Source organism: Mytilus trossulus, chromosome 9 (genome assembly GCF_036588685.1).
Source record: "Mytilus trossulus isolate FHL-02 chromosome 9, PNRI_Mtr1.1.1.hap1, whole genome shotgun sequence".
NCBI lineage: Eukaryota > Metazoa > Mollusca > Bivalvia > Mytilida > Mytilidae > Mytilus > Mytilus trossulus.
The window spans coordinates 41879189-41951277 of NC_086381.1; the positions used below are offsets into that span (position 1 = coordinate 41879189).

General features: G+C 31.5%; 2 protein-coding genes across 2 annotated transcripts; both read right to left on the reverse strand.

Annotated features, from left to right (window-relative positions):
• Window positions 1–11084: 11084 nt before the first annotated feature.
• On the reverse strand, window positions 11085–23278 carry LOC134682944 (uncharacterized). The gene is made up of 13 exons (XM_063541886.1): window positions 23127–23278; window positions 22415–22559; window positions 21942–22063; window positions 19378–19520; window positions 18460–18607; window positions 18006–18209; window positions 17277–17483; window positions 15938–16708; window positions 15479–15691; window positions 14906–15001; window positions 14103–14434; window positions 13255–13462; window positions 11085–11373 (listed from the first exon to the last, which is right to left on the reverse strand). Exons 1-13 carry the CDS (start codon window positions 23269–23271, stop codon window positions 11096–11098), a joined length of 3012 nt encoding a protein of 1003 aa, XP_063397956.1. The 5' UTR covers window positions 23272–23278; the 3' UTR covers window positions 11085–11095.
• Window positions 23279–23519: 241 nt separating this feature from the next.
• On the reverse strand, window positions 23520–42465 carry LOC134684632 (uncharacterized). Its single transcript, XM_063543933.1, has 15 exons — window positions 42276–42465; window positions 39961–40215; window positions 39040–39260; window positions 34253–34358; window positions 32692–32844; window positions 32126–32261; window positions 31557–31737; window positions 30595–30871; window positions 28609–28795; window positions 28219–28430; window positions 26906–27138; window positions 25952–26105; window positions 25267–25445; window positions 23886–24029; window positions 23520–23525 (listed from the first exon to the last, which is right to left on the reverse strand). The coding sequence occupies exons 1-15, from the start codon at window positions 42376–42378 to the stop codon at window positions 23520–23522; spliced, it is 2547 nt and encodes an 848-aa protein (XP_063400003.1). The 5' UTR covers window positions 42379–42465.
• Window positions 42466–72089: the final 29624 nt, after the last annotated feature.

Below are 72089 nucleotides of genomic sequence, written 5' to 3' on the forward strand. Positions count from 1 at the left end.
ACTGCTAGAAAAGTTATTCAAAAATTTGAACTCGGTTCTACGAAATGAATATTTAAATGACATATAGTTTGCAAGTGTGAACAAATCTTATGTACAGGTAGCCAAAGAAGGTGTATATATGTGAACAAATTAAATGTGAAACCTAGTGTTCATTACATTAAACCAAAGATGGACGAAAGACCCAATGTAAACATGTTTTCTTTACATGGCGTTTGGTGTGAACACGGCCTTATACATGAACTATAATACATGACTTATTACGTTAGCAACCTGTCAAAGACCAAAACCAAAAAACAAAGACGATACAAATCCTTATTAAGACCACTATATGTCTTCAAGCAAATGCTTCAATTGCTTAAAACAGAGCAGTTGTTTTGCAATTTGTCTGCAACTTTTGAATTCGATCAGGTAAAACAAAACAGAAAGTAAGGCACAAGACATGACATAAATATCAAAACATAATACCCTCATACAAGGACAGAACAGCGTTAAATAAAGAACAGTAAACAAGATCATATAAAACAATGCTAGACATAATTTAAAAACCTATTCTTCGTCTTTAGTTCAGTCCATAATACTTTAAGTTTGGTGTTAATGAACGCTGCTTTTCGTAAAATTACACGAAAAAATGTATTTGACTTTCAAACAGTTAATCAAGTTTTAAGGCACGGATAAAATAATAACGTAGATCTCACTTAAAAAATAGTTCACCGTAAGTTAAACAAAAATACAACCTGAATATGGTAACAATTGAATTATTATCAATTAGCGAAACACTAAAACTATTTCCTACTTTTATGAGTGTGTTATGAACAACCTGATTTTGTCGCTATGTCATTTGATTAACATGCATACATTAAATTATGAGGCACATCAGATGTAAGATGATCAATTACCATACACACGTTTCATTCTTGTTATCATACATTTTGTATTTATATAATTATATATAATTATTAAGTTCCTCGAAAGAAAAGTGGTATTAAATATTATATTATCTTATAGCTTAAAATGCATACCTTCCTTCCTTAAGTTGCCATGGCCACCCACCACTTGTGAGTCTTAAAAACATGACAAAACACAAAAAATAACTGAAATGATAGCACTCCATAATGTCCTAAACGAACATGTTTCTATCCAGAATCTGCTGTTGAGGAATAACAATTGGTAGTTCGGTGTAAGTAAATCTAAATACCGATAATACTTCAATGTAATAAACTTATACTACAAACCAATCATTTCTACTGAAAGTGAGATTAAATATCTTTAATACTAGGTATTGTAAAACATTTTCCTTAGCGTGTGTATCATGCATTTAAAAAAAAAAGTTCATTAACTTGATGACCGATTAAGAAAAGTACTACAAAACAAAGCAAACAAACTTTAAAAGGTAAATTTCAGTATCGTGTTTGAAGAAGTTTTTCATTTTTAAATAATATATACTGAGAACGCAACACTTTTGTTTTTTAAAAAGATCTGATAATTTTTATTTTATTCATATTAGAACTTTGTGTAGTTGGTTTAAAATGACTTTTAAGACAATTGACGACAACTTTACGGTTGAGTGATTTTTGGAACAAATGCGAAGTAAGGGTTATTTTGAACGGACATACACCGAGTTCACCGCTTTTCCACATACGCACAATCTTCACGATTTTGTCATTTAAAGCTTGGCTTCTGTCATGATTTTTCCCGCTCTTCTTGTAAGGAAACTGAAATAAACATCTGAGTAAATGCCAGGACTGTTTGACAACCAGCGACATGCAGTTTTGGACATGATCCAATGAAGCCTTTCACTGCATACAATTACGAGAAGACTGAAGTTGTAGCCTCGACAATAACCGAAATCATCCACAAATTAAACCAAAATGGATCATTTAATGATAAACGACATCCCGGGGTACAAAAAGCAAGAAACGCTCAACCAGACCGATGCATTTGGTCTTAAACATATTCGATATTGACTCTGATGGGTGTACAAAGGTTACAAGAGTACAATGGTGGTCACGATAAATTCTTTCGAGCAATTTCAGTAAAGTACCATTTGCGCAGAAATTGTTAAAGAGCACCAAAGTCTTTCCTTATTGACATCTAAACGGCCGTAAGGCGTTAATATCGAATTATGTAGACCAAAAATCATTCATTGTGTACCAAAAATTGTCAGTGGTGGTTACATAGACATTTGGCACCCATTTGGCCATGTCTTTCGCCCGATTAAATCCGATCGTGCAAATTTTGCATCAGATTGGACATGGTTTAGACGATGAAAACCACCACCAATATCATAAAGTCAGCCTCAGTTTGATATGCGGGACAAGTGGAACAACTTTCCTCGAGATCACATTGAACGTCCGGGATGATTAGTTCCACGGCGCTGTCGAAATTGCGCTGCACAACGGGGTTGTGACATGTTTTGTTAGGACTGCGAGTTGATGATTTGGCATTAGATTTTTCGTTTACCTATAGCGTCTAAAAGATGACAATGACAGATTTTTGTTTGATATTGATCTATTGTTAGAATTGTTAATTTTCAAGAACAATTTATTTTAAAAGATTATCATTTCTAATAAAAAAAAATATTTTTGAAAAACCAAGTGTTGCGTTTTCATTGGCTCTCAGTATACATGTATCTTTAGTTCATTTCTATGTTAAAATACAAAAATGTTGATTTGAATTTATATATAATAAAAAAATGATTTTGTTTAATGTGGGTTGTATGAAATGATACAGAAAAAAAAAATTAATTTTAAAAACGGTCACACGTAAAGTAATAAGATAAATAAAAAAAACAGATTTACTCCGTCACAATGTTCATGTGCTTTCCTAGTATCATTAATCTTGGCAGTGGTCGTTATGCTATGTATGTGGCTTTGTTTTAATTAGCTTATTTGGTTTTGCTCACAAAAGTTTACTTCAAGGTATTCAATATCAAAAAACCAATCGATAAATATCGTACATTGAACTTGTTTTCATTGATTGCTATTAAATAAATACCACATAGATGAGAGGTTGATAGAAAGATGTAATCAAAGGTAATACTTTTTAAATCAAAGAATCATTTCCTGGTTTGGTTGATATTGAATATACGACTAAAGGCAGTGTTCACCTGATTAATTATGAACAAAGACAATTAGCTTAAGATCAGCCAGATGTCGACCACAAACGAAACATCGTTCTTTGTGGATTTTGAAATGCATCAACAAGTAGCAAGTACTGATTATAAAGCTGATAATCTTATATATTTTGATCTCTCTCAGTACAACAGAGCTCTCATTTAGTACTTTGTTTATTTGTTTTTCATAATAATTTTGCTTTGATTTGTGGAGAAACAACAGACATGATAAAAACAATTTGCTTTAATAAGATCTGCGCCCTGAATCATTATTTTGTGTTGATAAAATTATCTAATTACATAAATATCTTCTAAAGAGACTGTTAAAAATATTAATCAACTAGTAGTATAATGATACATACTACATACATTTCAAAATATTTTAATGTGAATGAGTTGAATTTGTTCCATTTCTTTAACTTACATGTATCCTAGTTGTGTTTCGATATTCATCTTTGAAATACAACCTCTCATTGTTATATTTTCGGCATGTTGTCTAGTTACAACTTACATAAGTATATATATGTGTTTTTTTACTTCCTAAATGGTTTCCCATAAATATTTATTCATCAAGATTATATTTATTATGACTTTAATTCATTATGTGTCGGATAAAAAAACACAATGCATCATTTAATTTAACAATACTCTTATGATTAGGTGAAACATAGATGGCTCTGCAAAAGTCAATTATCCAAAAAATTAAAGGAGAACAATACTTGTGCAACTGCCATGGCCAAAGTATTATTCATTCCGAATCTAATGCAAATTTTGGACGATTTACATCTGGGAACTGTCAATATAAAAAGAATACCGCTACCAATAGTTCATATGTCACCTATAAATACATATTACCTCGGACAGATGCATCATCACATAATGTATTTTGGATTACTATATACACGGGTTATAATAATAATATAAGAAAAGAAGATTTTGATAGCAGAGAAAAGTGTGACTTTATAATCAACATGACTATATGAGATGACAATGCGAATATTAAAATACAGGCTGAAAAAAAGGCATTTAGGTACTTTCAAATTTTGTTAGCGTGATGTAAAAAATAACGAATCAAATAATTCAACGTTTTCTTTTTCTTATATATGACAATCGTTTTGATTGCAAAATACAAAATCCACAAAACTAATATTATCAAATACTTGCAAATTCCGCGTACACTGGTTCAAACAGAAAGATTTTGAAAGGAGAAAAAATGTGCATCTTATACATTGTAACCAGCATGTCTTAATCATTATTATGAGAGTGACTTATTATCATGAGGCTGACTTCATATAGGAACTTTTTAGGAAGAAAGATAAGAAGTTAGCAATATCCTTTAACTCTACTTTCAGCTATATAGATGATGTTCTTTCACTAAATAGTTCAAAATTTGGTGACTATGTTGAACGCATCTATCCCATCGAACTAGAAATAAAGAATACAAAAGATATAGTTAAGTCGGCCTCTTGACTTACATCTAGCAATTGACAATGAGGGTCGGTCGAAGACAAAACTTAACGAAAAAAGAGAAGATTTCAGCTCTTGTGAACTTTCCATTTCTGAGTAGCAACATTCCAGCAGCACCAGCATATGGGGTATATATCTCCCAATTGATACATTGTTCCCGTGCTTGCATTTCCTATCATGATTTTCTTAATAGAGGGTTGCTGCTCACGAGGAAGCTATTAAACCAAGAGTTCCGAATGGTGAAGTTAAAATCATCCCTATGTTAATTTTCCGGACGCCATCACGAGTTAGTTGACCGTTATGGAATAACCGTTACACAAATGATATCGGATATGTTCCTGACGTCGTAACTATAATCCCCTTCCCTTGCATGCATGTGACCTACCGAATTAGACTATTTACCGTTATTGTTATAACACGAGCAACACGACGGGTGCCACATGTGGAGCAGGATCTGTTTACCCTTCCGGAGCATCTAAGATCACCCCTAGTTTTTGATGGAGTTCATGTTGATTATAATTTAGTTATCTATGTTGTGTCATGAGTACTATTGTTTGTCTGTTTGTCTTTTTCATTTTTAGCCATGGGGTTGTTTTACTGTCCCTCTTGTTTCTTTCGTCCCTCAATTTCAATGAGATGACAATACGAATAATAGAAAATCAGGGAAAAATAAGGTTGATGTCTGATAACTATTAAAAAATAACAAGTATTTTTAAAAAAAAATTGAAATGTATCATTTTGTTATAGGAGTAGCACTTAAAAACTCCAATTCAAACACTTTAGAATAATATCTATTTGATTTACATGTAGTTTGATTTGTAGATACCGCTTGAACTGTACACACATTTTGAATTTAAAACATCCAGTAATTTAACAAGTCTAACAATTGAACAGTCCTTTAACTTCTGTAATGTAACTGATAACAACTGCTATTAAAATATACTTAAGCTTGTTCAAGGGGCTATTTTCTAAAATAGTTATCATCTATAAAACATAATTTAGTGTCGACAAGACTATCAATAGGTTTAGACCTGCTGCATTTTTGTGTGCCTGTCCTTGATTTAGAGCCAGTTTTACATTGGTTGTCGTTTGTTGGTTTGTTTCAAAGGTGTTTTTGGTTACTAATTGTTTATAAAGATTAAACGGTAGGGTTTTCTGTTCGAATTGTTGTACACTTGTCATCTTTGGGACATTTTTAGCTTGCCATTCGGCCTGTGTTGATGTTCATACTTAAACAGACATACTATTTTAAATTGTTAATTTTTGTTTCGGGAAGAAATGTCCAACCTTCATTTTCATCGACAAAGATATCTGGCTTAAAAGTAAGCCGGACTAGCGTTTTTGTCTACATATATAAGACCTTTCAGCGCTGCGACATATGTTCTTTTTCATCCTTAATCCTAAAGTGTTGTATTTCTTATTTACTATGTGGTCTTTGTGACAAGCTGATGTATGATCGTAACTATGGCCTTAACTCATAACTTAAGTGTGTACGTTCTGTAAAAATACATTACAACTGTTCTTTAAACTAACTTTAAGAAATTATGTAAACCCCCTCCCCCTCGCCCTAATTTATGTTGTTTCACTGTAGGTCAGGAAAAAAATACAGTTAATTATTTTCCAAAAGATTTATTCAATAGTAAATATGACGTTGTATGCATCAGTGCTTTATTTTGTTGTTTGTAGCAAAACGAGATTCCATAGGCTTTGACACATTGTATTTGCAAACTGAAATCTGAATTTGTTGCATTTTATTTTCCGACATTGTCATGTTGCAAATAGATAATATAACAAATATTTTATTTGTCGGTTATTCCATATTTTAACTATGAGACGTATTAGACTCATTCGTTTATAAAATGAATTATTTTAAATATACATTAACGATAAATTAAAGGATTTGCTACTGGTTTGTATGCCCCACCTACGATAGAAAAAGGGCATTATGTTTTCTGGTCTGTGCGTCCGCCCGGCTGTCTGTTCGTCTGTCCATCCGTCCGTTCGGCTGTCCATCCGTTCGTCCCGCTTCAGGTTAAAGTTTTGGTCAATGTAGTTTTTGATGAAGCTGAAGTCCAATCAACTTGAAACTTAGTACACATGTTTCTTATGATAAGATCTTTATAATTTTAAAGCCAAATTAGACTTCTGACCCCGACTCTACGGTCAATTGAACACAGCAAATGTTTCAGTTTAAAGTTTTTGGTCAAGGTAGATTTTGATGACGTCCAATCAACTCAAAACTTAGTACACATGTTCCCTTTTGTATGATCTTTCTACTTTTAATGCCAAATTATATTTTTAACCCAATTTAACGGTCCATTGAGAATGGAAAATTATAATGCCAGTGGGGCATCCGTGTACTTTGGACACATTTTATTTAATTGTTTTTCAAAGAAAATGCAGAATTTCTTAAATGGCTTAATATCAAGGTGTTACAAATACTGAGAACGTCAACTCTTTAAAGTTAAAAATGAAGGAGACTTATTTCTGATTTTCTTAAAATTCCAATTTTATATTAGATGATAGAAATGTCTATAGGTCAGAGTCCTAGTATTCAAAACCAGTGACGATGCAAAATGGATAAATAATGTAATATATTACATTTGATATATAAACATGTTGATAAAGTGTAAATTACTTAAAAGAATAAGGAGATGTGGTATGACTGCCAATGAGACAACTATCCACCAAAGTTCAAATAAGCTCCAATAAATTTTGAAAGACATTATTTTTCTCTTTAAATTTATTCATAAGGAAGTACTTTAAAGAAATCATAAATCTTATTTAAAATACATAAATCGAACACCTGATCATGAACTCTCGAAGATTCAGATAAAGTGTACAATTTAAACACATAGTAAAATGTTATTGTGTAGCGATTTCAAAATCGTAAAGTAAAGAATTGTTGTCCATAGAGTGGACGTTAAGTTGTAAATCAATCATGTATTCCAGTACTATGAATTTGCACATCATCAGTTATAAAAACAAAAACAAAAATATTTGTAAAAGATAATATACAAATGGAAAAAAGTATTGCAACACCAAATTGAAATTGAAATTAAAAAAACACTCTTTACTTTTTTGTGATATAATTTGGTAAATTAGAAATAGTTAAAGATTATTTAAGTATCACCTGAGTTTAATCCAAAAATATCGACTCGATGAGTTTTTATCTGCACATGCAGCTACTGTACACGTAAACAGCAAAACATATGTTTCTGTCCTCATTGTTTCTACACTTTAAATAACCAAGTTTTTAAAATTATGTGATTGACACCTTGTAATGGGTCCTTGACAACTCTTAACTGCAGCAAGATTGCAGATTATTAGCATGAGCGAATCAGATGTGTCGCTGTAACAACTGCACGTATTGTTGGTCATACCCATTCCACTGTAAGTCGTTTTGAGAATAAAAATCAGGCCATGAACGATGTTAAAGACCTTCCGAGATAAAGGAGACCTCCTATACCATTTGCTTGCAAAAATCAAGCATAATTAAGGTTGGTCAGAAGAAAACCTAATGCATACAATACAATCATTAAAAGAAAGTGATAGGCATACATAAGCCTTTTAACACGATCTGTTCGAGATCGACTCATAGCTACTGGTTATTGTGTGATAAGACCATTGCGGAGACATTTGCTTACGAAGAGACACACAGTTTTCCGTATCCAATGTAGTGCAGAGTTCGACAAAGTTGGAAATTAGCATCGTGGAGGAAGATTCATTGTTCCAATGGAATTCGGTTCATCTTACTTGGCCCGGTCGTAGCCCGGATTTGAACAATATCGAGCATTTATGGGACACGTTTGGGCGGAAAGTGCGCGAAAGGACACCCCAGTTCAAACAAATCATAAAATAAACAATGACCTTCATCAGAAATTGTTGCTGCTGCCTTAGCAACAAATAAGTCGATTTATGGCAGAAATCAGAAGACGTTTAGATGCGGATATCCATCTGAATGGAGGCTGCGCACAAAGTACTAATTCTGTGGCGTATAACGATCAACCATGACGTGAACAGTCATCTGAAGAATAATTTTGAAATGTCTGACATTGTAAAGTTCGACTACAGTAAAAGTTGTAAATGCATTTTTTTGGTACAAAAACCACTTCATTTTGTTATTAAAATTATGGTTATATAAATCATATTTTTTCAAACCATTTTTTTTTTGTTTAAATGCCAATGTTATCATAAACTATTTTTCTATAATATTATACAAATATTTAATTATATTTCATTCAAAAAAAGAGGCTGATTTTTCGAGTTTATAAAAATCAAGGTGTTGCAATACTTTTTTCCATGTGTATATATTGGTAGAATTTGATGCGTTCAATATTTACCGTAGACAAATAGTCGATTGATGATTGATTTTGCACGGTTGCTCATATACCCAGTGGTAGATGGTCCGTGCATGTTAAACCAAACAGAAAGGTTTTATAAAATAAACCTACAAGAATGCATGGTGGGAATTTCGATTGCTGCTGCAAAAGGAAAGTATAATCGAATATCCATGTTGGATAGGAACACCAATCACGCCTTGCAACAACCAGCCGAGTAACCTTTGAATAATTGCAAAGTTTCAAGGTTCATTATAATGAACATGCAGCTAGCGTGCACTCAAAGTTCTCATCAAAGTTGATTGTAAACAATTTTATGTAAGATAATTTTGGTCATGTATAAAGCTACATGCGTTTCTATTTATACTTAAGTCCCAGTCTTTCAGATTTTTAGATTGGAGCGTTTTTTTACTTCGAATATATAGGTGACAGTTAGCTTGATAAAAGAAGATGGAAGAAACATGACTCTTTTAAAAGTAGGGAGTAAAGACTATAACGCAGTAGAGCACCAAAAAGAGAACATATGCAAAATAACAAAATAACAAATGAAATGACAAAGAACACTTCAAACAAGAATGTGTTCATAGTACACGGATGTCCCACTTGTACTATCATTTTCCACGTTCAGTGGACCGTAAAGGTGAAGTAAAAACTTTAATTTGGCATTTAAACTGAAAAGATCATATCATAGGAAACATGTGAACTAAGATTCCAGTTGATTGGACTTCAACTTCATCAAAAACTACCTTGACCAAAAACTTTAACCTGAACTTCGCACTATAATTTTCTATGTTCAGTGGACCGAGAAATTAGTGTCAAAACTTTAATTTGGCATTAAAATTAACAAGATCATATCATGGGGAACATGTGCACCAAGTTTGAAGTTGATTGGACTTCAACTTCATCAAAAACTATCTTGACCAAAAACTGTAACCTGAAGTGGGACGAACGGACGAACGAACAGACTGACGAATGAACAGACAGACGAACGGACGTACAGACCAGAAAACATAATGCCCCTCTACTATCGTAGGTGGGGCATAAAAATACTTCACTCTTAAATTGAGCAATATGCAACCCTTCTTAAAAACAAGAGTATAATTGAGTTCTCCCTAAGGATCAGAATAATCCTGTAAATTTGTGTAATGTCATACTGGCGTAGTTAATGTTGTATTAAGCATTTGTGGATTCTGAATTTCTGAATAATTTTAAATCTCGATCTTTCTATGAAATTAGTTCTATTTAACTTTTAATTTTCAACCCTGTAAACTACCATTTGCAATGGGAAATTGAAAAATAGTCTATTATGCATTTTTATCCATCTGATCATTTAACCCTTTTAAACTGATTCTTATAGTTTGTTCTTATATTGTACTGTTATACCACTGTCCCAGGTTAGGGGGATCCTGCTAACATGTTTAGCCCCACCATATTCTGTATGTGTGTGCCTGTCTCAAGTCAGAAGTCTGTAATGCAGTGGAAGTCGTTTGCTTAAGTGTTACATATTTATTTTTCGTTTATTTTTGATACATATAGGCCGTTAGTTTTCTCGTTTGACGTGTTTTTCACTGTCATTTCGAGGCCTTTTAAAATTTAGTATGCGGTATGGGCTTTGCTCATTGGTGAAGGCCGTACGGTGGCCTATAGTTCTTATTTTCCGTGTCATTTTGGTATCTTGTGGAGAGTTGTCTCATTGGAAATCATACCACATCTTTTTTTTTTATAAGATAAATAATAATCCGCTAACAACAGAAAATCGTAGGGTAAGCTTTAAATTTGTTTCTTTGGGATATTATACGTCATATTTTAATTACGGTGAACATAAAAGTTTACCATGCTAAAAAGATGATCAAGTGATCAGTATGCCGTAAGTTTCTCATTGACAAAATATTTGTTAAATTTGGAAGTAGACCTTTTCAACAAATTGTCTACATGGACTGTACGTCCTTTTAAAGATTGACTTATTGTTCTTAGAAAAAAGTAGCATTGACATTCTCAATATTATTGAGATCATCAGAAGGTAAAAAAGTATAACTGATCTAATTTTAAAAATAATTTTTACTCATTACATAATCAAACAAAAAAACTCGTACAACTAGCTTAATACAGCACAAATTTATCACAGAATTAATGAAAGGACGGTAACAGCATACAACATGGTTTGTTATTCATGCTATTATAATTTGACAGCAGCATTTAACACTGATGTCATTCCATTTGCTGAAACACATCGGACAGATATATATCCAGTCAAATCTCTCAGTGATTTGATCTTTTGAGGAAGTTGGAATTCTAGGAATGTGTTCTTTGTTTCTTGCCACTGTATAATATCAGCGCCACCTAGCGTTGTTCCTGCTGACACCTCATAATACAAAGGTTGATGAACTTTAAAGTGATCTTGCCAAGAGGACGTTATCGTACGGTTATCTAAAACCAGTTGTAAGTGCGGGTTCTCTGCAATTGTCATAAAGTAAATAAGTAAACAAAAAATATTGTAGATGAAAATCAAAAGAACCGATACAAAACACATACTGTGAACAAGACACAAAGTAATTGTTCCATACTCTGTAGATGAAGTTGGATCATTTGTGTCGTTGAAAAAAAAATTATGACTGCCTATTTTGTTTTTATTATTTTACATTTTTGTTGGTACATACGTAGGTCTACTAATTGACACATTTGTTCAAATCTATATAGAGAAAAATATAACTATTTTATTTGACCAAAACACATGGTTTTCACTTGATGATGTTGATCATATTTTGTACAATCGAATGAGATATACAGAACTTCGAAGTGAACAGAATGAACAAGTGAAACTGCGAGCTACTGCTCACTGATGATACCCCCGCCGCAAGTGGATAATATTAATAGACTAAGTGTAAAAATATGTCAGTGTTCGGTAAACAGGAAGTTGTCGAGTGATGAATCTGAAAACGCATCACACGGTATAGCTGACTTATATAAATCCTGAAACCAAATTTCAGAAATCTTTGTATTGTAGTTCCTGAGAAAAATGTGACGAAAATTTTCAACTTGGCTAGCATGTGTAAAATCATACAAGTGTTCGGTAAACAGGAAGTTGTCAAGTGATCAATCTGAAAACGCATCACACGGTAAAGCTGACTTAGATAAACCCTGAAACCAAATTTCATAAATCCTTGTATTGTAATCTGAAAACGCATCACACGGTATAGCTGACTTATATAAATCCTGAAACCAAATTTCAGAATCCTTATATTGTAGTTCCTGAGAAAAATGTGACGAAAATTTTCAACTTGGCTATCATGTGTAAAATCATACAAGTGTTCGGTAAACAGGAAGTTGTCAAGTGATCAATCTGAAAACGCATCACACGGTATAGCTGACTTAGATAAACCCTGAAACAAAATTTCAGAAATCCTTGTATTGTAGTTCCAGAGAAAAATGTGACGAAAGTTTCATGGGACGGACTGACTGACGGACGGACGGACGGACGGACTGACGGACTGACTGACAGACAGAGGTAAAACAGTATACCCCCCCTTTTTTTTAAAGCGGGGGTATAAAAATGATATACATACATTAATTGAAACATATTTAAGAAAATTAAGAAAGTGTTTCCGCGAAATGTATCAAAAGAATATAGTTAAAATAAAGTTAGCAATACTGTATTGCTAGTCTTTAATACACAAACAACGTCATGCTGGAATGTGTTGCTGTTTACAGTTTATCTCTATCTATAATAATATTCAAGACAATAACCAAAAACAGCAAAATTTCCTTAAAATGACCAATTCAGGGGCAGCAACCCAACAACGGATTGTTCAATTTATCGGAATATTTCAGGGCAGATAGATCTTGACCTGATAAATAATTTTACAACGTGTCAGATTTGCTCTAAATGCTTTGGGTTTTTGAGTTATAGGCCAAAATCTGTATTTTATCCCTATATTCTATTTGTAGACGCTGCAGCCATCTTAGTTAAATGGCTTGGTCACCGGTCACATTTTTAAAATAAAATACCCCAAAGATGATTGTGGCCAAGTTTGAATTATTTTGGCCCAGTAGTTTCAGAGGAGAATACGTTTGTAAAATTAACAGACGACGCCGGACGACGGACGCAAATTCATAAGAAAAGCTCACTTGGCCCTTCGGTCCAGGTGAGCTAAAAAATTAATACTTTGAACAAGACGCAATGTAATTGTTTTTTTTTTACTCTGAAGATGAAGTTGTGTCGTTGAGACAAAATTTATGACTGCCTCTATTTTTATTATTTTACATTTTTGTTTGTACATACGTAGGTCTACTAATTGACACATTTGTTTCAATTATATAGATTTTAAGTGTACACACCTATCAATGCAGGGACATTTGATGAAACAACAATATTTGAAGACACAGATTCGCTCCTAAGATACATTTTGTTTACAGCTTTAATACTAGTGGTAAAGTTTCCAGTCCTAAGATCTAGTCCTTTTAACACACAAAAGGAGGTATCTTGGTCCTCAGCGATTATTGATTTAGAAATCACAATTGTCTTATCTTGGCTATGAAAAGTAAGCTGAAAAATAAAAAAAAGATAATGCATTGTTTTTAAGCAATATTGTTATGTTTGTTTACATTTAAATATAATCAAATCAATAAAAATGACATATTAGTCAAACTGATGAATGTCATTACTTTTTCAAATAAATTTTGTTTGTTGTTTAAAATTGAAAAATTGAAAATAAATGCAATTTTTCCATGAATAATGTCATTGTTTGGTATCAAGAAACATCATTTTATATACACATAGCAAACAATACGATCATCTATGGTCACCTGGAAGATTTTTACTTAACAATGTTGAAACAATACGATCATCTATGGTCACCTGGAAGATTTCTACCTTAACAATGTTGAAGAGAATAAAAATCTGAAAATATGCACCCTGGCTTATTATAAACATTTAAAATTTTGAACTACATGTATATGGGTTGCCGATTGACGGAGTTAATACAGGAAAAGGAACTCCCCAACGAAAACACTGGTTTTGTTTGACTAAATTTCAACTTAAAAAAACGTAAATTCTGACACCCTAATCCACACATAAATAATCCTGACATTTATCATGCTTTCAGTTAGGTTGGTTATCTTTGTGAAACGACCAAAGCTTAATTCCATCCAATCAAGATTAGTAAATGTTTTTAACAACGACTTACAAGGTAGGAATCGACACCTGTCATATCCTCAAATCCTGTCCATTTTACTCTTACATATGATGTATCACCCTGATAATGATGTCTAGGGTTATACTCTGTTAATGTATGTGGTAGAATTTCTACTTCAGCAGTCGTTGTATTTGGTGGAAGATTTGATATTTTAACACCATTTGAAGACTTGGAAGACATTAAGCCGGCTTTACTTCTACATCGTAAGGTCACGTGGACCATTTGCATTGATATTTGGCTGCTGGGAAACACTTTTGATACCCTATTTACTCCTATAACTAATTTTTGGAATGTTTGAATTTCATTGCCAAACGGTTGGTAACCTACAATAAAGCAATGTTTCATTGATATATTGGTGGTTGACTCGCGTTGCCTCAACACACAAAAAAGCTATATTATTTGAATTAAATGGAGAAGTAAAGTAAAAAATCCTGAAGTAATACAGTATCGTTTTGTTTTAAGTAAAAATGGACGCAAATGACACAAGGTTTTCAGAAATATCATAAGTTTTTGTTTGTACAAACAAATTGACAACACAAATTAATAATAAGGACGAAAAGACAAACAACATGTTACAAAAACAACAACATAAACAACACCAAAAAAGAAAAACCATCCCGAACTCAGATGTTCTGAAAAGACAAGATTTTTCTGGTTCATTCTATAAATTAAGTCGTTATGTCGACATCTATATGTCTTCAATAATAAAATATTCAACAGCGCATGTCATATTGTATACATACACTATCTTTTATATATGTGTAAGTCTTTGTACCATTCGTACAAATACTTACCGACTGCCCATTCGCAGACATCAATCCCAGATTCAGAGTCATGTACCTCCCAATTAGCAGATACTTCATCGGTAGTTTGTGCGTCAATGTCAGATCCTAAAACATATAGAAAAATATGAGTTCTGTATATATTTCAGTTGATAAATCAATGCATGATTTGGTATCATGACTGTTCGTTTTGAGGCTCTCGCATGCTTATCTTCAGTTATGACATATTGAGATTACATCATCTATATTTTATTATTATTTTTACTTTTTTTATATATGTCCTTCTACTCGGGATGGGAAACACATGACTTTAATGGTGAAATGATGTTGATTCGCATTGCAAGTAAAAATCAATTTTAAGGAGACGCAAACCCACCTTTTCTCTTCTTTACTCAAAATGACTGAATGGAATTATCCAATCAAATTTGATCAAAATCTTGTTTGTGCATACTTTTATATTAAAATGTCTTGCGTTATTCTTTTTATTTTATTTTTAAGTCGACGTATTTTGATATAAACACAAATCAAATACATAAAATATTTTACAAAGATCAAGATCTGAATCTATTTTGTTCATTTACAAACCTATTCCATCATTTATAAAATCTATATACGGTGGCGTTAGGTCAACAAGCAAGTCTTCGGCATGCACCTCGTGTCTCAATCCTGCAGCATTTGTAGCGATGACAGTGATATGAATAACTGACGTATGGGCTAAGCTGACGTTGTAGTTGTAAGCAAAATTATTCAGACCGACACTTGTGAATCCTTGGACTTCTGTGCTTCCCTCTGTATAGCCTACAAATACATATAATTTCTTAAATGTGTAAGTGCATTGTATAATGAATAAAATCATTCCTGATTTAGCATTTGTTTTCGGAAATATATTTTACGTAGCTACAATGCCACCTTGGACAGTTGGTGTCAACATTTTCAGGTTTTATTTTTATCTCTATAAATTTTAAAAAAACCAAATGATTTCAATGAAATTACACATGATATTTTTCAGTTTGTGAAATTTTAAATTCTATGATTTCTATTTACCAATAGCCCACATGTAATCTATGATCGGACTCTCTGGATCAACAAAATTCCAAGATGCATGAATCGACGACCATTGATGCAAGGCAACCACATGTGCGTGAATATGTTTGCCATTTTCATTTTTATCACTGTGATGATGAAAGATGGTCCTCTGAACTTTCAAATCATCGAACAAAATGCCGGTATGACCAGTCATACTTCCAATACTAATTGTTTCTCCGAAAGTAGAGGCACGGAAATAGAATGTGTGGTGATGCCAGTTTAATTCTTTAGAGGAACTACCGTGTTTGTCATGCTTTGTGTAGACCATGAAGACGTGTCTTTTATCTCCAATTTCTACATATCCTTCTTTATTAGCTAAAACAGCCCCAAGTATGGGTGGATGAGCGGTTACAAAAGTAACACGGAATAAATGTCCAGCTTTTAGATTACTTAATGTTTGTGATATTTGGCCTTCAACAAATACGAAGGACCTTCCGTCTATTGCTAGATTTTTATCGGACTTTAAGACACCCACGCAGCTCCCTATTGATGTATTCCATTCGGAGGCACGTACAATAGAATTGCATAAATTGATATTGGCTATATTATCCCAGTCAATAGGTACACCACCGTCTGTATCCTCAAATGAAGGATTTACAGCTTCATTATGATCTAAATGTTCCATTAATGTAGGTTCTGGATGAGTAGAGTCAATCACGATGCCATTTGATTTTACAGTTTTAGATTTATGTCCTATAACATCCATTGCATAAACAAGACTCTCGATTTCTGCATTAGAAAATAAATTGTTTATCATATATACATGTATATTGATCATGTTGAAATTTCTTTATAATTTCTTTATAATTTTTTTGAATCCCAATATAAAAATATACTTGAAATATTGTGAAATAGAACATTTTGTAATTAAATTTTTGTCAACTCAACATCGAATGCCTATTAATTTGCATGGTATTATACACATGGTTTCATTGTACTAGACTAACTTATAGAAACAAAACGTTGTTAATTCTTTATATTTAATCCGTGATTTTACATTAACATAATAAGAAATACGAATATGTGGTACGAGTGCCAACGAGACAACTCTCCATCCAAGTCACAAGTAAAACAAAATAATAGGTCAAAATACGGACTCCTGGCTCACGCTGAACAGCTAGCTATAAAGTGCCCAAAAATGACAAGGGTAAAAACAATTAAAAAACATAGTTAAATGGAGAACGGAAATAATTTGTTTACTGTATAGATGTGTGAACTGTTATAAAAAAACCTACAAAACGCCGCCAAGTAGAGAAAAAAAACACAGGTAAATGGAGAACGGGAATAATTATTTTACCTGTATCAATGCGTGAGCTGTTAATAATTCTGGACACAGAATGATGAATGCCAACGTTTTCCCAGTCTCTAACATCACATGTTGTAGTTTTAGATCTAGTTTGTACACACCACATATAATGTGTTATTCCAGAATCTCGGTCAGAAAAGCCGTGCCATGAAGCCACGGTAACATCTGAATTGTTCTGGTAATCAATGTCGTGTATACCTATTGGTGAAAGATAAAGCATAAATAGATATTTGTCCACAGCACACATATTGTCTACGAGATCAATATAATTTATGAATAATTCAAGAGTTAAGTACGTTTTATGGACTGTTTTTTTTGTGTATTCCTTAATTCTCTATGAAAGTCCCTTGATTTAGTTCGAAAGCTGATGCTGAGATCTTCCAGACCAGCTTAGCCCAACAAGATAATGTACCCGTCGGAGACGTATAATAGATGTGGATGATGAATAATTCCAACAATTAATTTAACCACCAAATTCTTTCAATATCACGTGGAACATGTGGTTAATAAAAACAAAAAATATACACTAAACCAACCTAAACACTGTGACAGATTGTCAACCATGATACAGTCTGATGGTGGTTTTGTTTATGAGTTTTAATAATTGGATATAAGTATAAATATATCTATTGATATACATACCAACGTATATTTTCAAATATTTATTGCGTCTTATTGCCTTCCTTCATGTCTAATTGAATGTATGTACATTATACTCACCTATACCATCGTAGACTGTACCAGTAACTGGTGGAAGTGAGTCTACCATGATACCGTCTGATGATTCAGTAGCATGGATACCAGAGTAACTGTATCCTACAACATTACTGTAAAAAACTTTCCCTGGAGATAATGGCACTCGGCTGATGTTATGAGACGTAATTGATCCTGGAAGATCCAATTCCACTTCATGGATATCATGACCTTCAAAGATATTTTTGAATTAAATTTAATTAATTAACATTTATTCATACTGGTTTTTTTAACTGATAACAATGTTTGAAGGAAAGTAAAATTAAAAGTCATAAGAAAAATAAAACGCCAGCATAAACAAAGGATGAACATTGATAACTTTAACTATTGTCATTGTTTTTGAAAACTTTGGTTAACTTTTCTGACAATACTGATGAAATTTGTTTGGGTCATAATAGTGCCAATAATAACAAAGATATACCTCCTGGATATGTACTAAGATACACTTTAAACTTGTCAATAATCTTAGCATCATCCTTAAACACGTTTGTCCATCTGATTGTGAAAGGAGCTCCAGGTTTAATATAATCAATATCCTTCTTCCAATGACCGGGTATTTGCTCTACAATCTAAAATCATTAATATGAAAATAAAGTATTATCTCTGTGGTATCTTGTACTTGTCTTATAAATAAAAAAACTAATATTAAATACCAATAGCTAATATCATTAACCACCATTTACAAAATTTAGTTGTTTTAAGATAAATGAAATGTGAACATTGGTTAAACTATAGTAAGTTATTAGAAATAAACACATTTTTGTCATTTTGGTCTTTTGTGGATAGTTGTCTTATTGACAATCATACCACATCTTCTTTTTTGTATAACAACAATACAATAATTGAACTAAATATAAGTAAAAAAGCCAGTTATATAAAACATTTGCTGTTTATTTCTTTATGAAAACAAAATAGCTATATGTACTCTCCCTAGAAAGCTTTTTTTTAATAATTAATATTAATAAAAGTATATGCTATATTTGTGACTACATATTAATAATAAATATGCTATGTAATTTTATTCAAAAGTAATATACATAATTTCAAATGGCAGATACATTTCTGAACCGAAAATTTCGATCCAGGAATGTGAAATGAATCTCAGGCAAAGACATTTTCACATTTTATGTTTTTTCATGATCACTTAATGCAACTCAAGATACATCTTTAAATGAGAAAATCACAATTGTCTCTTCTTGAGTTTTGTAACCATAGCATTACATTTTCATCACTGAAGTTTGCTTTTAAAATATCAAGATTTTAGTAATGTTGTTGAGAGGGCAAAATGAACAGTGTAAAACGAAACCTAAAACAAGAAATGAAGTAAAAAAGTACAAACCGCCGATCCTTTAATTTTTCGTTTTGGTAGAGGAGTGGACATAGCTAATATTCCATCTGTTTTAAAATCAGCAAATGTGTCGTCATCATACCATACTCTCACAAACATAGAATACGATACTGGTGATTCCTTTAACCGCTGACCTGTATTCCAATACATATGGCAAATTTAATAAAATGTAAACATAAATTGAAAATGATCACATAGTTGAACAAAGAATGAATTTTTACTATGCAGATTGATATGAGATCTTGGTTATAATATTGACGAGACACCAGTTCAAGATCTCGAGAAAAAAAACTAGTGAAAATAAATAATGGCATTCTTTTCGTTAGGTTTCGAAAAAATCGATTTAAGAAAGTATATTTTCTTTCCGCAGAATTTCATTCAAAGAGGAAAATTTACGAAGGGGGATGATTTCAACTTCACAGTTAAGAACTCTTGGTTTACTTACTTCCTTGTGAGCAGCAATATACTGTTGTTTTTAAGGACACTTATTAATATCCAGGATTTCCTCTTTGGTAAGTGTCGTGAGGGTATATGTTGAGTTTCCAAGTGAGTTGTCAATACCTAATTGGTTTATCAAGCAGTTAATGTAATGAGTTTTACACACAAAAACGATGTTATTTGGGGCTTTATCTGCGGGGACAAAAACGTATTTGTCATGGAGGTAGGATAAGTGTTTTGCAACATTTGGGTTTTCAAAGATTGACGTAGCATGCAGATGGGCATTATAGACCTGTTCCGAACCATATGAGTATTTGGACCATACGCATATGGTCACGACCGGATTGGTATATACTGATATGGTCCGAACGTACGTGTATAATTGGGGTAATTTACACTCAGTTACAGTTTACTCTTAAAATTAATTCTTTTATTTGTCTTTTTTAATATTACTTTGAATGTTGAGGATGTTTTTTTAGATGTCCATTTGACGTAACTCTGTGATTATGTACCCCATCATACTATGAACGACAAAATTATTTTATGATGTGACTCTGCACATATATATCTTGTCATACTTTGAATGACAAAATTATTTTATTTATTAATATTAACTTTAATGTAAAGTCTGGTTTTTAGATGTCCATTTGACGTAACTATGTGCTTATGTATCCCATCATACTTTGAACGACAAAATTATGTTATGATGTGACTCTGTACCTATGGATCTTGTCATACTTTGAATGACAAAATTATTTATTAATATTCCTTTAAGTGTTAAGTCTGTTTCTTGTGATATACATTTGACGTGACTATGTACTTATGTATCCCATCATACTTTGAACCACACATTATTATTACTTTTACTGTTAAGTCTGTTTTTACTATATCTTTTTTACGTGACTTTATTTATGTATCCCATCATACTTTGAACGACAAAATTATTTTATGGCTACTTGTGCGAATTTCAAACGCGCAATTTTACATTAGTACTTAAAACCCTCCATCCTTTATGAGTGCATTGTACATAGATACAAAAAATCGTGTAATATAAGCAAAATGAGGATGTTAAATTTGATGTATGTCTTTTTGTGCCTCTTCTTTACATTTGTTGTTTCTATAGTGATTAAGATGATTACACAATGTTGACTGCTGTGCACCTATTTTTGACATTTTTACCTATTGCGTTTTGTTTTGTTCAGACATCGGTGCAATATAATTGAATTTGATGCGACTGTCATACAAGTGAGAGGTTTAGCAAGCTATAACACCAGGTTCAATCCACCATGTTTTTCATATGAAAATGCCTGTACCAAGTCAGGAATAGGACAGTTGTTATCCATTCGTTTGATGTGTTTTCACTTTTGATTTTGCCATTTGATTTGGGACTATCCTTTTTGAACTTTCTTTGGAGCTCAGTATTTTTGTGACTTTACTTCTGACGGACTATCATCGTTACCGAAAGATCATATTCGCAAATGGTGTCAAGGGAAAACCGAAAATTCAGTCTCTGAAATTTTCTCTCCGGAGTCATAAATCATAAAATTTGGTGGTCAAATATCTAATTTTCTATAAAATTAGGCAAATCATATCATAGGAAACATGTGTACTAAGTTTAAAGTAGCTTGAACTTTCACTTATCAATAACTACCTTGACCAAAATCTTTAAAATGAAACGAGACAGACGGACGAACGGACACACAGACCGTAATGTGGGATGCCCCTATGTGGGAATTAAAAATGTGTTTTTCTTTTACTGAAATTCTAGAACATAAGTTCACCGATATAACTGCTGTCACAATGGGGGTACACAATGTTGCAGTCACTGCTTCCCTGTTAACCGGTCAATCCGTTTTTAATCACGTTTTGTGTGAGTTTAGTGCCTGAAACTTTCGTATTCTATATATTCTATGTGTACCATTGTGAATCTGTTTTCCTTTGGAAGTTACTATTTTGAGCCCCTAGTCGATAACATGCATTTTTAATGTTTGAAAGCCCACTCGATTTCTCGTCTCTGTCGGTTCGTCTTTCATATAGTCATTAACATTGTGATATTAATTAATGGTGATAATTATGGCATTGCATACTTTGTATCTAGATGAATTTTATACCATTACCTCTTTTAATGTTCAATATTGCCTGATTTGTTTGTCCTGCATGATGCCAGACATCGTCATTTAAATTGTCAAAGACTCCTTCCGGTTCACCCTTATCTGAATATCCTGCTGTCCATTCATACCTTGAACAATTTGAATATTTTAAATACATGTTTTCCTGAGTTGCTTCATCTCCTTTTTGTGAGCAGCTGGTATATTCGAAGATGAATTATTAAGATTTATCGAATTAGATTGCTTGTACTTTTAGAAAGCGAGAAAAGCTATATTCAGAAAACAATGTAATATAGCAAATCACTGAACAAATTATCAAAGGAATTTCAAAATAAACACTATGTATCCCTTTTTGCATATGTAAGTTTTTTTAGACCAATAAATTGCATTCGTGTACACTAAATTATACGTTTTTCTATTATAATTTATGATTTATTCGGTTCTGTTATTTTAAATTCGAAAATGATTTATGTTATATTTACCATAACGGTCTCAAGCCTTGAGCTTGTACTACATGCCATTTGGCAGCCAGGGCGACATTTGATGGTGTATACTTCACATCACTAAAGGGAGAGGATTCCTGAATATTTGTTGTATCATATATGCCTAACAAGTTGTTATTATTTGCTGAAATACAAATATACTAAGTGCAAACATATATATCAATATAGATTATATATTTTGAGGACTAGTTGTTGCGTTTAAAAATATTTGGTCAATTTTCAATATAGTGTATGGAACATAGATATGTATAACTAGCATCTACTTTAAAAAAAATGTTTTATATTAAAGTATTATAGAGTGTTAAACTATAAGAACTTTGCGATATAACTTGAAAATGCAATCATATCTTTTAAGTTTGAAATTTTGTCAGTCCGAATCACTAGTTACAATGTTATAATGTCTATCCATTACGGTATTTGACGTCGAAGCCAAATTTACGATGTATGTAGTTTTTGAAAATGTGTTCACAACAACTAGTAGAAAAAAATATCAAAATACATCAGGCTTAAAAATGTTTTAGACAGACGCGAGTTTATTCTAAAACTAAAGAAGCAAAGAAGCTGGAACTGAAATAAGTGCCCTGAGTAAAAATCTACAGCATCTCCCATTTAAAGAAACTAATCATTTGGATGCATATTGCGCATTCTTTGGTATAAAAAAAAAGATATATTTGTTATGAAATTGTAATACCTTTGGTCACATCATTACATGCTCGTTTTGAACAGCGTTGTCCTTGAGCAGCACAAACACAATGTCCTTGACACGTGACCGCTGAACATCTCCTTATCAATTCTAATGAACCTCCGGGTACAAGTTTAAATTGGGAATGTATCATTCTGCTTGGTAACCCTATCTGTAATAGCAAAATTCTTTAATGCAGAATAACCTAAGTTGCAATCATAAATTTAGAAATTCATTTATACTGCTCAAAGTTCATATCCATTTGAAATATAATACATAACATTCGAGATAAAAACAAATTGGATAAAGAGTGTTGGGTAAATAAATGGATGAACCCATGGATAACAAAAGAAATATTAAATGCGTGTTTTGTTATACAGTCATGTATAACTTACTTTAAATTTAATCCTAAAAATAAGAAAAGTATAGATATTTTTAAATTTCCAATTAAAACTTTATACTTTAAATGTCCGGCATCACAACATAACAACCACATATGAAGTGTCGTGTTCTATTTGAGATGTAGAGTTCTGTCTTATATGTTTTGTTTACCGTTAAATGTCTTGCTTTGTGCGGTATGGTGTTTTGGGTCGATTATAGCGAAAGCGCAAACGCATAAGCTTGTCACCAAAAATAGAAAAACAATTGTTTACGATATTGTAAGGGAAGCGTGTTTATCAACATTTTATTTTAGGTCCTCGACTTGATGTTATTGTAAACGTAGTAGAACGCTATGTAACATGTATAACGGAGGAAAACACATATTACCTGGTTAACCGCCCAAACGCTTACAAACACATGCTCAAACTTTGCCAAGTTTTTAGTATCTACTTCAAATGTCTGAACATATCCCTCATCATACTTGTCGACTCCCGATTGGTTATGTAAAAATTCCTGTGCTGAACCAGATATCTAAAAAAGTGTTGATTTTCTTTATGTCATACCAAATAGACATAACAAGATGAACAATAAGCAAATTTCAACTTCAAAGTAGTATTGTCATTGTTGTTTACTTCTGCACTGATAAAATTATGCATTATTCTTTTATATATCAGTGAAATGTGGTAAAGGAGAAGGTAAGGACCGATTTTGGCCTCAAATATCAGTTTCATCTGACGAAAGATTATGGACACTTTTTAAACACTTTATTTCGTTTGATTCAATTAGTTTCTGTAAAAGATTTTTACTGATTTAGTCAAAAACGCTCCGATTTAAGCTTAAATATGAAAAATCTATCAAAAATGCCAAAAATGTCACTTTTCAGATAGTTTTGTCAAAAATGAAAGTGGCCGCATCCGTGTTCATCCTTAACCTTTATATATGTTATTTATTGTCATTAAATACAACTTACATTTCAATATTAAGAATGGACACAAATGCGGCCACTTTCATTTAAGACGAAAACCGTCTGAAATTTAACTAAAATGATAAAATTGTGACGATTTCAGTCAAAATTAGCAAGACTTAATAATGCTAGTACCCGATATAGGTGCTTTGTATTGTCAAAAACAGACCATTTTTATGCAGCATTATACTTTCCAATAAATGAATAAATAACTAAAAATAAACATTTCAACAATTTAATAAACTGCTATATTTTTGGGCCAAAAGGGGCCTTACTGGACCTTTTCCTTTAACCTCAGAATATCTAAGTAGTATTGATGAACAATAAACGCTTTATTCTATCAATAGAAAAGAATATTATAAAAACATATGGTTTTTCAAATTTGTTGATGTTGATGATCCCTGAAGAACAAACAGAGGGTACGGGGGAATGGCAATGTTTTGGAATAAAGTTATGGAGAAACCAACAAATATAATACCATGATGATAATAATAGAATCATAGTGATTATAACCAATATTTGTCCAATGAAATCATGCATAGTCAATATCCATATGACATCCGCACAAGTAGCTGAAGATCTTGACTGTAAAGGAAAAAGGATCTGATCTCAGAACCAACCGAAAAGTACAAAGATGTTAAGAAGACAAGTATTTGTGAGGACAAGAATGCTTTACGATTGAGAGGTAACAGCGTTGAACCTATATCAACATTTGGAGTGCTCCGATATATAACGAAGGAACATACATGTACAGAACAGAACAGTACAATACAATTTACCAAAATATTAGAATTTCACATTTACCTTATTGAAATCATCTGTCATATACTTGCTGCCAATGGATACAAAGTACTTGTCTATTCCAGTATGAAGATCTGTGAATCCTAACCATGACAACCAAAGCTTATACCTTGACCAATTCATCCAGTCATCAACATGTCGATGAAGATTTGCTGCGTGATCAGTTTTAATTGCAAACATGCCTAGGAAACAAACAGTATATATGCCATTTACTTCACATTTCATCTAGCTGATAATTGGAAAGAAATGAAAGTTGTGTTTATAATCTCTCACTATATATAGTATTGGCAAAATAAAAAATATAGTAATCAATGAAGCTAAACAAAATCAAGTTGTTAGAGATTGAAATATTTTTCACATTTGTAGTAACATATCATCTTTGTACAATGTGAATTCGATAGCACAACTATGGCTTCAAATGTTGCAATCCTTCTGAGCTATAATTGCAATAGGGGAAACTCCATAGTCTTCAGTGCTTTACAGGAAAAAGAGTCACGCATGTTTTACATATGTTTCACGCAATTTTTGCTGTGCACATGAAGTATCTCTATTATTAAATCTTTCGTCTTAAATGTATCCAAAACGAGACTTTAAGTTTACAATGAGGCAAAAAAACTCAAATTCAGAAAAATAGTGAACCTTATGACAATTAGTTAAATACAGACATGTGTTTAACATGTGTTAATACCTGAAGTTGGTGGAGAGCTGTCTATTACAATCCCTTTAGATTCGTCTTCAACGCATATTTTAGCGCCATTACAAACAATGAGTTTTACTGTATAATTACCGCCATCATGCAAATCAATTTGAGAAAATGTGTACTCTCTTACAATGCCATTTAACTACAAAATACAAGTGCAAGTTTAAAAAAAAATATATTTACTTTTGATAAAATAGATGATTTGTGTAGTAAGTGGCAATGGAACAACTATTCTTCCATGTCACAGTTTGATAAAGTAAAACAACAACAGTCCGGTTTTGACTGCCAAAAAAAATTAAATCGTGTCAATATTTAGAAAGTGGTTTTATGGAACACTTGGTGGAGCCAGCAACATTAAGGATAATTAGATAACTTAGGTATGAAACACAGTGAAGGACGCTACATGTTCTTCTTCTTCGAATTAAAGTTCAAAAGAACATAGAAAAGACCGTAAATGTCGTTAGAGTACATGTTGATCAGACATTTAATGTCATGTAGCAAAGGTGAAAACAATTCATTTGTCATGAAGGGAGTGTTTGAGAATGATTGGGGTGTTTAAAGATGGATGTATCATGTTTATTCATACATTCACAAACCCTTCATTTTTCAAATTCTGACTTGAATAATCGACCTCACAGCTTTAAACTATTCGGTACTGATCTTTGCAATAGGAAGGTGTTTTAAGTGCACTGTTTAATGGAAAAAAAAAACATATTGCACATGCTGATGTCACCGATACATTTGATGACAATGGAAATTAAGTTTATTAAACGATTTTTCCACTCTTATTTGACATGAAAGATAATTCATTTTTTAATTTTAACGGTGGTGTGTTACAGTGATTACCAGTGAATTACAAAATTGAGTATCAAATGAGGTTTCGGAAAATCAAAGTTTAAGATGACTGTACACTTAAAATACGCTCTCAATTCTACTCATTACTTCTGTGGAAGATGTATTGAATTCGCCTCCTCTGTGCGATGCAATTGATAGATACTGGCGCTGTATAAAAGATTCTTTGTCTTCTACCTCCCAATGTATTCTAATTGTACTTCTGAATACTATAGAATTGTCTTTGATAGAACCTAATTCTGTAGACAAGTAGGGTTTAACCTTCATCAATGGTGGTGTGTCGTCTATGAAGAAACCGTTTGAATGAGCTTCTGTACCAAGTCCTATAAATCAATGAATTATCGTCATATGAATAAGCCTTAATAGAAATAACAAATTGTATATATAAACAAATTTGACAAACATTTAAAAAGAGTGGAAACTCATTAAAATATATTGGATGTGTAAGTGAGTTCTTAGAGATATTTTCACACCAGCACTCTCTATAAAGGTGATGCCCCTTTACACAGTATTATCTATCTTGAATGTATTATAGTATTTCTAGCTGGTGATAATCTATGACAAATGATAAAAACAAGGTGCAAACAATTACAGTTCTTATTTTCATTGCACGAACAATGTATGTATAAATACTTCCAAGGCAAGGTAGTATTTCCGGGAAATAGCTCAGCACATTTTAAAGAATCATGGCCTGAAATTTTTTGTAATGCGGCGTTTATAAAGTGATGATTATGGTTACAAATCGGATAACTACTTATGATAATATGTTATATCATATTATCGTCTGAATTCAGTCGTAAACATTGATAACCATGTCCTACGTATCGGGAATGGACCATTGATGTATTATGCGATTCTACTGCAACATAATGAAGTCCTGCCTTGCTTTCATGGTTATTTTTTTTTAAATTTCCAACAACAAATCACAGGATCTTGATAAGACTTTTGACAAATTGTCTATCAAGGACAGAATATAACGCTCATATATTTAAAACTTCTTGTAATTAAACGAACAATAAAATGTAAAAATACATAATCAATTTTAAAAAGAGAAAAGCGAAAATGTCAAAAATACAAACAGATTTCAATTTATATTATATATTATTAGCATAAAATTAAGATAGAAAACCTAAGTCAGTCTTTGAAGCACTATCACTTAAACTTTTGTGTAGTATAACAAAGCAGAAAGGTAGTATTAATCATGATTTAATAAATATGATATACATTAACAAAAGAAGATGTGGTATGATTGCCAATAAAACAACTCTCCACAAGAGACCAACATGACTAAGAAATTAACAACTATAGGTACTGTAAGGCCTTCAACAATGAGCAAAGTCAATACCACATAGTCAGCTATAAAAGGTCCCGAAATATCAATGTAAAACAATTCAATTCATTACCTGCTTTATTATATGCTTTTATTGTTACATAAATACGCTGTCCTCGTGGTAGGTTATGTAGTAAATCTGGTTCCACCAATATATCTGAGCGAGGTAAATGTGTAGATTTAACAATATCATCTGATCCCGGTTGTGTTCCGACTCGCCATGTAAATCTGTCTATGCCGGACTGAGGATCTGTAAATCCATACCATTTTGCAGATATGTAATTTCTGTGCGAAATAAAAAAATAAATACAAGACAATCGTTGTAAAACTGATGCATACAACTTTATATATTGATGCATTGTCTAAACATTTATCTGATGGGTATTAGTCTAGATGCCACATGTTAGGCTAATCGGAAACACATATCCACTAAAAATTGAATTTATTTTTAATTCACACTAACCTTAAGGACTGATATTCTATGTCATATACATCTACGCCATCTAACACTATTCCTTGTGTTGGCGGACTGTTGTCAATAATAACCCCATCTGACGTCACTGGTGTGCACATGTCAGCAGTATTACATGCTGTGATAGTAGTGAAGTATCGTATACCAGATCCCAAATGCATATGACAGAGGGTAAAATCTGCCGAAAATAAAACATTGTTAAAAGAACATCTGTACAATTCATCCTTAAGATATAGTGGTATGATTGCCAAATACATCAACTCTCTCTTCAAGTCACAATTTATAAAAGAAACCATTATAGGTCTTCAAAACGGTCTTTAAAACGAAGCCTTGGCTCACACCGAATAGAAAGAACACTTTCTATCTGGTTATGAGTATAAGACGATGAAAGTTTATCGACAATCTAAATTTAGATTCGTCAAATTCAGACACCTACTGACTTTTTTCTTAAAACATTGTCAAATCATATCCTATTTTTTAGATTATCATTTTAAATTAAGTTTTCGACATCGTGATTCAATGGATTAATAGCTGGTTGTGGATCGTATGCAAAATTAGAATTAAACTGTGAAATTCATTTTCAACGTTCCTCCCTCCATTCGCCAGTTTAATGTATATATTAAAAGTTGAAAAAGTAAAATCATTAAAATTCCGAAAGCCGAGCCAAATTCAAAACAGAAAGTTTTTATTCAAAAGGTAAAATCGAAAGCTAAAACACATCAAAGAATGGATAACAACTATCATATTCCTGACTTGGTACGGCATTTTCTAATGTTGAAAATAGTGGATTACACATATTTTAATAGCTAGCTAAACTTCTAACTTGTATGACAGTCATAAAATAACGAGGTGTGAACAGACAGACATAAAAGATAAAATGTCAAAAATTGGGATTCAGCAGTCAACATAGTTATAATCTTAATCACTATAAAAAAAAAGAAGTAACAGAGAAACACAAAAAATTACAACTTGCAGACAATGCACATTAGTAAAGATGAAAGACAAGAAAACAAGAATTTACCATAACACATTAAAACAATGACGGGTTTTATCAGTTCAGAGCCTCGTCATATGCAACAAAGAAACTCAATGTAGGATTAAACGCCTTTTTGAAGGAACTCATTGGTGTATAAACTCCACTTATTCACTCACAAATGAAAAAAAGTCCTAGGGACTTTTATTATATGTTTGTGAGAGACTTTGTCCAGTTCATACAACAATAAATTCCTTTAAAAAAGGAATATTTTTTTCTTTGAAATTGGAGATAGAGGATATATTTTCCCCCACTTGTTACCTCTATCACACATAAATGATATATTTATATCATTGAATAGGCCTGGCGCATGAATATATTTGTTGGGTAACGCAAAATATGTACTGAATGAAATTTGCCATATGACAAAAAGTAAACGGCAAAAACCCTTGTTATCATTCAAACGAATATTTTTGTGAACATGGATTATTTTATTTAACGATTAACGTGCAGTGAAACTAAATTTGTAACGTCAAAATCATATAAGAATCATAAGGACATATTTAAGAAGAACATAAGCAAAAAAGAAAAACAAGAATACAAAAAATTCCCTAATCACAATAACACAAATATCGCATGCATCAGCACAAAGCTACGTCAAAATAGTTACAACCAAAACAGAATACAAACTAAATGTAATATTTATAAAGACTATTATTCAAACAAATAAAAAAATATTATAACACGTTATTAAGATGATTAACAACGTCAGTAGCCAGAATCTATACTTCAATATCATCGTGTTTTATTTGTAAAATTGATACGAAATATTTATCAGCAATGTCTTGATACCTCTTGATGAACTGTTTTATATAAAGGCCCACACGTTCCTTAAACACCCAATATTCCGGGATCATGATCTATCTACTCGGATACTATAAAAGCAAAAGAAACTCCAAAGAAACAATAAATACATTGTTTAAACCATACCAAACAATACTTACTATTAGATATTCCTATATCCTGATTGATTAATATATCTTCACATTCTGGACAGGTCCCAATGCTGACATAATATGCCTTTATGGTAGAATGTGGATCGTGAAATCCTTCCCAGTAGGCTGACAGAGTCTTCACATCTGTTTGGTAATCTATATCTTTCATATATGAAGTAGCTGTTTCTTGACTACCATCATACACATGTCCAGCAACTGGGGGTGACATGTCATATACGTAAGCCCAAGAGGAAGCAGTGCTTATTAAATTGGCTCTATTTATAGCCTACAAATATCAAAGGTTGTCTTTAACCATCAAACTCTATTTCTTGTCGCTCTAAAAAATGTGGAAACATTTCATAGACATTGGAACAAGAGTAGACAAAATAATTTTGGTACGATCAATCATAAATCAGGCATAATCCTAAAAAAATGATACTCTAACTGTAATAAAAGATTAGGAATAGTTATGAGGTACTACAAATAATACAAACAATACATACAATGAAAGCCTTGAGATGTTTGTTACACAACTTCTAAGCATTGGAAATTTACGAGTTTCAGTTCGCGCAAAAGTTTGTTTTCTTATACACATTTATTATATACTACTTTTTGTTTTATTTATAAAAATATAGGGTGATAATTCAAAATTGTAATGACAGGAAAATGACCGTCAATAATATTCACGGAAATTTTGGATATAACAGTTGTTATGGTATCAAAGGGATTTGCAAATTTTAATCGACTTGAAAATATCATCATACAACATGAAGATACATGAAAGTGATTGAGTAAAACAATTAATGTTAAGTCACATTTACAATGTAACGTATCACTAATAGCAATATCATGGTAATATTTATTCAATTTCGCTTTAATAATTACAAAAAAAATAAGGTACAAGGGCAATAAGTGAGTAAGTAAGTAAGTAATGTAAAGGTTATTTTTATTCCTTTTGATATTTTGTTTACCTTAACTGTGATGAAATAAGCATGGCCTTCGTCAATATTGATTGTTTTATCTTCAGCTGATACTTCACAATCTAGTGTGGTCTTTGTAAATGGGATTATATCGTCATGTCCAGGATGAGAACCAACAGACCACAGATAATGATCTATTCCACTCTCTTTGTCAATGAATACATCTCTCCAGCTATGAAAGACAAACCACTGCATTTAAACAGTGTCATAAAACAGTGTGTATGGCCCAACATTTTAACAATTTAAATCAAAATTACCATGATAGCACTTTTGAAAAAGAAAAGAATAATTGGCAGTCGAAAAAAAAAGGTAAAAAATCGGAAACTTTCATCAAAACGTTACCAATAAGTTGGCTTTATTATTTAAACTCTTTCGAATTTTTCATTGCAGAAAAGATGCATAAAATGTATAAAATACAAATGTTTCAGTTAATATCTGTTGAAACGATCGTAAAATGCTGTTTTGTATTCCCTACATTCAATGATAATTTACAAAAAAAACCTCCAAAATTAGAGGTTATAACTATGAGATGTTCTTAATCGCATGAAAGGTCAATATACCAAGCATTTATTTCACTCAGATCCGACAAGTGTCGCCCCTTTATAGTTATTGGTTGGACAGTCTTCTCTGGTGGAGTGTTGTCAATTTTTATAGGGTGTGAATCGGCTGTCGAACTTCTTGTTGCAAAGTCCAGCCCTGTAAACAAGAAATTGATTTATCAAGCATGACTGTTAACGTAAAAATGAAGTAAAACACGTGTCATTCGTTTGGATATATTCAGCGTGCATTGGTAGGGAAAAGCTTTGACTGAAGCACATTAATAATATTGAACATTATACACCTAACCGCACTATAAATGTGTATTTTGCATAATAAAAAAGAAACTTAATGCAAGTCAAAACAAATACATTTTTATTGATGATACACTAGTTTTTTTCACTTTATTTAATAGAAGTGTCATTATCAAATATGGAAATATGTAAACTTCATTCGCAGAATTTAACATGTACCATCAAGAAGAGAAATAATGAAAAAAAATTGAAAGAACAAGACACTATCAATATGAAGTTATTGAGATTTCTAGAAACAGAATAATCAGAAGCTTTAAAATGCATTGTCATAATACCTTTAACTGTAGCGTAATACTCGTGACCATTCTGAAGCCGTAGTGTTCTTTGTGAATGTAGCCCATCTTGAAATGGTAGCTCGTGTATCGTGTAATGGTTGACAAGTCCGACTGATGTGAACGGAAATATATCTGTTCCGCCTTTTGTTGATCCTAAATAGTAACAACAGATAGTTATGTTTACAAATCAAATGTGTGTTGTATACATCTCTTATTTAGGGCTGTGTATCAAGTAAAAATTAAAGGTAGTTTCCAAACTTCTACAGTAACTTGTAGTCAATAATGATGAAAAATAGAAAATCTGCTTTGAATATATATTAAATGGCGTAAGACTTTGTATGAGCAGTTTGTTTATATTATATTAAAATTTTCACTCCATTATTCCGTTTATACGGTACTTTGCCAAAAATGGATATGTTTTAAAATAAAATTCTACTTTGCTTATAGACAAATCTAGGTATCTTGAAAATTATCAAATAAACACAGTTCAAATGCATTTTGTTTTATGTATAAGAAAATTTAAAACTTAACTAAGTGTTCTATCAAAAGTTTTCAAAATAAAGAAATTTCACAAAGAGGATTGAGAACTTTCCGACAGGAATAGTTTGAAGTAAGCTGTACTGATTGATATCGACAAAAAGAGGTACATTGATACCTGTTAATTATTGGAAATTTAAACTGTTACACTGAATGAACCATCTAATGAAACTCAACTACGTGTAAGTTTTAAGTGACGTTTTCTAAAGCAAAAAAAAAAAATATTCCTAATTCTATTGACCTAGTGCATGCCATGCCTTAACAAAAATTCCAGCTGCACAGGTTTGTCTGTAGTCCGCATTAATTTTGAGTAAAAAACGCATTCATTTAAGCTATAGGGTCCACGTGAATAATATTGAGAAGGGAAATGGGGAATGTGTCAAAGCGACAACCCGACCATATAGCAGACAACAACTGAAGGCCACTAATAGGTCTGCAATGTAGCGAGAAACTCCTGCACCCGGAGGCGTCCTTCAACTGGTCCCTTTAAAATAAGTATACTAGTTCAGTGATAATGGACGTCATACTAAACTCCGAATTATACACAAAAAACTAAAATTAAAAATAATACAAGACTAACAAAGGCCAGAGGCGCAACATTGCGGCGAAGTTAAACATGTGAACCTTGCATCAAACGCATTATTTCAATAATAAGTGGCTTTTTAAAGTCCGATATCAATTTGACTTAACCACGTCATTATTAACATAGACAAATGTAATAAAATGAACCCTATAGTTGTCTGGAAACATAATAACAAAAACATTTTGTTATTTTTTTTATTTTAGATCAAGGTTCACTCGACTCCAATCTTAATTCACTGGGATTGTCAGTTTTCCTACGAAGGTAGATGGTTCTCTCCGTGCCACACGCTGCTTCCATCAATAATAGCGTTCACTAGAAGTGTCGTAAAACACTAATTAAGTAATCTTTCAGATTGCTCGAGGGTCAATGATATATTTATAGCGAAATAATTTAAATTAAATTCATTAAATAAATATTGTAAGTCATTTACATGATACTTACCAATTCCAACTTGGTACTCTTTGATTCCCGAATTATGGACAGTCTTTTTATATTCTTCTACATCAGTAAATGAATCCCAACTTATGAAAATGTCTGACGATGTAGACTAAAATGTTATCAAAGGTACCAGGATTATTTACATTAGTTAAACAGCTGATCAAATTTATAGATATTAGGGTTTGACCAACAGTATGTAGGTAAAATTTCTTTCTTTTAAGCTTGAAAGATCCACAAATATGAATATTATCCGCTTTGGCGAAGTTGTTGAACTTTATATAGCATATTTACCTGACGATATCAGGAAATAGGTATTTAGTCGGATCTAAACATGTACTTGTAATTTGTTTACAAACCGGCATTGATAAAAATAAACAAACAAATGTCGAAATGTTCAAGACTTATCTAAATCTGTATTTGGGTAAGATAATGCAAGCATATAATTTTTATTGCACTTTGTCTTACACTTTGAGAAGCAAATAATCCTTAACTACTTTATCAAAGCATTGTGTATTAACGTTAATCATGAGCTGTGAAAGTCAAGTGACTCGAGCATTTTTTTTAGGAAGTTTTCAAAAATAATGAACGAAATATGTTTTACAGTGGGTTAGCTTTCATTATTTTTTACTTTTGGTTATATTTATAATTCAGAATCTTCATTGAAGGTGGATCACGAATGCACAGTCAATCAGTTACATTGATGTGCCATTTGTATGCAAGAGTGACTTTCCTTTGTATTATATGCCGATTCGAAAAAAGTTATGCGAGTATTGTCTCCCTTTAACAGGTTCATTTTTTTATAATTAAGTATAGGTTTCTGATATAATTTTGAATAATTACAAAATGTATCAATTCAATATATATCAGTTTGTGTTATTGGTGAATAAAAAAAAAATTAATGTACGAATATAATTTCATAAATTTTAAACGTTTAAAATGATTACATACCAATATGAAGAACCATTTATTATTTTTTAAAATGACTATTAATCAAGATACAATTATTTATCTCCCCTTCATGATAAATCAATTGGGGGAATAAAGATAAAAAAAAGATTGGGAAATTAATAACAGAAAGGGACTAGCAAGCAATTTTAAATTGTAGTTTATTTAACTTTAAAACAAATTTGCAGTTTAAACGAATGTTACTTTATAAAAATATAAGGACTTTGTTAGCTAAATCTACAAATTTCATTAGATATTATGAATTTTTATTACAATCGATCAATATGCTACATTATAAACTACAAAAGGCTAATAATGCAGTAATAACATTTCTGTTTTTGAAGAATTACAAGCGCCAAATCAGCAAAGACGGTGAAAAACCATCGACACAGTACTGTAATACCTTTTCTAAACAACTACTAGATAAATGTGTAAAATAAACATTAAAATATCCAGAAGAACGTCGACTACGATGACAAAACCTTTATGGAAAAGTTCACCGCCCGTCAACCACGGTACTGACGACAGCGTCATCAAATTAAAATAGCACTTCATATTACATTGCACTTAAAATAAGAAAATTTCTCCGTTTTTCCACAAACCTATTATTTTAATTCAAATTAACTATCTGAAATCAAATTTTTAAATGCATGACTATGCTTAATTCCAAATCAATAAATGCTGGATTTTTGAAACATACCTATATTGAATGTAAATGTTCTGTTACACGTTTTAAGTGGGCCATTTTTGCCATTTTTATTATTTTTTGTCTTGTTTTTATTTTATCACATATATCACTATGACACACACTCGATGAGTCATGTATGATTCGTGTAAAATTCGATACTTAACGCCTTTTTTTGTTTTATAATATTGATATATCTTTTTATCATATATTTAGTACAAAATACAGCTATTTTGTATACCTAATAAAGGTTCTTTTTTCCAGTCTGTATCACCTACCCTGTATCGCATACCCCGTATCGCATGGCTAAACCCGTATCGCATACCCCGTATCGCATGGTAAAACCCGTATCGCATACCTTTTTTTTTTTTTTTTTTTTTTTAAACTTTAGTCAGTTTTTTGGGGGGGGGGGGGGGGGGGGGGGGTTTGCTGAAGAATTTTTTTTCTATTAAAAAAATTTTTTTTTTTAAAATTTAAAAAAAAAAAAAAAAAAAAAAAATATATTAAAAAAAAATAGGTCAATTTTTTCATGACGTCATTATTTGGTATGTAACGTCACGAACATCAAGTTTTTACAACAATTTTTTGGCACACTAAATGCAACTATAAAAAATACAAAACACTCAATAATACAATAATAAACAAAATATTTTCAAAACAACAGATTGTAAGGTAACCTAGGTGCTTCGTATAAATAATTGAGCAGTTATGTTAAAGCTTTGAAACAAGACAAAAGCAGAACTGAAGGTAACCCAGTGCTATGGATCAGAAAACAGTTCATATAATATAAAACTCTTCTGTTGAAATATATGATAAAGCGTATAATACATGGCAAAATCCGTATCACATGCCGTATCACCTTCGACCAATATCATCCCTCGGGCCTAAGGGCCCTCGGGCTGATATTGATGTCTTGGGATGATACGACATATGATACGGATTTTGCCATGTATTATTCTCTATATATTCAAGCTAGCAAAACAACGTTTGTTAATTATCAAATAAGCACAACGTTAGTGATTATGATAACTTTGTGTGCATTGTTGTGAAAAGACAGTTTACCCTTTTGTTATTGTAAGAACTTATGTCTATGTAATAAAAAAGAGTATTATTGATATTTATAACGTATTGTCAGAGTAGGCACCTTTTAGGGATTTCAGCAAAGACCGAGTCGGCTTGGAGTCGGAATATTGTGCTAGAGTTAAATGATATGTTGTTCTGCGAAATGTTCCCTTGTGAACTTACATTTTATACACTCAACGTGTCGGTCAATACAAAGCACTGTTGATGTGCATATAACATTACTATTCTTGTCATGAATATGCATAATAATTCCCGTACGAAATAAGTAGTAGGATTCCACCCAGACACTAGTAGGAATGAAGTAGGAATCCAACTAGATTCAAAGATTCTATATAGAAAGTAGACGGACATGGAAAATGAACAAAAGTATGACTGGATTTTTTAATATTCCTACTTCAAAAATCCTACTACCTAGGTGGAATTGTTAAAGTCTGTATAGATTTTTTTCTGATTTGAAAATCTGAGTTGATTATTTATTTTCCTACTACATGTTTAGGATTCCTACCAGAATTTATTTATAAATTCCTACCAGAAAATCTTTCTACCTGGAAAGTTATCTTGAACTGGATTCCTGTTTGCAAATGACACACATTTTGCAATGTTAAATGCAAGCAAGTTCCAGTTCACAAATTCAAAAGTTGGAGGGGAAAGATTGAAAAGTTGTGTTGGAATACAATAATGCAAGCTATAGGGTCACACAACGTAACAATGTAGAAATGTAAGAAAATATGGATAATCAAGACTAAAGGTAATTCTTAAACATTCAAGATGATTTTTTTTTATCTGCCTGCCAAAAGTATTTAGTAATCAATTAATAATTCATTAATAGTGCATAATCTTACTCATTATTTGTTCTTTAAACTAATTTAGATTTACATGTACTTTATGTATAACACTTTCTATAGCTTGCATATATTGCATGCAGTTTCCTTAAACATTTCAAAAGTCTATTTTTTTTAAAAAGGAATTGATTCCATGAATTTCCTTTGTTCTTTGTTGTTGAGATTCAAACTTATCTTTGACCCAGTTGTGTATTTTTGAATATACACTTACATTTTGTATATTTTTAGATTCCTACCAGAAATTTTTTTTTTCTGGGTGGAATTTTGAAAAATTCCTACCAGGTTTTCTAGTAGGAATTTTATTTTCCTACCAAATTATTCCTGCTAATTTGCATATTCCTGGTAGGAATATACAATATTCCTACTAAGAAATTCCTGTTAATTTAAATTTTTTGCCTATTTTCCGTGTGGATTCCTACTACTGTCTGACTGGAATATCACTCTTTTCTGGTAGGAATTCAAAGCAATTTTCCTACTATATTTCGTGTACATTCCATACAGATTGTTTCATACAGGTTTGACTCTAGAAGTGAAGCTGTCATCCATAACAAATCAGGAGGGCACATTATTTCCCCTCCTTTAGTTATTTTCGTATTTCTTTTTGTTCACAACATATTATTCTATATGCTATGAGTTGATCAGTCATAGTGATCTTTTCATATATCATTCAAATATATTGAATCCAAATTGACAAAAAAAAACAACAGTTATATAGATTCTCTCAAGGTTTAGTTTGTATTCCTATTTTCAAAATGAGCGAACTTTTAATTCAAATTTAGGTATTTGAAGTGGCACTTAATATTACATTATATATAATTTATATAAAGAAAAAAGAGTAAAAATTAAAAAAAATGTTTTGTTATGCCGTATTGTTTGTCGTGTGATCTGTTTTTTTGTTCGGTTTAGATGTGTTCAAGTAATGATTGCATCTCTTTATTTATATATTTACCTAAAGAAAATGTATAACTTGTCCGTTAAAATTGCTACAGAAAGTTACAATAATACAGCAAAACGCCTGAATTAGTTTATAAAAAAGGAACAATAATATTATTATACAATATTTCTCCCAAACAAAGGAAAAGTAAAACGTCGGCATTACACAACTGAAAATAGAGATTATGGGTCTTCAATGCAGCAGGAAACTCCCGCAGCCGGTCAATAAACAAAAATGTATACGGCATACTAATGTAGACATGTATTTATGAATAATGTATAATACAACACATGTGTCTTACTTGGTATTGCCTTTTATGATCAATGCCAATCCAGACATGACCAGGTGTAGGTGGTGTTAGATCAACCGTTACTCCATCACTACAGATATTTGTTTCATATAAAACCTCTGTCCATTTCTCATATTCTACCTCTTTCCTTGGTGCATGAATACACACTATGTATCGCTTACCATGTTCTAGTTCGTCTTTAGTACTGAATATAGCGTTAATGTATTCTTTTTCTATAAAATGTTGGAATGCATAAGTTAACGGTGAGCTGTATAATAATGTCCATAACGTTGCACGAATTGCTATTTAAGTCTTCTGATATTTGTCTTCAAACAAGCCTTTTGTAACTAATTATACTGCTATATCTGTACATTGTAAATTTATGTCATTTTGTTCGTTTGTGGTTGAGTGTCGTCCGTATTTGATCACATACATTTTCTGTAACTGAATATTACAGTTTTTGTTCTGTGATAGGCACCAATGAGACACACCTGCTCTATGTTTGCTGAAGCGCTGATATTACTTTAATGTTATTAACTTTAATTTGAGTCGTTAGTTGTTTCTTTTTGAAGTGTTGCTCTACAATGTTTCTAACTTACGGGTGATGTTAGCTTATTATACCGTATTGAGTTTTCGTAATGTTCAAGTCAGTACATATACAATGTAATAACCTGTAGCTGTTTACGTCAATGTACGTTGGTCTTGTTTGATTATTGCCTTCTTGTATCACTTTTCGTTTTATTCGTATACTGTTTTTTAAATTAATTGATTTACAATATGGGTTCCTTTCCTCACATGAACACAGAAAATGTTACTACATGACTTGATTAACTCTTTGACATCTTTGATATACACAAAAGGTCATAAATTATATTTGGTAAACTAAATAGAATACAGAATAGTTATTCGGAAATTAGTTGAATTAGTTTGTACCTGTAAATCCACATTTAACAGAATCAGGGTGCGAACATGGATCCCTCAATTGAAGCTTTGCATCATCCTGGTAATAACTTGTGACATCTAAATTTTCTGAGTCGATCACAGCCCAAGTATAATTTTTGTGACGTAATAATGGCCATGTTGCAGAGATTATGTTCTTATAAGGTGAATAGTCAACGTCAGGTACCTCCCATCTACCGTTTTCCTCTAAGAAGATGTCATGTCCATATCCATCAAGTATTTCACCGTCTAAAACATTCGACAGTTTTCACTTTAAATTTAAACATCACTTTACATAAGATACAACGTCATTGCGATGTTTAATGGTTGAAACTATTGATAAATTAATTAGAAATATTATTCCACTTGCATCGATCTATCTATACATCTGAGGACACATTTGTCGATCTCTTAATTCAAACAAACTTCGCAAATATTTGTTATTTCATATTTGACCTCAAATTAAACTAAAGAATACAACATATACAGTTAAGTGAGCTTCATATCTGATCTTACATTACAAATTGACAATGGGATAGGTGCAGAATACACATTAGTAACATTTAATAAGCTTGCATTTGGTGTCCTGTCATAATTTACTATATGGTTGGTGAACAAATGATATTTGACTCGTATTTCGAAGTAATGATGACGCACGATGTATGTCAAATAACTTGTTATACAGCAAAAAGTGCAATAAATAATGTAAGAGTGTAACACAGAATTTTATCAACCATGAAATTGGAATTTTGTCTTCGACTTCTGAGCACGTATGCATAAAACCACTGAAGTTAAGAAATCAAATCGTAGTACTAATTTATCGTTTGACATTTACAAAAATCTCTCCATTCGGAAAAAATCTGCACTTAAATAGCTTTATGCATACGGGCCAAGAGTTTGAACCGCCATGCACAAGATTTGTGAATAAATCTACATAGAGTGGACATTTTTTATACGGATTGTAAAACAAAAAAGAAATAATAAGAAGAAAGGCTGCCGTTATTTAAGATGTATTAGGTTTTTTCTTATACTTGTTTCAGACCGATTGTATCCTGTTCCCGATTGTCATATCTTAAAATGTAGATTTGCATGGCGATGGAAACAGTGAAAACATAAGACGCCTACTCTGACGACAGCATTTTCAATCTTCCCAATTAGTTTTGTGATCATGATTTGTATTTTTTGAATCAATTTATGAGATTAAAACGTAGATAACATAGACAAATGATAGCTTGCTGTATAATCATTAAACAAGAAGAAAAAGTAAAAAGTACAAAACAACACTGTATTTATTAATGGAAATTTTCACTACATGCCAATATATATTAAAAGAAGATTGGATATGGTTGCTAGTGAGACAACTCTCCGCAACAAACCAAACTGACACAGAAATTAAAAACTATAGGTCACCGTACGGCCTTTAACAATGGGTAAAGTCCATACCGCATAGTCAGCTTTCAAAGGCCTCGAAATGATAATGTAAAACGATTCAAACGAGAAAACTAACGGCCTATAATCTATATACAAAAAAAAAATATTATAAAAACAACAATTTTTCTCGCTGAACAATTTTAAATATGCTTTGATTAACATATAACTTTAAAACTAGCTGTTTCTGCCGATATAATTTGACCAAACATAGTGTGATGAAAACACATGTACAATTAATGCTGAATCTATATACGTATTGGCCAATTTCTTTTGTTGATGAATTCTCTTGTAGTTATTTTCCGGTATGTAATATATTATAATGCTAATTTATATGTATACTTCGGTTTTTTTACCCCAAATAAAGTTGTAAGTCAGAAAATAAATCTAGCATATTGCAATTCAATGATTGATTGGTTTGTGTTTACTATCATTTCAGCACTATTTAGTGGCACTTATATTTTATTGGTTTATTAAAGTGGAGTGTTCGAAAAAAACACTGATTTTCGACTGGCTTGATGCATTATTTATCACATTTTGTAATTCAGTAATTAGTTTTCTGTATACATCTCGGGTATTAGTTAAACACTCTTACAATTCAACTGAGGTTTTGTCTGGTACGAAATGTAAACATGCTTTTATAGTTATACATTCCGATGATATTGAAGATATGCTTTTTAAAGACACCTTATTTTTTTACTCAAATTATTCTACATTTCCCTCCCAAAAACTCAGATTATCACGTAACAATCATTTTTACTATTTTTTTCAAATTAGTATCAATGGTGGCCAAAAACCTATATATTATACATCCTTTTAATGCGCACAATGCAAGTAAATCACAACATGACTGCAACTTCTATTCAATGATATGAACGTACCCAGTGTTTTCTCTTGAATTCCGACAGCATCTATTACAATATTCGGTACAATCAGAGAATCGCCATCCTGGATTGTACACTTCTTAATCTCTTTTGAAATCATAGACCATACTCCAGCTTTATTGTAGCCTCTTATGAAAACCTTGCGGCATTTTGAGAAATCCAAACTGTTGTTTAAAGATATCACAAAACGTGCCTACAAAATAACCCAATATATATGTATAAAATGGTAAACTAAAATTGATGCAAGTCTAGGAGTGAAGTGATAGCAATTTGTATATTATATAAATTCGCATAATCTTGAGATCATATACAAATAGTTTATATATGATTGGTGCAGCTAGCTTTAAAACCAAGTTAGATCCACCATTTTCATGTCAGGAATATGACAGCTGTCATCAATTCGTTTGATGTTTTAAGCTTTTGATATTGCCATTGTAAAAGGGACTTTTCTTTTTGAACTTCCTCGGAGTTCAGTATTTTTTGTGGTTTTACTTTTTACTGATATAATAATAATCTAGTTTGAACTAGAAAAAACATTATGATTAAGTTAAACGCTTTTGTAACATTGTTCATCTATTTATCCTCTAATTCTAAACGAAGTATAGATAGACTTTGACACACTTTCTTGTAATTTGTTTTGGTTTTCAATATTATTCGACTTCGATTTAGCTTGCTGACTATTTTTTGTGCGTTTAGTATCGTTGTTGACTTTTGTCAACATTAAATGATTTAAATATATAAATCGAAAGTTGAATACACAATAATTACATGCTCCAAGTCTACTGTAGTTAAGTTGTCAATTTCATACCAAACTGTATGCAATCCAACATTATCTCCTAATGCCCATTCATAAAATGTGACAACACCCTGCGCTTCTTTGTGGTCTTTGATATCAGGATCATACATCTTCTCAAATGTAACATAAAGCTGAAACAGTAAAGAAATACATAAATGTTTTTGTATATTCTTTGCTCCACAACAAAAATACGAAAACAAGATCAGTGTAACGACAATTTTGCCAATAAGGATCAGCACCACATGTGAACACTTCGTACACAAATAAGGCAATTTGTTTTCTCGTATGCATTTTTAGACTATTACATGTCGTAAGTTAATCAAACTTGTTTAACGTACCTGATTCATATTTGTCATATTCACAAGTTGAAGGCTTATGTTACCGGTGGATGGAGGAGATATTAAAACTGTTACACCATTACCGTTCACAGGAGGAAAACATAAATTCTCAGCACATAATTTCAAAACAGCTCTGTATGAATTTCCTGGTTTTAAGTCTAAATCACTCATCGTAGCATACTTGTGTCGACCAATATACGCGTAGTCTTTGAATACTTTCCAAATATCTGAAGGGAAAATAGGAATATCATAGCAGTACAAAACTGATGATTGTAGTTTTTTTTAAATTCTAACCGAAACTTTTCCGCCATACACAGCTACTAATTAATTGACGATAATTTCTAGCACAAATCATTCATGTTAAGACGTGTCATGTTCAATTATTGTGTTGGTTTTGATATCTCTTGATAGTTGCGCTATTTTGGGGATGGAAATATGTATTCATATCAACGTCAATTATTTTATTTAATAAAGTTTTAAGGTAGGGTAAAGATATCAAATTCATATTTAAACACTAAAGTTACATGTGTATAAACAAAACAAAGAAAAACCAAAGACTGAGCATCATGAGTTCAACCAACAAACCGGGTTTTTATGAATGTGCCCAATACAAATTATTTTCATCACGGTAAAACATTATATAATATTCAGATAACAAAAAAAGTCGAGTCTGCTATTTATTCGATGTGTCCTAAAAATAAAAATAAAGGACAGCATACGATCTAAAATGTTCATGAAAAGTTGGTACTAGATAATAAAGATGAAGTCAATCAGACAAATAATACATTTTACTTGTCCACCATTGCTTCTCACAGTCTTTAACTGTATTTCATGTAGGGGAAAATAACTATGCAATGAAATGAAATATTTTAAACAAAATTAGAGCAGTATACCTCTGCCCATTAAACTATAATTCCGTCAACAAACTAAACCAAATAGTTGTTTAAAATATTTGTTAAGATTCAATTAACAACACGTCCATCTCTAAAATTAGTTTTATTGATTTTGACAGTGAATTATGAGCAACATCATTTTCTTTTTCGAACGTTTGAAATATCAAGAGCTATTTTGATATTTAATTTAAAATTGTGCCAAATCACATGACATACTTTCCCTTATAAGATCATATCTTCGTTGTTTGGTTATTGCTTTTTTCGTATTGTATTCGTTTGTGAAATAATTACCACATATTTTGTAATAGAAGGTAGTAACTTACTTCCAACAAGTCTTTCTTCTACCTTGACAAAGGCATCTCTTATGTATGGATTGTAAACAGACAATACGTTCCAATACACACTTAAAGTTGTCGTTGAAGTTTGAAATTCGATGTTCTTATGACAAGATGGACGGGTGTCCTTCAAAAATAAAGACAAACAAAAATAAATCAAAGCTAGCTACATATTTAGAATATATTTTCAAATTCATAATTATTTGCGCACTAAATATGAGGCATCCGTAGTTCAAATAAAATGTGTACATACCAGAGCGTGTCCCTTTGTCTGAAAGCAATTCATACAGGAGAAGCAGAAATAACTGTTTAGAAACTTGTATGCCTTATTACGCCTTAAAATACATTTTTTGTTAAACGTTACCGGAACAGAATTGTAAAAAAAACTTCCAATTAAATTAGCATGGCCTCTTGTCCATCATATTTAATCATTTTGGTCAATGTGGTTTATCATACTGGTAGTTTGTTGTATATTGTTTACTTCTGAATAGCATGATCATAAACAGCTACACGTCTCATATCTCAATATAGTTGAGATCATACCTTATCATTTCAGGTCAAACTGTTTGAAATTAAAAACATAATCATCTCATTTCAATATGCCGTAAAATTACTTAATTTGATTATTTTTCTTGGTCATAATTGCTTATTTGTTGCAAAGAGTCCACTCATACTACAAAGTATTTCAGTATCATTTCATAATTTCAAATAAAATTCAACCTACCTGTTTATGATGACTTTGCTGACGACCCGGAGCGTCTAACAAAAATAAATAAATCTTATGTATGTATCAATTTTGTCTGAATTAATAATGTAAAGCATTACTGTAAACTATTGTGACATTGTGGTATTCAAATCCTTTAATGTAATACTATAAGAGCAGCTTTTCTATTCACATTAGCAATCTATTTTATTCTCGTTAATTTGAATATTTGAAGAAATGAGATTCTGAATGTGAAATATACCAGAGCAGTTATTGCCATTCCTCACTGCAATCCCTGTAAGATGTTTGTTGATGTCCAGAACTCTGACGCCATCAGAGCTAACATTGACACTCCCTGCAGTAGTTCTTGCTTCTCTAGTCACATAATACATCTACAATTCATTCATCAATATAAAATTAAACACATTTACTATTGTGTACATTTCAATAATAGAATAATTGAATGATCAATAGAAAAATTCATTTGAAACCATTTCTACAAAAATTAAACAAGGACTACTCAAAACTATATAGGTCGTCGAGTACAGCCGCTGAGAGATTTGAGACACGTTAGATAGAAGAGATAGATGTTTAAAAGAATAAAAGGTTTGATACAAAAAAACTAGTCAGAAAAGTTAAAATCCTCAGGAAATTGATGAAAATCTAACTGCTCTGGTTTTATTATATACAATATATATGACGTCGAAGACTTTCGCCAAAAATTTACGAAATAAAATATCTTTAACACACATTTATAGTGTTTTTTAAACATATAAAAAAATATGATGATTACTGCGGATTCATAATTTTTCGTTGGACACCAATTTTTAAGGATTTCATTGATTAAGGTGAACAACGAATTCAAATATACAACGAAAACAATTTTTCTATTTTCGTTGCGTGAAGAGATTGTTAACACCATGAAATCAAATAGTTAAGAAAATTTAGTTTATCTTTATCCACAAAAATTAATATCAATATAAATACAATGAATCCACAGTTTGTTATTTGAATCAAATATAAACACAGTTTTTTTCCCCAAAGGAATGCAGTCTTTTCGCATTTGTCAAATCATATATCAATGAGAGAAACACTAGTAAGATAAGTAAAACATATAACGATACCTAAATTTTAATTCTGGTCATATACTCATAGAAAGGAAAGAAATGTACTATAATGAACAATATTTATTAGGCAGGCTTATTGTCTGAGCATTTGAAGAAAGAAAAAAAACGTTCTTTCACTGACTTTGAACCAGTTAAAAGACTTTGACAATAAGACTACTATAACTTAAAAAAAGGAATAAACAAAGAAAAAGTAAGAATTGTTATCAAAAACACAAATTGGTTTTTCAGTGATATCGTGGTCTAATAATCGAAAATAGAAAAACAAAATAATATCAGTAGCATTTTCTATCCGTACGGATTTGCAAGACGCATTTAATTCTTTGACATAAAAAATCCCGTTACTCCATTACTCCAATGATGCGAGAGAAAGAAACAATTACCAAATACTATTCTTTAGCTAAATACTTGACTAGATCCAAATTTTACTCAATTCACCAAGATCGTAAGGTTTTAATATGTACAATATCTAAAAACAAAATCATTATTGAGGGACCGGTAGTATTTCTGTTAGTATTTAAATGTGACATTCGATTCATCACTTTCTAATACATAATTCCTAATTATACATTGTAGCTTTGAAAAGAGTGACACTTATTACCTGAAAAGGATGTAGAGTTAAACCATTAAAGATTTGGACATCAATTGTAGCTAACTTAGCCATTGCTAATACATCACATATTTTGGGAACTGTCCCGATGCAAGCACTGAAATTAACAATTTGATGTGGATGTTCAAAGCCGGACCATGTTACTGCTAATGTTGATCTTTCTAAGGTAAAATCTATATCTTCGTTATCCTTAAAAGAAAAGGGAGAACATTTTGATTATTTACTTCATAACTTCCAGAAAGGATTTAAAAGAAAACAAATTAAGATATGTAGACTTAGATCTAATGAAATCGAAATCAGCAAGCCGCATTGAAGTCATAATAAGTTAATTAAGTATAACGTTCATAATGTTAAAAAAAATGTCTACTGTGAAATGAAAAATAAACTTTAAAATCTTTAAAACGACAACAACATGAGTGTAAACATTGCACTAATTTATATACATTATAAAAAAGAAGATGTGATATGATTGCCAATGAGACAACTATCCACAAAACACCAAAATGACACAGACATTAACAACTATAGGTCACCGTACGGCCTTCAACAATGAACAAAGCCCATACCGCATAGTCAGCTATAAAAAACCCCGATAAGACAATGTAAAACAATTCAAACGAGAAAACTAAACATGGTTTATTAATACAAATATAGGATTTACACAAACATAAACTGATTTTGTAAACCTCAATGTTAAAGTCAAATGATGAACTATGTGTACGCTCCTTGCTTTTGTTTTTTTTACCACCCCCGATGTTGGTATTACCTTTAGCTGTGTTCCAGTGTTATTTGTAGGAAATACATCTACAACTACTCCTTCTGCAGGCAGCTGAACATCATGGATGTATCTCGCCGATGTCTTCGAAACTGACAGACCAGCTAAGTTTGTAGCTTTGATGGTAAAGTAGTAGGCATGGTGACCATGAAGAGTCCATTTTATGTTTATGATAGGTAACGCTGTGCAAGTTGGATGTTTAGTTTGATAACAAGGTCCAGCGAACTGTAAGTTTCTAAATGGCTGTATGTCGTACATGTCTGGTTTGTGACCTAATTAATCAAATTATACAGTTAAATATTCATTTAATATAATTTTCACAACTCTCAAACACTTAATGATGAAGCATAACACATAAATCTTGATGCATATATGAACTATCACCAAAAAATATGATTGACATCACATCTATATTGCATAAACAATCTATAATACTAAAATAACGAGATCCAATTTGTCAGCCGTCATCACGTAAAAACGACGAATCAAAGAACTCAACTTTATATATAACTAATATAGTACAAAGGTGTAGATTAAAAACTACCCCACTCCATGCCCTTTTGTTTTCCACGTAATTAATATTGCCAATAATAAAGAAGTTCCGGGTCGTGCCCGATACCGATACCAATAGTATATTCACCTGTTACATATTACCTTATCTGTACGTTCCGCATCTGACAGGCACACCACCAAACGGTGTATTCATTATTAATATGCTATATACACGAGTCATAATCACGGGATTGACACTACTAAATTGTTAAATTGTAACCTATTGTAGTATTTTAGTCAGTAAGATAACACTACGAATACTAAAAATCTGGACTAAAAATAAGGCGTATAGGTACAGTTTTAAAACAACGAATCAAAGTATATAAATGTATTCATAACTGATACTAGGACAATGCTGTTGATTAAAAATAACTCCATTCCAGGACCTTTTGTTTTCCAAATAAATTTATATTACCAATAATTGATTCGACGGGTTAAAACAGAAAGATTTGAAAGCAGAGAAAACTGTGTATCTTAATATCGGCATGACTTTATCAGATGACAATACTACATGTAATACAAAAATAAGGCTTGCGCATAGTTATATACTTTAATTCAGTCACGTACCCGCGTTATTACGGGTGTGTTCTAGTATATTATATATATACGCACCACGAAATCAATCAAAGTTTATAAAAAAATGTTTATGTTTACCTGTACCGATGAGTTTATCTTCATACAGAAGATTAAAAAACATTGCAAGCTCCCCACGAATTAACCACATTCAAATACAGCCATCGCTTTGATCAAAGCGCTCTAGGTGAAGGCAAATATTTTCCATTCACAGAAATGAACGCTCTATTGAATTGATGTTATAGAACGGAGCAAACTTAATTAGTGACATGCTTAAACTATTTACAATAACGTTTTTGGATACGTTTGGATAATTTTAAATGATAATGTTATTCATATATGTTTATATGATTTACAAAATGGCTTATAACACATTTTAACGTCGTTTGTTAAAGTTTCATTGTTTTGATGATTTTCTGTTTCACAAACGTATATATTTTCTATAAAATGCTTATATTCTTACTCCGTCTTTTTTTTGACGTCGGGTAGCTCATTCATTAAAAAAACCCAACACCATATGATGGATTTTTTTTGCAAATGTAATAAAATTTATAAATTTAGCTAGCTATAAAACCAGGTTTAATCCAACTTCCATAAGAAAAATGCCTGTATCAAATTAAACATGACAGTTGTTATCCATTCGTTTGATGTGTTTGAGCGTTTGATATTGCATTTGATTACGTAATCCTTGGTGTTCGATATTTTTGTTATTTTACATTTTTCTAACATAATGTACACATATACTACTTGCCAACTGCGTATTGGAAATGCATTGGAAAAGGGTCATCTGGATCCACGAAAGCACCAACTGACCAATTTGCAATTAGATTTTCATCTACTAAATTAACGTCAATCTGATCACCAGCAAACTGTGGTTTTGTTGTGTCAACAATAAATGGACCAATACTCTGAAATATAAATAATAGTTCTCAAAGGAACTTTCGTAAACTTATACATGTAATAATAATACAAATGAACACCAAATTTAACACTGTTGATACATTCAAGAAGGTTCAAGGGTGTTAATCCATTTTTTTAAATGTAGAATTTTGCTATTTTTTTTTCAATAAAAAACATTATCATATACTTAATAGAAAAAATAAATACTCACAGTCTGCCTTTCAATATAGCATGAATTTTTGCTAAGGTTCTTTTTTCTATTAAGTTAATAGGAGAAATAGAGGTAATATCGAAATAAAAAAGAACTAAATTACAAAAAATATTTTAATTTTACAGTTGTGTTGTTAAATTATTCGAACAGCTTCTTTGAATAAAATAATGAAAAAATAGTTCACCGATGAGTTAAAAAAAATCAGTTTAATGCAAACAATTTAAAAGTCATCTGGGTCCATAATGAATTGATTTGTTTGGTCATTTTTTGCACCATATTATAAAGTTACAACTAACAGTGTGATAAATAATATTTGTAATGAAAACAATAATGTTCCAATTTTTGCTGAAATATTTGAACCCTCGAGCCTCCTTAAGTACATGTACTTTAATGTACCATTGTTTCTTAATTCAATAATTGTTAATATATAATTACGTTGATTCTGACTGTATAATTTTGAATTACCCGATATAGTAATTATGGGTTTTTATGTTCGATTCATGTTGTTAAAAATTTAACTGCGGTATTTTAGGTTGTTTATGACGTCAACGTTTCTCATTGTCCAATGGTGATGTTCGTGCTTATTTGATTCTAATTAGTTACCCTCTCCTATTATATTGCAATATCTCGCTCATGCTTGATTTTATTTTATTGTACAATTGCTGATTTCATTATGCCGATCGTTTGTCTGAATTTACAAGTTATTTATCTCAACGCAAATGGATGCATAAGGGCATCATTTTCTGTATTGTAAAAATTGTGAAAACGTTAATATTAATACTTTGCAATATAATGACTTATCAAGTAAATATAACCTGTATGCCTTCAACTCCAGCTTTACTTATTGATTTAAAGATAACGTGAAATTCCTTTCCATCTGGAACATCGGGGTGATTCAGTCTGAAATGTGTATGGTGTTTAGTTGTTCGAAATGGCACTATGTCGGGGGCAGAACTGTGTGTGGTTGAGGACAGTCCTACTTCGTAATCATGAATTAATTTGTAATCAATTCCTGACTTCCAAAACATTTTAAACTGAAAATAAAATTATTATTTAATATAATTTTACTTATGAGATAGGAATACACATTAATTTTAGTATACCATAGAAATTTTATAGAAAATATAGATGCAATATTAATGATTTCCAGTGTCAGTTGTCAGCTATTGTTGAACTTATAATAAAATGTCCTTAATTGATCAAAGTTGTGTCTAATGAGTAGTTGTCTCATATACAATCATATCATTACATTTCCTTGCTGGCATTTCAGATAGAAATGTATTGATTTATCGAGTACTATTAACAGGACAGTAACTTTTGTTATCTTAATACAACCAAGAAGACCAAAAGAACCCTTGAAACTGCCATACTTAATATGGTCAACGTTCCACATGGTAGTATCGTGTGTTTTTTTAATAAAGAAAGACATATCAAAATGCAATGAATACTCACGGGCAAACATTCTTATTTGATGATGGACCATATCATCTTGGTTACATCATACCAGTTATTGAATTTCAACTTAATTGGTTATTTCCGTCTGACACGTTTGGGTTTACATATGATATCGTTTATTAGGATATTTTTTTTTCATTCGGAAAACATTTTGACGGTTAGTCCCAAATTGTTTATTTTTGCACTTACATTCATCAAATGTTGTGTTCGTTTATGACTGCATTTTGTACAAGTCATCAGAAGACTTTAAAGATCAGACCAATCCAGATTTACAGAATCGATTCAATATAAACATTTAACCAGTGCAACTAAATATAGATGAAACTAACGAAATTCCCAAGTTTGGGTTTACATGTGCATTATATATTATTACAGCTGTCAAAGTTTGCCTTATTTCTATTTATGTCGGATAAAACATTATGATTTGGGTATTGCTGACAAGCGTATTGTCAAGTTGTTCTTTCTATATCATGAAATCCGAGTAAACTTAGTTTTTCTAATTTGTTTGGCTGCAACAAGAATGACGACATTAAATAAATGGCAGACTATTACATATTTTAAAACTACTTCTACAAACCTGAGATGCTTTAACTACAACTGCTAGTATATTTAAGTTATCGGAGTGTTTACAGAGTTTGTTTCCGTAACTGGACAAGGGTTTACCAATAGGAAATACAGTAATATTTTGTTCTTTCGAAACGCTGAAATAAGAACATTAGTATCTTAAAACCAGATAAATAGAAGTTACAGAAAAATAGAGTCACGTTTTAGTATCGAAACTGCTATACACCTTGTTTGTAGTTGGCTGTTAGTAGATTAATAATGTAATATCTAAATATTTTGCTTTTTATTCTCTACCATTATTAGATTGACAATATTTCAGTTGTTGATGTTGTTAGCATAATTTTAATTACTGTTGGTTTTCTTTCAATTTTTTGTAGAAATTACTGAAATTTCCAGTTAATGTGTAATGTTTACATCAGGAGAGCAGAAACTGAAGCGCGAACTAACACTTTTGTACTTTCTTGGTGTACCGGAAATTTATTCAGGTTTTATACTTTTGAAATCGTGAGATATGTGTATGGTGTGTTATGCAGACTACTGAGAATTCATAGTCTCTTGCTCATTGTATTGTTTGTCTGTCCTAACTGTTATTGCTACTTTTGAAATGTTTTTTTTTTATCAAGGTCACAACCTAGTAGAATTTGAACAAAAATTGTTTTGACTAAGACTTATTTTGGTAAGATTTTTTTGTAGTCTTTGATAGTAAAAGTGTAATGCTCCAATAAGTATATGTATATGATGACTCTATCTTTCGACTGAATGCAATATTCCGATGGTTTCGTTATAATGTTTATAATAAAGTGTATTATATTCTTTGGAAGTTGTTTTAAGAATATTTCGATAAGTTACATGGTCGACATCATAACTTGATCGACTATTACCCAGTTAAAATTGACGAAATACTTTATCTAAAATCCATTATCATTTCTATGTTGATATCTGGACTCTTGCATGACTTATTTGGTTGTAAAAACACATATATCATCGTTTTATTTGCTGGGATAAAAGACCTGCTTACATATCTGATCAGTTTAAGAGCCATTTTGTAGTAAGATTTACGTTGCTGATTCGACTGTAAACTATTAAAATACGATTTTCCTTTTTTTTCTGAAATTTGAACTTAATTTATGTGTTATTGTTTCTTACTTGCAACTAGAACTGATATTCTCAACTAGATGTGTCTGTAAAACATTATCAAGCAACCAAACACTTCCGGTATTATCTTGAATAAGTCTTGGTCTCGTTTTGGAACCCTCCAATACAAAGTCTTTTACATATGGTATAGTTGTCATTACAGTAACACCATCAGAACAAACAACATTTGATTGTTCCATCGCTCTATTAACAGCTACGACTGATATAAAATATGTTCCTTCATCGGGAGCATCAAAAGAAGCAAATGTATTATATGTTTTCTGCGTCTACAATAAAGCATATAACTTCCTTTAAAGTCATTCTAGTGGTTTATCTTAACAACAAGACATGTAGAGGATATTGTAATAAGCGACAATAATTTATTGTTGATCTATAGTTAAAAGGTATAACACACATTTAATTTTCGACAAGTCTTTTACACATACACTTATGCCGGCAACGAAACTTAACCTGACTAATACATACAGGGACCGTATCAAAATGTCGAAAAACACGGAATGAATGACGACGTTAAACTTGATTGGATATAAAAGATATCAGGATTTTTTCATTGATATTATTAAAACTTTTATTAGAAAATGAGCTATAAACACTGAATTCTCTCAGACGCTCAAACCATACAAGTTATAAATCAAAACAAGTACAAAGTTGAAAAGCATTGGACACTCAACATTCCAAATAATAATATCTATGCCTAGGATAAGAAAATCCTTAGTTTTTCAAATAATTCATACTTTAACAATCAGTAAATTTATAAAAATGATCATTTTACTGAAATTTTATATCAACATCGAGATGCTGACTACTAAGCTGGTGATACAATCAAGAACGAAACGTCCACCAGCGGTGGCATCGACCGAATGATGTAAATAGTATTTTAGAGTTTAATAACCTGATACGCCACATGTGCGTCGAACTATCCGTGACGCTAAGATCAAAAACCAATTAACCTAAAGCTAAAATGCAAGACAATTTACTAGATGTTTACGAATACTTGTCAATCTTAACATGCTTAAGGTAAAATGCAGGAAATTAATTAGATTTTTAATGGAATACTATTATGAATGTCTTACTTTGTAGCATACAATTGGCGTAATAAATGAAGTGTTTTAAATCATTCGAGATACTGTGTTTACACCCCATGAACATTTTATATGTTATTTAACTGTACAACTGACTTTATCACCAACGTCAGCAATTTGCATAATAAAGTTTCATATCACCTATATATTCATACGACAAGTTCCGAAAATGTGTTTCTGTAAAACCTCCTTTATTTAACACTGAAAAGGTCGGTCACATAGCAGCTGATAAACAGAACCAATACAAAACAAATATGATATGCAATGCACGCCTGAGATGGCCGTTATAAAAATGGTTACCTGAGGTCCTATGCACATATGTTAATATCTAAATCGAATTGTTTTCAAAAAAGTCTATTTAGGAAAGGAGTACCTTATTACTATTCTTGAATTTTTCATTTGTAAAACAGTAGTTAGTAAAGATAAATCGATAGAATTCTACTCCACTCTCTCGATCAAAAAAACCTTCCCAATGTGCATCTAAGTGTAAATCTATTTGGTAGTCCACTTCTGTGTCACCTCTGACACCGTCATTCACAGTGCCCTCGTGTGGTGGCGAAACATCTATTGTAATCTTCAAAGGAAAGATAACGACATTAAATTTTGTTTCAAATTAAATTCGTTTCAAAACAAATTATTTCTAATTGACTTGCATATTTAACGACCATTACTAGTATTTAATAGTGTACAATAATGAAGGTATCAAAAAAGCACTGAAACATATATATGTTCACAGGCAAGTTGTCAACAATATTTAAGCTTAAGCTGATCATTGAAATGACAATCAAAGATATTTGAATCTAAACAAAACGAAAATTACTTTACCTTTTTAACTGCGGTAGTTTTTATCAAAGCATTATTGATGACTTGGATCTCAATGAAATAATCTGAATCATGAACTCCTTTATCCTTTCCTGTTATTAAACCAGCATCTTTTCCTATTTCTGCTAATTTCGGTTTGACATGGAAATGTTTATGGTAGCACCCGTGAAACATAGTACAGTAACATGATGAGCCTCTTGGTTCGTTTTCGTATTTACTTTCACATATTGTGAGATTCTGAGGAAAGAATATTTTTTTTTTTTTATAAATAATGCATTATAAGAACCATTATAGTCATGTTTAAAAAGAAATTGCGTATATGGTATTAAGAAATAAGCGAAGGGCAAAAGTAGTTAATGTATTCCAAGATTGCTCTCATTTGTTTTATACATTGAATCCTGACATAAAAATTATGGCTCACTTACTATGAAGGAATATAGATTTACATAATAAAGTGCAAATATGGTCAGTTAAGGTTGATGCGATCAAATAATTTGTTGTACAAGTCAGCCTGAGGCATAAAAAATACTCAAATATATTTAATAAAAGAAAACAATGTTGGCACCCTAAATTTATTAGTTATTGTATTCCACTATTGCTGTCATTTGTATTATACATTGAATCTTGATATATAGATTTACAAACTAAAGTGGAAATATGGTAAGTTTTGGCTGATGTCAAAAATATTTATTGTGCAAGTCAGCCTGAAGTATCAAAACTACTGAAATTTTGTTACGTAGCAATATATTGAATAAAAAGCGGACATGCTGGCACCCTAAATTTATGCGGTCAAAAATTTGTAGTTATTGTACTCCAATATTGCTGTCATTTGTACTATACATTGAATCCTGATATAAAAAAATATGGCTGATTTACTATGCGGGTGTATATATTTACGCAATACATAGCAAATATGTTCAGTTTATGTTGATATATTCAAAACGTTTTTGTTGTACATATTAGTCTGAGGTATCAAACCTACTGAAATTGTGTTACGTATCAATATATCAAAATAAAAGGAGGACATGCTAGCACCCTAAACTTATGCAAACATAATAAATATTGCCTTCATTTGTATTATACATTCAATCCCGACATAAAAATATGGCTGATTTACTATGCGGCTAAATAGATTTACAAAATAAAGTGCAAATATGGTCAGTTTTGGTTGAAGCGGTCATTTAATTTTGTTGTACGAGTCAGCGTGAGGTATCAAAACTACATATTTTAATACGTATCAATATATTGACCAAAACGAGGATATGCTGGCACTCTTAATATGTGCAGACAAACTTTTGTAGTCATGTGTTCTAATAATGCTTTTATATTGTATTATGAATTATATCCCGACATTTAAATATTGCTGATATACTATGCGGCTACATAGATATACAGTATATAGTGGAAATATGATTGAATTTGATATGTATTGCCATATATATTCAATGACCGTTAGCACTGTAACCAAGATAGATTTTTTAATTTATAGAAAGGCAGATCACGGTTACATTTGTATAACAAGCAACGTTTTATGCGTACTTTATTTACAAATATATGTATTTATTCCTGTTTATATAACTGATGTATTATTTTACTTTATTTTCGATGTTTATACCAAGAAACACAGATATTAAAAACTATTTTTTTTAAAACGCTGTTGAGCGGTCCTGGTTACAAGTTAACTTAGTGTTGAGCAGACTAGTCAAAAGTTATCATGAGAACAGGTCTGGTTTCAATCGGAATTGTCAAATCAAAGTTAACTTAATATGTTAACTTTATGGCAGGAATGGTTTCGAAGTTAATTTATGTTACCTTTATGACAGGACTGGTTTCGAAGTTAACTTATATTAATAGCGGACCTGTTTCCAAGTTGTGCAACCAACAACAATCAATCCAAGTTAACTTTTTGGCAAACAGAAAAACAGTCATAAGACCAAGTCCGCTTATTAAGTTAACTAGATTTTGGTCCTAAGACTGGTCTTAACAGTTTTAAATCCTGTCAAAGGTAAACTTTGATCAGTCAAAATGCCTGATTATCAAGTTAACTGGCTATACATGTTTGGACTGCATCCGTCTGTAGTAATTTAAAATACAACTAAAAAATTAGATATTTTTTTTTGGAAAGATTTATTTGTGCCTGGAAAAACATGTCGAGATTCCGACATCCTCGCTATTTTGAGGAAGTCATATCTTCATCTATATGAAATAATGAGAACATTAAAATTGATAACTTCAGTGTTTATTATAGAAGTTTGGCACACAACGGGGTATGGACCGTCTAGATGAGCAAGGAAATATATTGTCTTATCAAGATTTTGAACGGCTATATACTTTTAAACCCAAATTTTTACAGTTTTATGGTACTAAAGTAGCATTAAAAAAATGGTTACAATCTATGGGAATCAGCACTGAAAGGGAAAAACAACAACAGGCTTTGTTACCTTTTAATATTAATTTTTTTTTCAAGTCAAACAAAGGTTCAAAAGACATGTATAATATGTTAAATCAAGGTGCGATACCAGTTGTAATAGCAGCTGAGCGGAAATGGGAGGGTACATTGAATAACATTGTACGGGATTGGAAAGAAATCCATAGCTGTGTCACTAAAATTTCAACACATAACAAGCTCTGTTGGTTTCAATACCAAATTATTCACCGTATTTAAGGTACTAATACATTGCTTTTAAAGATGAACCGTGTACAGTGTAATTTATGTACATTTTGCAAGGAAGAACCAGCTGAAAGCATAGAACACGTATTGTGGGGCTGTCGTATTGTAGCAGACATTTGGCACCATTTGAATGTCTGGATTTTTGCAACAACACATTTTGAAATTCCAGTAAATATTGATATAGTCATGTTTGGTCTTTATGATAACTTTAAACTAAATTTTATAAAAAATAAAGTCATTTAACTAGTAGGGTATTTTATATACAGATCAAAGATGCAAGAGGAAAAACTTCATATAGAGGGTCTTAAAAACTATATCAAAGAAAAAATAATTTTAGAAAAACATATTTTCTAAAAAAGATATAAGTGTAAAAGATTATAACATGTACTGGAACCCCTAGGATAAAGTCATTAATTAATTTTATAGTGAATTATTATGTAAAAATGTGCTTGAAATATAATTTCCATTATCACTATATATATATTAGTTATGTAAAAAATGTTATACTTCATCCATATTCCGTTATATCATATCGTATTATTAGTATTATTATTGTTTACTCCTATTTACTTGATTATGCTTATTTTTCTTGCTTGATTTATTATGTGCCACTATAGATAATTTATGTGAATGCCTGTTAATCCATGATGAATAAAAAAATATATAAAAAAATACAATTATAAAATGCTTAGGGAAATTGGTGCAGCTTATTACTTGTTTCCAATTATATTTTTAAATGAAGAAGTACCTGTGCCATGCCTTGAGCATGTAGTTCAGCCTTTCCGTGAAGAATGAAATTTGAAGTGTAATTATCAAATAGTCGCCATTTAACCTGATTTAATCCACTGTCGAAATCAAACGCCTCCCATTCAATGCTGTAAAATTTCATAAATGTGATCGAAAAGCAGCAATTAGATATCATTAAACGTAACGACAGTGTTAAAACAATTGATTATAAAAAAATAAATAAAGATAAATAAAAAACCGTCCAATCACTTATATATATACATATATATATAGATTCTACCACTGCATCGAGTGTAATAAGATATTTATCCACTCGAGGCAGTTAAATTTCAAATTTAAAACGCGAGGCTTGCCCGAGCGTTTTAAATATTTCAAATTTTACTGTCGAGAGTGGATAAATATCGTATTACACGAGAGTTGGTGATGGAATCTGTTTCTCTAATGATTTTCTAACATTATGCAGGCAAACTTATTCCTTCTCGTCGAATGATCTGCAAAAAGATGTGTTCTTTCTATGTGACTTCATCAGACATGGTCGTCTTTTTTCATGCCGTCACACTAGGAATTTCAGAGGAAAGCCAGAAAATTTGACGTCATAATCGGATTTTACCCTAGGAAGTACAGAGCAAACTCACCACACGTTATTTCAAATTGTTTTACACAATAGGTGCAGAAAGTGATAAATTGACGAAGAATTAGAGAAATACATGTACACATTTCAAAACATGCTGGAATGCCTTGATTTTTAGATTCATATTTCTGTAACTGGTATTATCATTTCAAGTTATGCACATGTAAAAAGGTATGCAACAAACAGATAACATCAAGAAAAACGTATACACTTACGTCATTTTAGAAAAATCCTCTATACTATGCACAGATATATTCACGTTATCCCCACGTGATAACCATAAGTTTTCAATGCAAGGAGAACTGACATCTTTGTAAACCACTATTGTTTCTTCTGCAAACTTTTCTAATATGTCATAAGCCCTTACAGTTATGTCTAATCTATTTCCATCATTCCATGGTACGTCGATTTGTCCAAACTGTGATAGCACATCCATTGTTGGTGTATAGGCTTGTTGTGCAGACAGAGTCGGACTATAAACCTCATATTTCACTTCAAATCTCACAACACCTAATTTAAAATATCCTCCAAAAAATGATTCTCAGTTGTAATGTTCTTACCTAAATATATGTTTTTTTGTTATTCATGAAATAATTGTATTTAAAGTCAAATGCGTACAGGTTAAAGAATATTTACAACATGCCATCCAATTAAACTAGGGTTTAATCTAAATTAATAAAATTGAGAATGGAAATGGGGAATGCATGATTCTTTGAGCATTATTCAATACCATTTTGCAGCTTTATGAAATCATTCGAAACCAATAACTTAAGTTCAGCTTTACTATTTAGGCTTTACTATTGAAAGAGATTAATCTGAAACGCTTTTCCCTTTGATCTGTAATTTATTTTTCATGTAATAGAAACGTTTTGATATAACCAAGGATTTGTACACTTAGATCCTATACAAATCCTTGATATGACATGGTATTAGTTTTTACTTATTATTGAAGGCCGAAAGGTGACCTGTATTTCTTCGGTTTTGTGTCATTTGGTATAATGTGGAGAGTTGGATCGTCTGATGTTGTCAACTGACCTGTATCCCATGGGTCACAACCGTTAGTTTCATCTTATACGCCAGGTGGTTAAATAACCCGTAAATTATCCTTTGTACCCGGAATTATTGATCCCTGAACCGAAACAGTTAAATGACAAAAATGACCACAAAACCATAGGTGGTCAACATTGTTATCTATCGGTACACATCCAACAGCCAATGGATTTATGGTAAAGACATAATTAACAGTCAGAACAAATATGAAATTGTTTTAAGTAGCTTATCTTACCATGAGCATTAGGAATTTCGTCTACACTACGTTTCCCATAATGATCATCATATTCACCGACAACGTCCGAGAGACTTCCTACACTATCCAACCAGTGATTCTGTTTATGTCTAAAGTTTATAAACCGATCCTTCCACAATACCTTCAATGTTTTGTCGCTAACAGAAATCCAAGTATAATTTGTGTCTTTTGATGATTGTTCAACAATAGTACTTTTCCCTGCCATTGTTTCAACTTTGGACTGGTTGTCGTAAAGGATCACACATCGCGTAGCTTTATAATTGAGTGCTTTGTCATAAAGAATGAGTGTTACGGAGTATAATCCTGGGGTTTCAAAGTTATGACAGCCTATAAATACACAAATGTTATATCAAAATATTAAAAAATGATCAAAAAAAATAATAAGAGGTACATTGTAATGCATACAAGTTGAAAGGAATATGCAACATTTGCTTGCCTATATTTAAGTCTCTGATGTAATTATAGACGCTTCAGTCTAAAAAATACCGTTTTCATCTATAAGAATGACATCGATCTTTTCTTGTTTACGCGTTCACGTTTGTTCCTTTTGATTTTCTCTCTCGCTCTTTTACGTTTGTAATACTATAGTAAGTTTTAGGATTTTCAATGAGTTTGTCTTTTATCATCATTATCGTTTATATTAATAGTTTTAACATTTTATATATCTTAACAATACAAAGCGATTTCAATTTCAAATAAGTTCTGATTTACTAATGTTTTTCCTGACGAGTGTTTAGGTATACCTCACGCATAGGACTCAGACCACTACTATTTTCCTTTATTCGTGGTCTAGGAATATAATTCCAAAGTATTCTGACTACTGTTTCCTTTGAAAATTTAACTTTTCAAGTGGTACTATAAGTTGCATATATATAAGTATTTAAGTAAGTAAAACATGTGGAATAAAATTATTGTTTGAAAGTGAGAGTAGTGATTTGGCAAAAGTAAATGTAGGATATATAGGAATTAACCTTCAAGATTCAAGATTCGAATCCTACAATTGGCATGTTAATATGGCTCTAAAAAGGAAAAGCACTGATGGGTTGTTCTGGGAAAAAGATATTTCATTCAAATAATATTAGTCTAAAACAGTTAAATTTATTCGTATGTTTGAAACGGTGCAACTTTTTAATTCTATGTTTCGTTTACAAAAAAATGAATTGCAACCAATGGGAGGAATACTTGTGTTCTGAGGCAATGGTTTACTTTTATAAATTGCGATTTGGATGCATATTTGTCTCATTTGCATTCATACAATATGTTCCTATAAATAAATAATGTCTATCCTCATATTTTGAATTAAAAATATTAAATTATAAATTTAGTTTTCATTTAACAGACTTTTACGACAATCAATATTTATTCGTCTTCTATACTTGCATTTGTCTGACCAGTAGTAATGTTCAAATCTTGTGCCACCATCTTTGTTCCTTGAACTAACTTTGAACTATCAGATGACAATTCGAACACTTGATATTTGTAGTGATACAGACCAGCCATGTCATCTTTCCATCCATTCCAAGAGAGAGACACATTTGCCTAGATAAACAAAAATTAGTCTATATGGGGATAATTGACTGCTATTATGCTACATTGGATTCATTTAATCGAGATAGATATATTATCGAGTCTTGGTGAGGACTTTGAAATTTATAATTCTACTATCAATATTAGACAAATCCTATTACCAACGAGTAACTATGAAATAATCTGTTTCTCTTGTGATTATCAATGATTTTTTTTTATTTTGCAGTTTATATTTGATAAAAATGAGCCCCTTTGAAAACTTTCTACATTTCACATAATTGATTCGATATTATAAAAGTTACGATTTTATGCTCATCTGATCATATTTAATGATCTTAATTTACTCGACCACTCTTTGTCTGTACATAATACAAATATTGACAGTCAAATAGATAACTACAACCATTCGACTTTTTAATGGAACCATACTTATTAGACCGTTGGTTTTCCCGTATGAATGGTTGTACACTAGTAATTTTGGGACCCTGTATAGCTTGTTGTTCGGTGTGAGCCAAGGCTCCGTGTTGACGGCCGTACATTGACCTATGATGTTTTACTTTTATAAAATGTTATTTGGATGGCAAGTTGTCTCATTGGCACTCACACCATACTTTCTATATCTATTAGTCAACCTATATCACACTGAACATAATTCTAATATTTTTGGGCATATTATACCATCATAAATTGTATTTTGGAAACTTTACCGATTTTTTTTATAGCTTCTGACCATTAATGTGCCTCAACATATATGATCTAACAGAAACTTATCCTTTTTAACCATCGTAATGTGTTTAACCATTGACAAAAAGAAATATTTCTTTCATCTTTCATATTGCTCTTCAACTTCGTACTTGACTTTTTTTTATCTGAGCGTCACGCATGGGTCAAAATTGTTATTCTGGAAGCTATGGTGTTTTTTTAAACCTGAATTGAATTCCTGAGACATATTTAAACATTTATTTCACCTTATCAGTCACATCTGTTGTTTTCACCGGAGGTTTTGAACATTTGGTCTTATCAGCAACACATTGGTGGTAAGGCCTTATGAGATCCCATTGAAAAGTGTAAATTTGTGAATGTGTCCTTCCTTTCAATGATACCCGTATGTTGCGTGATGCCTCTCTATCAATATACCGCAAGTATCCTCCACTCTTCAATATCCATTTGAAAGACAATCTATATATATATATAAATAAACTTGAAGGACCCGTTTATCATAATTGCTAGAAGATTGTTTTTCAGGTCTACACAGTGAAATCATTTGGAGGAATATTGCAAGGTAAATACAAGAAAAGACTGGTTAGAAAACATACATTTGTAGTTTTGCTTTACAAAAAGACACTGTAGATAATTCTGATACTACGGGGAATGATTAATATTGTTGTTTCATGCCCACATAATGTTTATGATTCAATTAATATCCTTACCTGTAACCATGCCTTTTGATCCAAGCGGCTATGTCAACTGCCCCTCTAGTGTTTTGTGTGTTGCAATGGTTATCTGACATTGGCCAGTTCTCATTTGAATAACACGTATAATTGCGTACTTCTATGGAGTGATTATCCCCTAAATAATGAAAAAAATATTTACGATCGGTAACTTATGTTATGTGACATATTGAAGTTTGTTTGCATAAATAATAATAATAACGAGAAATAAACAACGTGAAAGTATAAAAAAATGCACGACTGCATTTAAAGTGTCTATAAAACATCAATTCATTTCAGAAAAAATAACAATTTGTTTAAATAAGCTGATTTTACCGTAGAAAGGGACACTAATGGCCAGTATAAGGATACATTAGAGTCGCTTTAAATCTTTATTATCATATTTGAGGCCTTGGTTATAATTATAAATGACCTTCCCGTGTCCAAAGTAGACTGATAGCAGGTCTACATGTAAAAAGTAAAATTACAAAAATACCCAACCCCAAGGAAAGTTAACACTCCTTGCTTCCAAATACAGTATCAGTATCACTCTTTGCAAGTGTATCTCGATTTTGTTTGCATTTTCTAGTTATTTTACTAATAGGAACACAAAAGGCAAAATGTGACCTAGAAAACAATTAGTGTTATGTGTAGTCTAATTATTGGCGTTAATATTGGATATTTAACACAAAAAGTAGGGCATCTTGAATAATAATAATAATGATTAAAAACCAATTGTTCAGAGAACAATTGAAGGTCTTTCCATCAAAACAATGTATTTTGATATGAAAAGTTGTGAAACTAAGTTCAAAATGTCATTTCAATCGTCAAATGATAGCTCCTAGTGAGCTGATTCCAAAAATATATTGTTTTTATTTATTTTTTTTAAATAAGGGAGATAATTTGTTACTTCCGGTTTGAAAAATGTTACTTACGATTATATTTGAATATTTACTTGACACTGATTCCAAAAATATCTGGTTCTATATACTTTTATATTAATAAAGTACAAGAAATAGCTACTTCCGGTTGTTTTTTTCAAGGTTTGATGGTTTGATATCTTTTTCTAAAAGTTTTAAAGCTTTATCATGTATACATATAGAATAAAATCAAAGGTCAAAATCTAGAACGTCAAATTAAGCTATGACCTTGAGATCAATTTCAAGGTCATAAACCAAGGACCTCAAATCAAAAGACCATAGGTCTTAATTATATTTAGTTAATGAGTTATATCAACAAACGCGTATTTTTAAATATAAGAGGGGAGAAAACTCCCTTTCACATTCAACGTACGCTTGTAATCAAAATTTACATCTTACGACATGTCGCAACTAACAATTTAGTAAAAATAATTTGTTGATATCTTATACAGTTTTTGGATATAAGTGAAAAGAAGCCAAATTCAAATATTAGAATATGACCTTGACCTTTGACCTTGACCTAATTTTCATTTTTTGGGACCAAGGACCTCAAATCAAAATATCCTAGGTCTCTATCACTTATGGTTTATAAGATAGAAATTCATATCACTTATATCAGATGCATAAGGGGAAATAACTCTCATATGGAGCGGTCATATTGCTTTGGTCAAAATAGGACAAATCATGAGAAGGATATAACGAGCAATTTTGTAAAATAAATTTGTCATAATCTTTTACGGTTCCGAAAGAGTTGCGCTCACAAGGAAAACAGTGTTTGGGGAGATAACTCCTATAAAGAAAAGTATTCGTTTACGCAGGGTAAATTTCAAAAGCGCATAAACTGTTCGATATCATATACAAAATATCTAAGCGATATATTGCGAAACAAATGTTTATCGCAAGAACAAAATTAGGCGGAAGAAAAAAAAAAATAATCAGAAGAAAAACAATAGGTCTTTCCACAACATACAACTTTTTATTTGGCTTTGGATTTATAAAATTATCTGAGGAAGAAAATCTCGTAATAAATTTTTGGTTTGCAGAAGCTGATAAAATAAGACTGAACACATATTCTTAGCAATCATGTTATGGTATTACAGTACAAATATGATGGTAATTTTAAAGATACAAACATTTGTATTTATATTTAAATTCTGATACTGTATTTGATTTTTTTTTTATTGAATTAAGAAGAGCATTCAACAATTTTGGCCCAGTGTACGAGAAACTAGACTTATACAACTTTTTATTTGGCTTTGGATTTATAAAATTATCTGAGGAAGAAAATCTCGTATTAAAATTTTTGGTTTGCAGAAGCTGATAAAATAAGACTGAACACATATTCTTAAGCCAAGCCAGGTTTTGCCCTATACATTAGTAATGATTTGTGATCAAGTATTCTTTGTGTGCGTGATTGGCACAATTTTACAAATGATTTGGCCTTTTGAAATTTTTTTGATTCGAGTGTCACTGATGAGTCTTTTGTAGACGAAACGCGCGTCTGGCATAAATATAGAATTTTAATCCTGGTATCTATTAGAGTTCATTTACATTCCTGAAATAATTCTTTTGAAGGTTTGGTGTAATCATGTTTGTCTAAAATTATTCTTGCATCCCTTTTTTTGCAGTTTTTGTAGACTATCTATTAGAAAGTTATTACATTTTCCCCGTACAACAATAATCTAAGTGAGGTAAAATGTAAGCTTTATAGTACATTTGTCTAACTATGTGATTTAAATATTGTTTTATCCTTTTTAGTAAAGCCACTTGATGATTGTTTTACTATTATCATTCAACGTATTCAAATAAGTTCTAACTTTGTTACTCATTGTTTTTTTTGAGTGAAAAAGTAAAACTACAAGAAAAGATACCGTACTCAAATTATATCAATATGACATTGCGAGCTAAGATAAAATGTATACCCTTATCAAAACGTAGTTCCACGGCAGCATAAATGATCCCATATTGAAAATCTGTAACAAAATGAGTTTCGCCTGTTCGATCCATATGTGGATGCTCTCCTAAATCAGGAAACTTGCTATTGAATTCCAATTCAGCAGTTTGCCAGGCAACATTATTAGTCCACCTTATAGGTTGAGGACCTGGATTATTTGGATCAATTGGTGTAGTAATTATTTTGTCTGTCGCACCATCTTTATGAATCAGTTTGGCTTCTGCATATTTTACATCGACGTCAATAATGACTACAATAAAGTTTATTGTATTAACAAACAAAATAATAATAGATAAAAATGATCGAAACATTACGTAATTTTTAGATAACTTTAACAAAAAATTAAAACAAAGTATTTAAGACTTGGACAGAATCGAAAGAGATATGTCTCGCTTCATGTTGGAATATTGTATAGTTTTAATACAGTAAGGTTTTTTCCTTAACCAGTTCAAAGTCTGAAATCAAAATAAATGTGAAATGATTATCAATCAGGTTCTTTTATACAGGTACAATAATGATTTTCATTATCAGGGATTTATCAAGTGGGTACTCATTGGTCAAAACTTACGACGGAGACTGGGCAACTGAGTAATTTAAAAATGATTTGATAATAAACATTCAACATACTTGCATAACTGGAATTAGGTTTCATAAATATGTTTAATCTGAGGTATATTATTTTTGGTTGAATATGCTATTGAATTTTTGATACTGTTATAAATCATGTATTACAATATTATGTACCCGAATCGTTTACTCATCTTGTAACTACCGATTCATGACTTGGGGAAAGCACGAAAAGATTGTGACAGGATAAAATAGTTTGTGGGAGATAAATCCAAAAAAAATAAACATCTACCAGAATGTATCCTGTTATCCTGTTGAACTTACTTTAAATAAAGCTAATACTAATTTTTTGTAGCAATGACCACTAACCTTTCCTCGATCTTGATATCTATATCATTAACGGAAAGCTTAATACTAAAATTTATGATAAAAGAGATGATTTTTATTTCCTATTGACAATATCCCAATTTCCATTCTCAATTTTATTTTTTATATTTCCAAAACAGCTAAAAAGAAAATAAGTACAATTCTGAGACGCCTATCTGAAGGCTAGAAAATACAAAGCGTAAGCATTCCTTTCTTATATATAAGAAGTTAACATCAAGGGTCCCAATGGAAGGATGAAATCGATAGAATGGAACTATTAAACTTTTACTTTTATACTATTTTATGTAATTTACATATATACATATGTGTTTTATATATATACAACTCGTCTAAACATCAACCCAACAATGTTAGATCTGTAAATTGCAGTATATATACTGACTAAAAGTTCCAACTCATTTATTTTAAAAATTTGACTACAGTTGTATTTGTCTATTTATTTTAGCTAACATTTGGTCAAAGAAGCTCCAAACTTGTTTAGAACTTATTTTTCAAACATCATTGGCTATTAATTTTTATTTTTGTAAAGTGTTTGTTGTCAAGAAAATTTAGAAATGTACTTCAGATGTAGCATATGAATAACTTTTATAAAGATAAGGAAAAATACGGGATATCACATCGATATTTATAACGTTAATGTTGTTTATAAAGCTTGTAAATTTAGAAACGATTGAAGAATTCATGTCAGCAAAATAGCACTTCAGTTAAGTAATATGGTATGCGTATTGCAGTATGTTTTGAGGTATTGGAGTATAGTCCTAAGTTGAATACTCTACTTTTTGCTTAGTATCTATGAAAACTAAACTTTTAAACTGTTAAACCTTAATTACATTATTTTAATATTCTAGGAGAAACATACTGTTATCACACTGATTTCCTCCAAACCCTTTCATGCATGTGCAATTAGAAGCAAGGTCATCTAAACAGGTTCCTGGAAAACATCTCGTACTGTCCGATCTCCAGGAACAAGCCTCTGTGGACAAAAAAATAAAAACATTGTATTTATTTGTAATGATTAAAATGACCAATACTCTTATCAGTAATTATCTTTACACTGTTTTCAGGAACTTAGTGGGCCTTTTTAGAAAAGCTAATGAAACTTGTTACACAGATTTACTTTTCGTACATACATTATTTACTTTTCTAAACAAAACAAAAAAAAGATGGTTTGATCTTTCTGTTTCATTAACGTCAATGTATAATTAATAAGATTAAAACAGCGCCTGCTTATGGAAACTATAAATCCAAGATTGTAGTATACTAAAGGATTTGCTTTGCCTGCCATGATATTCTTGATAGGTAATGCTTGTTACAGCTTTGTTTTTGAATAAAGGGTTTTCAGTGGTACATTTGAAGTCATCATGCTTTAAATGTAGTTGATTGTTTTCTATATTTGTGTCACCGGAATATTTTAATTCTTTGAATTACAATGTCTCTCTCTTATTGGCTCGTTTATGACAAAAACGAAGGTGACATATCATAAAATTTGTACTTCACACGAGCAACGCCCGGATGCTATGGATATGTTCCGGACCATATGAGTATTTGGACCATACGCGTATGGTCATGACCATATGGGTATATACTCATATGGTCCGACCATACGCGTATGGTCGGACCATACGCGTACGGTCGGGGTAATTAACACTATGTTACAGTTTACTTTTAATACTTCTAAACTCTTCATATGATATGACCGTTCATTCAAAAGACGCTATTATTTAGGTAATTTTATCATTATATTATAATAAAAGATAAGCTAAATAAAAATAAGAAGTTTCACATAGTTAATTTTACTTAATTGTCAAATTTAAAGTAAACACATTTTATACCGATGGTCATTACCGATGGTCATTACCGATTTGTTATTACGAGTAAATGGCAATATGTCGACTAAAATATTAAATTCCAAAAAAAATTCTTAATGAACTGTTACATAAGAAGTCACTGGAAAGTAGCATACTATTAGTTTATTTAAGTTGTGTTGTGAAGATGGTGTAATGCAGTCATTTTACGAAATTTGAGATCTAGATCTTATTAAAAACAACGTATTGCCAAAGACCTCGGTATCACTGTACGCGGCTGCAAAAAAAGGTTTGTTTTTCACTCCCAAACAAAATGTGTAAATGAAAAAGATCATGCAAATGCAAAAAAGCTATGATACCGTGTGGAAGTGAATGTCATCCAAGCCTACATGTACGAATTTAACTAGCGATGAAAACTAACTATGGCATCAATATTAAATATTTACGTAGGTTTTTTTTATTATAAAATTTTAAAAATTGTCATGTTTTAAACCATCACTGTTTTTTTAGATAAAGTTTTTGTACTATTGAAACGCTTATACTGTAATTTGAAAAAATATATATACCTATATGTTCCAAATACTCATATGGTCCGGCCCGTTAATAACCAAACGAGTATTATACTCATATGGTCCGACCATACGCGTACGGTCGGACCATACGCGTATGGTCGGACCATATGAGTATACGCATATGGTCATGACCATACGCGTATGGTCCAAATACTCATATGGTCCGGAACAGATACACATGTTAGGAGCATGATACGCTTACTTCATAAGTCGACAATAAAGCTCTCCAAGTTTTTTATTGGGTTCGCCTTAAGATATCATTTCACAAATTTGTAGACTACTGTTTGTCGTCTTTGTCTTTTCGTCTGTTCATAATGTTTTTTTTTAGGTTTTGCCATCTCCTCGTCTTATGATGGTTATGTTTAATTTATGTTTGCATAAAGTACGGTAGAGTATCTAGAAAACACTGGATTATTTAACGGAAAAATAAAGTACCGCTGTTCTGTACCATGTATAAAAAAATCGAAAACCAATCCGGGTTTCAAACTGAAACCGATGGAAACACATCAACTATTAGTTGAAAATAACTAAGCAACATAATCACTGAGATACAATTAGAATTAAAATCTTAAAACCTTTTTCCCTTTTTATTACAAACGAATTTCATCATCACTAGTTTTAACAATATAGTAGTACTGTAGTAAAATAGTAAAAAATAGATTCTCCTGAAAACAGTGCGACCTTGCTGATTCAAATCACACTAAAATAGAAAGAAAGACAATTTCTTACTTTGACAAGACGTTTTCTTTCTACTTGGATATGGAATATACGCTCTCCAACTTTTTTGGGGTTTTATTTCCCCATCACACCACTCACAATGATTGTCGTGCACTGATGTGCAGTGATCTATTCGAGGACAAACTACAATTTAGAAAAAGTATTAGATAGTCATTTGCTTTGTAATACACTATTGACGTGTCTAAGTATATACAAATACCAGAATGATTGTGTAATGTGTTATTGTATTTTTTTTTATTTCAATCTTTCATTTTTGGTTATGTTCGTTGTCTATAAAAAGTCTGTATGCCGTTGTGTTTTTTCTATTGTTCCTATTTTGTTTGTCCTGTTCACATGTTGTCGTCAATATAATTCCAACTCTAGAAATAGGTTTACCAAACTTGGAATCCAGTTGCAGCTTTGGTGTGTCATGTCACTTTGCTCTTTGATTCCCATGATAGGCAACATTTGTTTGATTTTTGTCCTGCTTATAACGTGGGTACAATGACACGATTTATATTGATATATACAACTCGTCTAAACATCAACCCAACAATGTTAGATCTGTAAATTTGCTTTCGCAAATTGTTGGTTCTTTCCTCGCCGGGATTCGAATCCATGCTACTGTGATATCGTTACTGCAGCCGTCCCGCTAGACCACATGACCAACTGGGCTCTACAAAATAGAGCTAACGCTGACCATGTGTTACCTTTCCACGTCAGTTTTAATCTAGCGGCGTACTACAGTACATGATATATAAGGCATGAAGATGGTATTGTTACAGATCAGCTAAATTATCTCTAGTAAAGGATCCTACAAATTAATGTAAGATACAGTCACAGAAAATAATTATATTCATAAGTACGTCTGTGTCAGTGACAACTCTACAACAGATGTATCCATCGGATCGCCATCAATGATGGTGATACATGGCTGTGTACATAATGTATATACAACTCGTCTAAACATCAACCCAACAATGTAAGATCTGTAAACTTGATTTCGCAAATTTTTGGTTCTTCTCTCGCCGGGATTCGAACCCATGCTACTGTGATATCGTGACACCGAATCGCCTGCACTGCAGCCGTCCCGCTAGACCACACGACCACCTGGGATCTCAAAAAAAGAGCTGTCGGTGGCCATATGTTACCTTTCCACGTCAGTTTTAATCTAGCGGCGTACTACAGTACATGATATATAAGGCATGAAGATGTTATTGTTACAGATCAGCTAAATTATCTATAGTAAAGGATCCTACAAATTAATGTAAGATACAGTCACAGAAAATAATCATATTCATAAGTACGTCTGAGTCAGTGACAACCCTATCCGATGGATACATCTGTTGAATTATATACAATAAAAAAAGTCAAACCGAACATCAGTAAAGACGCTTGCACCATTCTAAAAAAATGTTAACATGACATAGGTTATATGGTTTATTACAACAGAGAGCTCATATATATGCTTTAAATACAAATAATAATGTGCGATTTGAACTAGCACAATTCTAAAACTGTATCGATAACGTCAATTATGATGGTTTAACATGTATACGCATGATCACGTGCTCAATACCTATACTTTTTGTTATTTGTTTACTATAAGGTGACAATCGGTAAACTTCGGATTCAAAACGCGGCATTTAATGAACAGCCATAATTGTTAAATCATAACAGAAAAATAGA

Excerpts from the sequence above, each read along its gene's own strand:
- LOC134684632 (XM_063543933.1), bottom strand. The coding sequence starts at position 42,378 with ATGATTTCAAAAGAGATTAAGAAGTGTACAATCCAGGATGGCGATTCT. Across the intron at positions 28,431-28,608 it reads ATAGAATATCAGTCCTTAAG|AAATTACATATCTGCAAAAT; the intron begins GTTAGTGTGAAT and ends TATTTCGCACAG. Across the intron at positions 25,446-25,951 it reads CAGCTCTCCACCAACTTCAG|GCATGTTTGCAATTAAAACT; the intron begins GTATTAACACAT and ends TTTGTTTCCTAG.
- LOC134682944 (XM_063541886.1), bottom strand. The coding sequence starts at position 23,271 with ATGATACATTCCCAATTTAAACTTGTACCCGGAGGTTCATTAGAATTG. Across the intron at positions 17,484-18,005 it reads TACAGTCTACGATGGTATAG|GTATACACGACATTGATTAC; the intron begins GTGAGTATAATG and ends TTTCACCAATAG. Across the intron at positions 13,463-14,102 it reads CAGGTGTCGATTCCTACCTT|CTTACTTTTCATAGCCAAGA; the intron begins GTAAGTCGTTGT and ends TTTATTTTTCAG.